Below are 65,121 nucleotides of genomic sequence, written 5' to 3' on the forward strand. Positions count from 1 at the left end.
GAAAATGTAGGGAGTTAAGAGGGGAGGGTGGCTTAAGGCATGCGTAAGTAAGAGCAAGGTGAGAAGGCAGTTACTTCAGAGTGTACCAAGCCCTGCACCAGGTTTCACCTACAAACTCTATATTCTGGTGGGAAGCTACGGGGCACAGATGACTGCACCTGGCCCAGGGCCCTAAGTCTGACACATTCTTCATTGGCTGAGAAGCCTTTAGAGAGAGAAATTTTCCTGATGACTCCACTCTGGTGTTACTCCCAAGACACACACTACATGGCAGCAGAGAATAAGATTTCTGGTGAACTCCACTCTGGTATTACACTGAAGATGCACACTAGATTGCAGAAGAGAAGAATGATTGCTAGTGACCAGCTCTCAGGTGTTATTCCAAAGTGCACACTAGATTGCAGCAGAGAATAGCTTGTCCTGGTAACCTGGACTCTGGTGTTATACTCAAGATGCACACTAGATAGCAGCAGAGAATAACTTTTCTTGCAGACTACCACTCTGGTGTTATTTCCAAGATGCATGTTAGATGACAGCTGAGAAGAGCATTTCCTGATGACCTGCACTCAGGTATTATTCCCAAATTGCACACAAGACCGAAGAAGAGAATAACATTTCCTGGTGATCTCCATTCTGTTATTACTCCAAAATGCACAAAAGATAGCAGGAGAATAGCTTTTCCTGGTGATTCCACTCTGGAGTTATTCCCAAGAAACACACTAGATGGCAACAGAGAGTAGGTTTTAATTGGTGACCACAACTCCAGTCCAATGTTATTCTGAAGACACACACTAGGTGGCAGCAAAGCAGTGTTTCCTAGTGTCCTGTGCTCAGGTGGTTATCCAAAGATGCACACTTTAGGAGAGCAAAGAATAATTTTTCTGCTGACCACCATTCTGGTGTTACACCCCATGTACACACTAGATGGCAGGACGAATTAGCTTTTCTAACTGAGTCCACCCTGGGATTGTTCCCAAGATGCACACGAGATGGCAGCAAAGAATAGCTTTTCCAGGTGGACCTGCACACAGGTATTAGTATCAACTGGAACACAAGATGGCAGGAGAAAGAGTGCTTCCTGGTAAACTTTTCTCAGCTGATATTCCTAAGAAACATACCAGATAACAGCAGAAAAAAGCTTTTCCAAGTAATCTCAACTCCAGTGTTATTCCCAAGATGCTCACTACATGGGAGGAGAGAAATCCATTTCCTGGTGGCTTCCCTCACATGTTATTCCCAAGATACAAACTATATGGCAAGAGAGATTGCTTTTCCTGGTAACGTGCACTCAGGTATTTTTCCTAAGATGCACACTAGATGACAGCAGAGTAAAAATCTTCTTTGTGACCTCCACTCCATTGTTGTTCCTAAAATGCACAAGATAGCAGCACAAAATAGCATTTCCTGCTGACCTCCACTGAGGTGTTATTCTCAAGACACACACTAGATGGCAGCAGAGAAGAGTGTTTACTCTGACCAGCACTCAGGTGTTGTTCCCAAGACGCGTATTAGATGGCAGCAAGGTGTGTTTCCTGGTGACCTCCACTCAGATGTTATTCCCAAGATACCCACTAGATGACAGAGAATAACCTTTCCTGGTGACCTCCACTCTAGTGTTATGCCAAAGAACACAAGATAGCAACAGAGAATACCTTTTCTTGGTGAACTCCTCTCTCCTGTTATTCCTGAGATGCGCACGACATGGCAACAAAAGAATGTTTCCTTGTGAGTTGCCCTCGGGGGTTATTCCAAAAAGGCACACTGAATGACAGCAGAGAATATTTTGCTGGTAACCTCCACTGTTTTCCCAAGACGCACACTAGATTGTAGCAGTGTTTCCTGGTGACATCCATTCTGATGTTATTCCTAAAATGCACAAGAGATGGCATCAGAGACTAGCTTTTCCTTCTGACCTCCACTCAGGTGTTATTCTCATTATGTATACTAGGTGTTAGCAGAAAAGAGTGTTTACTGGTGACCTGCCCTCGGGGATTATTCCCAAGATGCTCACTACATGGAGCATAAAGGTGCATTTCCTGGTGACCTCCCTCACGTGTTATGCTCAAGATATACCCTAGATGGTAGCAGAGATGCTTTTCTTGGTGACGTGCACTCAGATGATTTTCCCCCGATGCACACCAGATGACAGCAAAGAATAGCTTTGTTTTGAGACCTCCACTGTGGTGGCATTCCCAAGATGTACAAGGTAGTAGCAGAAACTAGATGATCCTGCTGACCTCCACTCAGGTGTTTTTCTCAAGATTCACATTCAATGGCAGTAAAGAAAAGTGTTTCCTGGTGCTCTCCACTCTGGTGTTATTTCCAAGACTCATACTAGATGACTGCAGAGAATACCTTTTTCTGGTGACCTCCACTCTGTTGTTATTATGATGGCCACTAGATACCATCAGAGAGTAACTTTTCCTGGTAACTTCCACCCTGGTGTAATTCCCAAAATGCACACTAGATGGCAGCAGCAAATGTTTTTTGGTGACTAAATCTGATGTTATCCCAAGATGCACACTAGACAGCAGCAGAGAATAGCTTTTCCTGGTTATCTCAATTCTGGTATTATTCCCAAGAAATACACTAGATTGCAGCAGAGAGGAAGTTTTCTTGACTTCCACTCAGGTGTTATTCTCAAGATGCTCACTAGATGGCAGCAGAGAAGAGGGTTTCCTGGAGACTTCCACTCAGGTGTTATTTCCATGATGCATACACTAGGTAACAGAGAAGAGTTTTCCCTGGTGAGCTGCACTCACGTGTTATAGTCAAGATTCACACTGGATGGCCAGCCCAGTGGCTCAGGCAGTTAGAGTTCCGTGCTCCTAACTCCAAAGGCTGCCAGTTTGATTCCCACATAGGCCAGTGGACTCTCAACCATCTCAACCACCAGATTGCCAGTTCAATTCCTCGACTCCCACAAGGGATAGTGGGCAGCGCCCCCTGCAACTAAGATTGAACACGGCACCTTGAGCTGAGCTGCCGCTGAGCTCCTGCATGGCTCAGTTGGTTGGAGCATGTCCTCAACCACAAGGTTGCCAGTTGCCGCAAGGGATGGTGGGCTGTGCCCCCTGCAATAACAACGGCAACTGGACCTGGAGCTGAGCTGCGCTCTCCACAACTAAGATTAAAAGGACAACTTGACTTGGAAAAAGTCCTGGAAAGTACACTGTTCCCCAATAAAGCCCTGTTCCCCTTCCCCAATAAAATCTTTAGAAAAAAAAAGATTCACACTGGATGACAGCAGAGAATAACCTTTCATGGTGACATCCATTCTGGTGTTATTTTCAAGTCGCTCACTAGATGGCAGTAGAGAAGAGTGTTTCTTAGGGACTTCACTCTGGTGTCATTTTCAAAATGCACACCAGATGACAGCAGATGAGATTCCTGATGACTTGTACTCAGGTGTTATTCCCAAGATGTACATCATATGGCAGCATGTGAGGTCTTTTTAGTGACTCACAGTCTGGTGTTATTACTAAGATGCCCACTTGATGACTGCAGAAAATATTAATAGCTCTTCCTGCTATCCACTCAAGTTTTGTTCCCAAGACACCCATTAGATGGCAGCAAAGAATAGCTTTTCTTGGTGACCTGCACAGAGGTGTTATTCTCAACACGCATACTATCATGTTTCCCCGGAAATAAGACCTAACTGGAAAATAAGCCCTGGCATGATTTTTCAGGATGACATCCCCTGAACATAAGCCCTAATGCATCTTTTGGAGCAAAAATTAATGTAAGACCCAGTCTTATTTTCAGGGAAACACAGTAAATGAGAGCAGAGATGAGCATTACCAAGTGACCTGCACTCAGAGATTCCCAAAATGCACACGAGACGGCAGCGAGTGTTTCCTTGTTCCGCATTAAAATGGCAATCCAGACTCTTGGTACTAAGCTCACTTTGAGGTAAATCCTGTTTTAGGCCTTTCACATGCCTCATCTCACCTACTACTCCCGTTTTCCAGATAAGACAGAGAAAATTATCTCCATTTCACCGGTATTTAAATGGAAGACTGATTCTAACACAGTTCTGAGTCCAGAACCGAGGCCAAGATGGGCCAAGATGGGCCAGTAGAGCTTGCACACACGGGATCCTGGACAACAGAGTGATCCAAATAGTCCTTGCAATACTGGCTTTGATCTTGGTCATTCTAGCTGAAGAAAATCTGCACATAGCCTAATGGTCCAGCTTGTCATTCACTCATGCAGACTGGTTTTGGGGTGGGACCAGGGCAGGCAGCTGGGGAGAGGGGACAGGTGGGGAGGGCGCAGGTGGCCTTGCCCTTCACAGGAGCACAACCAGCACCAGATCCCTTTGACGACACCCCCACTTTGATGCCCTTCCTGTCCTCTGGCATTTTAAAATCTGTTCTTCCTCAGCCGAGAGCACAGATCTGCTTCTGCCCATGTTCCCTTTCACTGAGGTCACAATGGACGAGAGCTTCCTGGCTGCTCAGAATGGAGTCTGGGGTGACACTTTCCTTATGGAGGGGTGACTGAGCCTCAGACAGACGCAGAGCTGGCTTCTGTCTCCTCCAAGTACTAGCTGTGTGACTTCAGAAAATGACATGGAAAGTCAGTCTCCTCACCTGTCAGGTGGGGATAACAGCTCCCTCTCAGGTGGCTGTGAGATCAGTGAGGTGAGGCAGGTGAGTTCCTGCCCCACACATGATGGGCACACATTTCCCCTCCCTCATCGCTTCTGAGTCCTTTCTCTACCTCTATGGGCTGGAAGGATCAAGAGTTTAGCAGTCTCCTTGTAGAGGAATGAGCTCTCCTGTTGGTGTCCACACAGCCACAGTCCCCTGAGTGCTGACTCCGGCATCTGTGCCAGCTTCATCCTCAGCCCGTCTCTGGTCTTCACAGCCCTGCTCCTCTCTAAACTCATGGTCCCCGCCTCAGCTCAGGCCAGCAGCGCCTCTCACGTGTTCTCACCGGTCTCCCTGCTTCCCGTCCCTCCCTCATCCAGTTCAACCTCCACAGTGACAAACTTGATCTTTCTAAATTAGGGATCTAATCCTGCCACTTCCTGTGCACAGAGCTATCAACAGCTCCCACACCCGCACCCCCAGGCTAAAGAATAAAGTCTCTATTATCAACAACGTTGAGAATCTTTATCAGCCAACTTCCCTCCTAGTCTTATTTCCTATCATACCACTCTGATTCAGTCACTGGGTACCCCAGCTGTCAGCATTAACCTCTCTGGTTGTATGGTTAGTGAGGGCTTAGCAGATAGAGGTGCTGCAATGAGACTAAGCCTGAATCTGGGAACCTGAATAAAATATAGACTTTAGTGAATAAAAATAATCCATCAATATTTGTTCATTAATTATAACAGTTCTGCAGAAAAAGAGGAGAAATTAAGAGTAAAATAAGAGAAACCTATTGCATCAAAATGGAAACCTAAAGGAAATGAGTGATCTAGTAAAATTAAACATTAAAAAAATGGACCCTAACGTAAGGAAAATACAAACAAACCAACTAGTCATCCAGGACTTCTTCCTCCTGCAGGTTCTCTCCTTGTTCTGGGGTTTCCTCTCCCAGAACAGGGAACAGGGACAGAACTGTTCAGCAGCTCCCCTAAGATCTGACCCCACTCAGCGTCCTCATGTCCCCCAGCTGCACCCCCACCCAGTGTACAGAGAAAGTCTCAGGGATTATTAACTCCTATGTGTCAGCTAGAATTCTCTTGATTGTAACGAACTGGACATACTGAAGTAAAATATGTAACTTTTAAATGATCTTTCTTCCTGGCAACTGTAAACTCTCATAAAAATTTTCTACAGGTTTAGATGTTTGTAATGTCCACAAACCCATGGAAAGACATGGATGAATCTTATGTGTATATTGGTATCTGGTATGAAAAGGCTGCATGCTGTATGACCCCATTTATATGACATTCTGGAAAAGGCAAAACTACAGAGACAGTAAATCACAGGGTGGGGGTTGGAATGTTCCACAGGATACTTCAGTGACAGATATCTGCCAGTATGCATTTATAAAAACTCAAGATTGTTATAGGCAAAAGAATCAATCATAATCTATTCAAATTAAGTTTTTAGGATGTGGGAATGTCATAGGATGGAATACAGAATGTCCCAAAGAATGAAACTGTATTAGAAATGTATGAAGAAAACTCACTGTAGTGATGGGGCAAAAGATGTTGACCTACATAACTTTGGAAATGAACAGGATCTATTGACCCAAGCAAAATACACTGTACGTACACAATGGACTCTGTTTTATGAAGTTTTTCCCCGTGGGTTTAGTAGCTCACAGTCCTGAAACCACTCTTTCTGGAATCTGGAATCCAGCAATGAATTAAGTGCATGGCAAGTAGTGGGAGCCAGGTTGCTCATGGTTGGAGTGAGAAGTTAGAGAGAAGCAAGGGGAAGTGATAGCATCCATGTGATAATGGCTCAGGCTGGAGACAAAGGTATAAATTTATCTTAAGCTTAATGTGGAAATAGGCAGTTCCACACCAAAATCTTAAGATTAGTGTGTACACACAGGTTGGAATACATGTGTATATTTCCTTGCATTGTTAGCTGGGCACATTTACCTCCCAGATGCAAGATTTTTAACACCATTCTGTACTTTGAAGAAATGGCTGATTAAAGGCTTGGCTCTTTCTTTCATTTGTCTTGCGGACTTCCCCAGCTGCTCAAATACCTAAGCTCAGCTGAGGGTCTCAACCTGACAAGGGAAGGTCTTGCCCCCGGACTCTGTGGCAGAACAGGCCTCAGAATGGCCACAAGGAAGAGGCTCTGATAACATTTGTCAAGCAAATGCCCTGTTTTACTAAAAATACATTACATTTTACAAAAACAGCATTTATCCAGATCTCTTGGTCCCTTCCCTAACGAACAAAAGGGGTAGGTACTGAGGGAGCTATGAGGACAATGCTCCCCTTCCAAACACTAGGGCTGTCCTGGGCACCCCCAGACTCCTGGTCCAGTACACAGGAGGTAGGGTTAGTGGACCCCCGCCCGTTGGGAACCAGCCCGGAGCACCAGGAACCTGCCCAGAGCCCTTGTCACCATTCCAGGTGAGAGCCCTGCCAGCATCATGGCTGTGCCGACCCACAGCCTGAGGGCCCAGACAGGCCCTTGCCTGGGAGGCTCCAGCCTCAGGAGTTGGACACTGGGTACCCATAGTGGTTGTGCTCAGCCTCGCCCAAGGTCAGTGTCAGAGACAGGCTGGGCTTCCGTTCCACCTCCTCCTCCTCCAGGCAACGCTGCGGGGGCCGGGTTTTAAAGAAGTCGGAGACATAACGAACCTGGGAGATGAGAGGAAGGCAAAAGTTGACTTGGCAGGAATGAGGGCAGAATCCGGGAGTGGGGAAGAATGGGGCCCTGGGAAGAGAGTGGGGGAGGGGTGAGAGGTGGTGGAACCCAAGAGGGGATAGGTAATGTGGGATGGGGTGGGGGTAGGGGACAATGAGAAAAGCAGAACCTGGGAAGGGAACAGTGGCCTCTTAGGGGGAAGATGGGGGTGGAGAGGACTAGGGACCTGGAAAAGGGAGAAAGGGGGCAAGAGGGCCCAGAAGCTCACAGTGAGAACAGCCACCAGCGCCCCCTGCAGGAGCCCCACAAGGACGTCACTCCAGTGGTGTTTGTAGTCAGACACGCGGGTGTAGCCCACGTAGAGGGCAAAGGCCACCAGGAAGAACTGCACCGTGGGCCGCAGCAGCCGTGCCCACTTCCAGCAGAGCCGTGCCTGCACATACAGCTGGGGGCCAGAGGACGGCCGTTAGCCCAGGAGCCTGTGGCGCTCACCCCACACCCACTGCACAGATGGCAGCCCTGAGACCAAGAGCCTCCACTGTGTGAACAAATGACCTAGCTCCACCCATCAGCAACTCCACCCACATTTTACAGATGCAAAAACTGAGGCCCAGGGAAGGGGGGTAAATTGGCCACAGTTCCATATCAAGCAAGTCATGGAAAAACCGACTCACCGCCAAGAATATCATGCAGTACATCCCAAAGGAGGAGTGTCCGGAGTAGAAAGATAATCTAAGAAAGGACGGGCAGTGTACATCAGGAGGGCGACCGGGCAGAGACCCAGCGGCTCACACAGCATGCCTTCACATACCTGGTCCTGCTTCCCCTCCACCCCCTCCACCCCCCCTCACCCCCGCAGCACTTCCCACAGTATGAGAGAGAATTTCATGTGGAAACACAGCTGGTGTCAGACATAATGGGAGTCCCAAAAGGAGAGGAGAGAGAGAGAGTAGGGGGCAGATAGAATATCTGAAAAAATAATGGCGGAAAAAACCCCAAATATGATGAAAAACATTAATCTACATGCCCAAGCTCAGTGAACTCCAAGTAGGATAAACTCAAAGACATCCACACAAAGACACATTATAATCAAACTACCAAAAGTCAGGGAGATTCTTGAGAGCATCAGAGAGAAGAGACACATTGTGTACAAAGGACACAATAAGATTAGCAGCTGACTTCTTATCAGAAACCATGCCAGCCAGAAAGCACTGGATTACATATTCAAAGAACTGAAACACAAAAACCTGTCAACCAAGAATTCTATGTCTGGCAAAATTATCCTCTAATACTGAAGGAGAATTAAGACATTGACAGATAAACAAAGACCCAGAGAGTTCAATGCTTATGGCCCTACAAGAAACAGTGAAGGGAGTCTTCTGAGGAGAAGTAAAGGATACTAGACAGTAACTCAAATCCACATAAAAAAGCCACTCAGTAACATAAAAAAATCCACTCAGTAACACATAAAAAAACACCAGTAAGGGTAATTACAAAATAAAATGTCAGTATTGATATATTTTTGGTTTATAATTCCTGTTTTTTCCTCTACGATTAAAAAACAAACAACTGCATACACGCTGACAATGTTAACTAGACTTATTTCACAATATATATCCATAAACTCTTTGCATAGTAAATACCTACTTAACAGAAAAGGCAGTAATAGAGGTAATGAAAAATAAAGCAGAAACAAATATATATGTATATATAAAATATATATTTATATATAAATATATATTGATATGTTATATATTTATATGTAAATATAAATAATATATTTATAATATAATATATTTATTTATATATGTATAATATATATAAAATGTAGAAAACAAATAACAAAGTTACAGAAGTCCTTCCTCATCAGTAATTACATTGCATGAAATGTATTAAACGCTCTAAAAGGCAGAGGCTAGAGAATGGATTTTTAAAAATTGACGTGCATTAGAGACTCAGTTTAAATTCAAAGACACTGTACTTTTAATAGGTTAAAAGTACAAGAATGGGAAAAATATTCCATACAAAGAGAAACTAAAAGACATCAGAGCAGCTATACTACTACCGTGTTTCCCCAAAAATAAGACCTAGCCGGACAATTAGCTCTAATGCGTCTTTTGGAGCAAAAATTAATGAGACCCGGTCTTATCTTACTATAATATAAGACCGGGTCTTATATGAGATCTGGTCTTATATAAATTTTTGCTCCAAAAGACGCATTACAGCTGATGGTATGGCTAGGTCTTATTTTCAGGAAAACACGGTATCAGGCAAAACAGACATGAAGACAATAAATGTTAGGAGGGAGAAAGGACATTAAATAGTGATAAAAGGGTCAATCCTTCAAGAACATATAACAACTACAAAGATATATACACCTAACAATGGAGGCCCAGAGTACATGAAGGAAAAAATTACAGAAACTACAATATGGGTGAACATTGAAATGCTGAAGAAGCCAGGCAAGCAAGACCACCCAGTGTGTGATTCCATGTATGTGAAACATCCAGAACAGGCACATCCACAGACAGGAAGTGGGTTCTTGGTTGGCAGGGGCTGGGGAGAGAAACAGCTGACAGACACGGAATCTGTTTCATGTGATGAAAATATGGTGGGTTAGGATGGTGGAGATAGCTACACAACACTGAATTTACTGAAAATCAATGAGTTGTACATATTAAATGGTTAAGTTAGCAAATTTTATTTCTATTTTGTAAAAAGGGAAATAAGGAAGTCAATTAAATGAAAAGTGTATCAGTAGAGGTGCTAAGAAGACAGACCAAAAGCATGAGGGTGGGGCCTGAAATTTAGGGGAGGTAGGTCACCGCTCCCCACACAGATTGTTCTGCTCAGCCCAACATGCCCCCCCCCCTGCCTCCCCATCAGTGAACTCAGGCCCACGGGCACCTGCTGGTCTGCCCCTGGACTGTCCTCAATCCTGGGAGGTGCCTCGACCCTGGCTCCATCTGGCAAGTAATCCTGCAACATCTAGCTGCTGAGGGCCCTTCCCCAGCCTGCACTGTCCCCTGGAAGTGGGAGTGTCTGTGGATTGGCCCCCAGCAGAGCCCAGAGTGAGGACTGCTGTCCAGGACCCACCTGGACTCGGTCACATTGGCAGGGCTCCCCCTGCACACCTCCTCCTGCACATAGACGGAGCAGTTGACACGGCTCCAGTCGGGGTCACAGACCGCCAGGAAGTTGGGTCGCAGACGGCCAATCATGTACTTGCCCAGGTCTGTCAGGGACTGGCTCACCGCGGCCCCAAACAGGAAGGTCCCCAGCACCTTGTAGATGGCTGCCACATAGTTGTTGAAGTCGGAGCCGGAATAGAGACGAGCCGTGTACACCAGATAGGCCTCCCCCACCGACACCTGCAAAGGGAGCCACTAAGGAGCCTCCGGCTGGGGCCCAACAGCAACTGTGTGGTCTCCACCAGGCAGGTGCTTGGGGGCTCAGTCCTCCCCACTGAAAGGTGTTTAGGGTTCCTGGCTTCCCTGAGGCTGCTGGGGAATGGGGAACTCCGAAGGGGGCCCTCTTCCCCACAAATACCACTGGAGGCAGACCTTGACCCCCGCCCTCCAAGCCCCTCCCGCCTTACAAGGATGACGGTGGTGGTGATGGTGACACCAGCCATGAGCCCATGGGTGATGGTGTCTGGACGGTAGGGGTACCGGATGGAGTCATCGCTACAGTAGAACCCTCGCTTGTACGGGGCATTGACGAGCATCAGGATGGCGAAAGGCAGAGAGGCTGGGGTTGGGGGAAAGAAGCTGATTAGCTGCGTGGTTCTCCAGCACCAGCCGGAGCCACACAGGCCAGCCTTTGTCTGGTGCTTGCCCACCCACCTCGGCCTCCCTTCTGGTTCCCTCACCTCCATGCCAACCACACAGCTAGGAGCTTTCCTCATGGCAAGTGGGACACTGCTGACACCATTAAAACCCGCTTGGGGTTCCCCATTATCCTCAGATGAACAACAAAGTTCTCCTCAGGCCCATGGTCCAATCCCACACCCCCACACCCCGCCCCTACCACTCACTCACTTCCCTCCCACCTCCTTTCTGCTCCTTGGACAAACCCAGAAAGCACCCACCCCATGCCCTACTCTCTACCCAAAACATCTTTGAATAACTTCCCTCCAGGCTTAGCTCCATCTACCCTCCTGAATGTCCCACCCGCTATCACTCTAGTACAAGGACATTTCCGTTTTACCTCCTGGTCCTTGGGTGTAATTATGCAATCAATCACTGACGAGTCCCCTGACTGAGTCCCCAACACTCATCTGTGAGCACCTAAGTGGGGGGTCAAGTTCCCTGGAGCCCAGGCAGATGTTCAATGAGCACCTGTTAAAAGAAGGGAGGGCTCCCTGCTCCTCGTTCCAGGGCTGGCCAGAGATCAGGAACACACCGGGGGCAGAGCTGAGATGCCTATATTTACGTTCGTCCCTGAGCCGGCCACACAGTGACCAAGACACACCCGGCCCAGAACTCTGGCCAAAGATACATTCAAGACCCACAGTCATGACCAAATCATGAAAAGCTAGGTCGCCTGGGCACTGGGGCCCTGCTGAGCCAAGGGCATTTGGGAAGAAAACTCCCTGCTCTATGGGAGGGTGCCCTTTGCCTGGGGCAGGGCACATGACAAGTGCAAAAGGGTGTGGTTCTTCTGGGGGCTGAATTCCAGAGGAGGGGAACGGCAGAGAAACTCCTCCCAAAAGGACAAATTCAAGGGTCCCAGAGATCCTTCAGTGACGGTATTGAGCACCTTAGATGCTGAGTCTGGAGAAAGGCTCAGTGAAGAAAACAGAACTCTCCTCACGGGGCTGCAAGGGGTTGGAAATACAGAATAAGTAAATGATGGCTGGAGTCTGGGAGGTGGCTGTAGCTTTCAATAGGGGCTGTCAATAGGCCACATAGAGAAGGTGGTTTGAAGGAGGTGAGAAGTTCCAGGGAGGTCTGGGGAAGAGAGCCAGGCAGAGGGAACAGCCAGTGCAAGGGTCTGGTGGTACTACTGTGCCTGGGGAGTGGGACACAGCAGCAACACACCACCTCATCTCAGCGCCACCTCCCATGTGACCTCTCGGCCAAAACTAGGGATTAGAACAGCAGGTCCCTCACAGGCTGTTTGGAGTGGTAAAAATGAACTGGGACTTTAAGGAAACTAAGCACCAGTTGCAAGGTTTTCTTGGGCTAGTCGGCTACTGTCAGAATTGGACCTCAAGTCTCTCTCTTATGGCAAAACCTCTGTATATCTTACTAAAGAATGATAGTCCTGACCCAATTTCATGGGAAGAACAGGATGACAGCATTTAAAGCCTTAAAGGAGAATTTAATAAACACCTTCTCTTGGGCATCCAACTATCAGATTCCCTTTGTCCTTTTTGTGAATGAAAAGGACATGCCCCTGGGGTGCTTATTCAAAAACAAGGGATCAACATGGACCCCAGCACACTAGAGTCAAAAACTGGACCCTGTGGCTCAGGGATACCCCTCCCCCCTTTGCCTTAGAACCATTGCGGCTACTGCCCTTTTGGTTAAAGCCACAGAGAAGGTGTCGTGGTTAGATCCCATCTAACCATGGTTGTGACTCATGATATTACAAGCTTTCCTGTTTTCTCATCACACCCAGCATCTTTCAGTCCCCTAATTTCCTATGAAATGCATCTGCTAACCACTTTTCATATAACCCTTTCATGTTGTAATAACCTTCACCCAGCTACTTTTCTCTGTTCTTAGACTGAGGAAGCCCCTCATGACTGTCTGACACTCACAGATCACGTCCTGACTCCTCGTGACGATTTGCAGGAGACTCCTCTAGGTAAAGCTGATCTTTCTTAGTTTACAGATGGTCCATACTTAACAAAATGGAAATGGTAAGTAATGAGCTGGTTATTCTGTCGTAACTCCTCATGGAGGCAGCACCTTTGCCTCTGGCCACTTCAGCACAGCAGGCTGAATGATACCCCCTCACTGTAGCTTGCATTTTAGCCAAGGGGAAAACTATCAGCATTTATACTGACAGGAGATACACCTTTGGAGTAGTTCATGACTTTGTATATGGAAACTTTTCATGTATGGAACACTGTGGTTTCCTTCCCTCCAATGGAGATCAAATTACTAATGTCCCCATGTTCAGGGATTATTGGACACTATGCTTTCTCTGATGCTTTAGTTGTTATTAAGATTTCAGGACATTCTAAACTTGACCCCTGGAAGCTAAAGATATCACCTTGCAGATATTTCTATGAAGGCTACCCTTTAAGGCATCAGCAGCAGACAAACCTCTGTCATAGTCCAAAGAGAAGCTTCTCGAATTGGTAACTTAGAAAAACTGGCCAGAGAAGCCCAACAACCAGCTTCTGAAGAAGACAAAAAAGACTGGAAATCCAACAATTGCTGGTTTGGTAAGGAGAATAAGCTCTGGTTCGGACAAAATAACAACCCCATCCTATCAGACACTCTAAAATTCTCACTCCTGACTACCGCATGTGCATTAAACCACTGGTCCCCTGACAAAATGGTAGCATTCATGGACCAATATGGTGGGGAGATATTAACAAGGATGCAAACAGTGCCCACCTTACATGTCCTACCTGTCAAAAGTATAACCCAGGGAAGCCTGTTCACACTGCCCCGGGACAATTTAAATTGCTGAATGGGCCTTTTGATGTCTGGCAAATAGATTTCATAAAGTTCCCCCATCTCCTGGTTACAAATACGTTTTTGTCGTGATGTGTATGTATTCTCACTGGACTGAAGCTTTCCCTCATAGGCAAGCTAATGCAGCTACAGTGGCTAAAGTCCTATTGAAGAAGATTGTCCCTACTTGTGGAACTCCTCTCGAACTCAAGGAACCCATTTCACTGGTCAGGTGCTAAAGCAAGTCTGTGCTATTTGGCCAATTCTACAACATTTTCACTGTGCTTTACCATCCTCAATTTTCAGCATTGGTTGAATTAAGACCCAAGTGGAAAAATCTGTAGAAACTTCAAATACCTTGGCCAAAAGCCTTGCCGTTAGTCCTTTTAGACCTCAGGTCTACCCCTTTTGGGACTCAAGCTTTCACCTTTTGAGGTAATTACAGGACGCCTCATGCGTGGTTCCTGCTCCTCTTGATTCATTCACAGTGGGTAAAAGGAGACATACTTCAATATTGTGGAGGCTTAACTGCTTCTGTTGACAATAATCATGCTTTGGTGGAACAACATTTTCACAGTGCACTCCAGGGAAATGAAAAACTCACAATCCACACTGCAACCTGGAGATTTTGTTTACTGGAAAAATACCTCAAAAAAGATTCCCTCCAGGCTCGCTGGAAGGGCCTTTACCAGGTACCCTTGACTAACCCCTGTGCTGCTAAACTGCAGGGAGTAACTCTTGGATATACTTGTCACCTAAAGAAGGTGACACCTGACTGGAACTGCACACTGTCTGATGATCTGAAACTACACCTGTCAAAAATTAAAGCAGGTGGCCTCTGAAGGAAATAAATTGCCACACCACTGAATCCCCCTGCACAGCTCTTCTTACTACTCATTCTTATTTCATCTTTCTCTTTTCCATGGAAGGAACTTGCCATTATACACATTTCTGAAGCTATTGTGGAAGGGGGGAACATTTCTGGTTGTTGAATCTGTCATCAAGAACTTTGAACTATCGAAGATAACAATGGTCATTGTTTATCCCAGGCTTGAACTCCTGGGATAAACCTGTCATATAGAGTAGGTTATATTGTTCTAATCCTGTTTTAAATTCTTATTGTTATTAAGCTCTGCACCTGTTGTCTGTTAACCCTGGACATGAGCTGTTCCCCATCCACGCACTTTCCTTCTGATGTGAGAGATGACACCCAGAAGTCCTTCCTGACATCAGCGATACTTCTGGAGGAAGATCTTGATCAAAAGGCAGGAATGACAAACATGAACTGGGACTTTAAGGAAACTAGTCAGGCTGGGAGGTGTGTGGACAGAGCTGGGCTCCTTGAACTCTAGGTCCCAACACACTTTTCATAAAACTCTATGGCTCTAACTTCTTGTCTCCCTGATACATATATATACATACACATATCCACCATCTTGACATAGGGCAGAATGAGCACGGGGCTCCTCAGGTCTGAGCGTACTCATGCTGCCGGAGTACTTTTTCCTTTTCCAGAATAAATCCTTTTGGTGACGGACTACCTAGCCGATGTTACTGTTCAGTCGACAGGAGAAAAAGGTTTAATTATTTGCATATCACTTAGTTGCTGGCACACAGTAAGTGCCTCACAAATATTAAATAAATAACATAGGTGCTCAGGATATGGTACCTAGAGGATTTCTTCCTGCTACCACCTGACCCACCCCAAAAGAGGTCTCACCTGGGACACAGAAAGAGCACCTGGTCTCTGCCGTCCATCAGGACTGACCCCCCCATCCCTCAGTCCCCGAAGTGCCCCTCCCCCACCCCACCACCCCACCCCGGCCGCCGCGGGAAGAATTCCGGGGCCATTGTCCTCACATCCCCAGTGCAAACACTCAGCCTTTGTTCCCAGAACCCAGGGGGAGGGACGGGGAGGGGATCTTGGGCTGCCCCCCCTCCCCCAACCTGGCCCGCAAAGCTGCCCAACAGGTTCGGTCGCGCCTCCCAGAGGCCCCGCTAACCCGCAGCCTGGGGCCCAGCTTTCTCTACGTGTCTCCCGGGACCGCGAGGGTTCGAATCCCACCGACGCGCAGTGCGTCCGGGGCCTGAGGAATGGAGGTTGTCCAGGGGGGGCCCCGTGGCCGCACCCCTACCCAGCCCGCCCGGCGGGGCCCGGCCCGCGTGATTCACTGCCCGGGCCCGCGCGGTGGGCGGGGGACGCGTGCGGCCCCAGCGGCGACTTCCTGCTACCACGGGCGGGGTTGCCAACCCCGGCGCCGTTCGCGACCCACTCTTGAACCCGTCGCAGGTGGGGGAAACTGAGGCTGGGAGGGCGCCGAGTGTCCTTCCCCGAGTTCCCCCATTTCGAGGAGACCCCCGACAGGTGGAGGAGCTGCAGGCCACCATCCCAGCGCCCTACAAACGGGGCCGGGGAGACCACGGCCTGGGAAGGAGTCCCCCCACACCCAAGTCCCCGCGGCTCTTACCAACCAACACGCACAGCACGTCGAGCAGCACGAAGACCCACCTCCGCTCCATGCCACCCCCGCCCCGGGCAGCTCTCCCACGATCCCCGACGCCCGTCCCAGCGCGTCTCGTCGCGTCCCTGCCTGGCCTCGGGGTCACAAGGCCGCGAAGCCTGGCCCTCCTGGGCAGGGAAGGGGAAGAGAAGGCAGGGCAGGGCGGGGCAGCGGAGGGCAGGCGGGGCGGCCAGGGGAGGGAGCGGACTCGGGGGCGGACTCAGCCCCCGCCCCGCCCGCTGCGCGCAGGAAAGAGCCGCGCAGAAAAGAGCCGGGTGAGGGGTGGGTGTGCTAGTCGGCAGGGCGCCCTGGGGTACAGAGGAGGAGGAGGGGGTCTCTGACCTGGTAGGGGTCGTCGGCGCCCAGTCCCCCCACACCACTCACCACCCCCACCAGGCGGGGAGGCTAAGGCTCAGAGACAGCGAGTCCAGCGTCACCCAAAGTGTCCAGGTCCCGGCGGACGCTCGGTTCACTCACGAACTGGGCCAGCTGGGTCTGGGGGCGGGGGCAGGGCGGGGGTGAGACGGGAGGGAGGGAGTGGTGAGTAGGTAGATCCGGCAGCACTGGTGGAGGCGGCTTGAGCTCCGGCCCCTCTCTGCGCCTCGGTCTCTTCACTGGGGAATGGCACTGATGCGGGGCACGTCATACCCTGAATCAGGAAGCGGCTAAAAATTGATGGGGGGACGTGGCTTAATTGCAGAGTTTTTTCTTTTCTCCTGATGCTTAAAATCCTAGCGGTTCAGAAGATCGGTTCAACACCCACCCACTGGATCCTAGAGGCCCTTTGTGCCAAGCACTGCCCCGCCCCCATTTGACAGAAGAGCAGAGGTGCCAGGAGGTAGGAACTCGCTCACATCCTGTGCCCTGCACCCCACCAGGTCCCAGGGAGCCCTGAGCTGGGAAGCACCTGGTGATCAAGAGCACCCACGCCAGGGAAACAGGCCCGAGGGGGCCGTCGCATCCACTCTGCGTCCACACAGCTACACTGGATCCTTTTGGCTGGAACCATCTGAGAGGACTTGAGTGTGACCATCTCCAGGAGAGTCCTACCTTCATCTGGCAGGACACAGGATACACAGGCAGGTTCTCAAGATCACAGTGGGAAGAAGGCTGGGATTGAAACCCAGGCGGCCTGGCCCTAGGGTCCAATGCCCTTGACCTCTAAACCACATTCACCACCCCACCAGCTCCAAAGGGCCTGTAGAGGACGATTTCAGCCCTCCTTAGTAATGAAGGGAGCCAGGTCCAAATAGGGGCGGCCCCTGGCCCAAAGTCAAGCGGCTGGGACTTGAATTCAGAGCCCCCTCAACCCTGCCTCCTTGGAAGATGAAAAGACCTCTGCTATTATACCGCCATCGTCTACACGGCGGGGTCCAGGGACGAGTGTCTCTGGGTCAAGTCCCCTGCGCCCCAGATCAACTTTCTTCAAGCAGGCTGGCAGACACCTCCGGCCTTCCCACACACTGAAAATAAATCAGGGGCTTGAAAACTTATGGACCTGGATTTTCCGTCTGCTGCGTGGGAGGCACATCACCGCCGCGCCCTTCGAACCGCACGCCCCGAGGAGCTGGACTGGGCACAACCTAAAACTTGCAGCTTCCTCCCTCACCCCCAGACTTCCTCCTAGGCGTCCGGAGGATCCGTTAATTTGACCGGAGGGATTTCTAGTGTCTTGGCAGGGGTGGAGCTTTCGCTAGGGCCAGCGCGTCCTCCGCTCCACCCAGCGCGACCTCGCCGTGGGCGGGCTCGGGCTCTGTTCATTGGCTTCCCCTGCTGCCACTCACCAGTCTAGGTGAGCCCCGGGGAAAGGCAGGTTTCAGATCCAGCTGCCGTGGTTCATGCGTGCATGCAACACGTACCGAATCAGGGTTGTTAGAGAATTATCTGACAACATACAGGAAAAGCCTGGCAAAAACGTTAAATGTTAGCTGGCGTCATTATCAGTACTGCATTTTTTTTCACTTTAACCTCGCTGCAATCGAGTGACTGCCACTCTAGGTACTGTCCTGACAGCCTAGTGACACTTTCAGTTCAGGTGGAGAAGGTGTAACATTGTATTGGCGTAAACGCAATGTGAGGTTCTTTACTGAGCACCTACTGTGTGAGGGGCTTGTTGGCAGCTCTGAGGCACCTGCCAAAAGGGCAACGTGGTGGTGCGGGCAGCCCAGATGGAAGCTGCCCTGGAGACCCAGAACGGCGGGCCCAGGGTCCTGCAGGCAGAGGCTGTGGGTGGGAAGGAGCCTGGCCTGTTCCCTGAGGAGCAGGAAGACTGGCTGGAAGGAGGGCATGGGGCTGGAGCTGGTGTGGCTTCAGCCTGTCCCACTGACCTCACCCTGTGCTTAAATGACTTGGGCAGGGTCAGGATTAAAACCTAGCAGGGCAGCAAGGATTAGGGCTAGGATTGGGGTCAGGGCTTCTACACCCGCCAGCTGGGGTCTCCCAGAGAAGCTTCCACACCTGGCCCTTTACTGGGAGAATCTGAGGCCAGGAAGACCTGCTAGGGGGAACAGAGTCTGGGCTGGGAGTCAGGCCTGGATGGCTTCTCCCTCACCTGCAGATGGCAAGGCTGGAAGGGGACTGAGGGTACCGGGGTCTCACCCCTGCCCAGCTCCTTCGTGCCTGGAGGTCAATCCCAAACAGTGAGTTCTCGTCACCTTGTTGTCTCAGCTCTACCTGATGGACTCCAGGTTTTTTCCAAAAGGAATGCTGTGAAGATGAAGGAAGAAGCCTGGGAGGTGGCAAAAAGGTGCCACCTGAGCGGCCACCACTCACACCTTCCTATTGGCTTTTGGCTCAGAGGCCACACTGGGAGTCCTCTGGGTGGCTGGGAGGCCCTGTCTTGTTAGGAAGCACCAGTGGGGGGTTGAATGGAACACGGTGGGGGTAGGTCCCTGGGCTCACCATCAGGCAGAAGCCAGCATCAGTCCACTCAGGCCTGCACACAGTACTAGGACTTCACAGTCCCCAAGTGCCCCACGACCCAAGCCAGGGACAGGACAACGTTCCCAGTCAGAGTCCTGGGAACTCTCCACCTCACGCAGACGACCCCTACTGCAGTGCAGTCCCCTGCCTTACCCCGAACCTGCCAGCTCTAAGCTCTAGCACCATCTGTTTGTGTGTCTGCTCATCAGCTTATCCTATGTCGTCCCGACCCCAGCCCCAGGAGGACAGGGACCACACACAGCAGGCACCCACCCAATCAGTGCTCACTGAATGAAAAGTGACCTAGTGAATAATGAATGAGTCCCGCAGCCTGAGGTCACCGGACAACAGCTGCTCCTGGACTGTGAGCTGCTTACTCCTACAGGCGCTGGCTTCATGGAGAGTGCGGCCCAATCCCCCCACATTCCCTGACCACTGCCGGTGGGGGTGGCATTTTGGGGTACTTCACTCCAGAGGCGGCTTGGCCAAGATCAGGAGAAACGGCTGGGCAGTGGGGCAGCAGTGGCCTCTGCTGGACAGCAAGGCAAAGCCACAGCCCAGCAGCGACCTGTGGACACCCGTGGGACACATGCGCACCCACCACATCCATGGGTCCTTACAGCAGCCTGGGAATGGCATCAGCACAGGGTGTGGTAAGGGCTGTGGACGAATGCAGAGGAAGGGTAGGCACGGGAACAGAAGAGGGACAGTGGAACACCTGAGGACAGCCCACATGGCATCTGCAACGTGGAACAGAGGACCAGTGACCTCAAGGACAGGTCAAAAGGAACCATCTGAAAGCACAGAAATCTGTGGAACAATACCCATGCTCCCCTGTGTCACTAGAGACCCAGAGGAGTGAGAAGTCATGGCCAAGATGGCCCAGCTCTGTGCAAGGCACCAGCCTCGGGCCCAAGAGCCTCCGGAGTGGAAGGCCAGTGGCATGTTACACTCAAAGGCTGGTATCCCAACAAGAGGAAATCAGCGAAAACAGACGGGTTACACTATGGAAAATACAAATAGGAATGGCCGATTTCTTGTTAGAATCCAGGAGTCAGTAAAACATCTTTAAAATGCTAATCCTGCCAAAAATGAAAAAACAAAGTGCTTCACAACGAAAGGGGGGGACGAGGAGTGTTGGCGAAGAAATGCGTGCCCAGCTCTCAAAGGCTACGGAAGATGAGGTGCCAGCACACACACAAGGGGACGGCCCCATGCACACACTGGGGACAGGGACAGTGAGCAGTGTGGGTGGCGACGGAGCCACAGCACTGGGGTTCTGACAAACCAGACATTCTCGCTGTCAGTCAGCCCCTGGTATTTGCCCCAAAGTCCACATGAAAACCCGCAGTGACAGGGGCTGCATCCAGAAATGCTGCCCATCAGCAGCAGAGCGGATGATGCCTCGCAGCCACCAGATGATGGGCATTACTCAGCACGAGCCCCAAAGGATCATAGAGCGGCCTTAGTGCTCATCACCATGCGGAAGAAGCCAGTCTGAAAGGCTACGCACCAAACTGTTCAAAACCAGGGAAAAGACAAAACCTTAAAAGGAGCCAGAGGGAAAACACAGAGGCCCACAGCAGCTTTCCTGTTGGGAGCAGAGCAAACCAGGGGACGGGAGGGACACGTCTCTGAAGCACATAAAGATGAAAACAGACTAGAAGAGTCCGATTAAAATCATCCTAAAGGCCTCACGCCCCAACCCCAGACGACCTGCTCCCAGTGCTGGCATGACCAGCTCTGCAAGGACTAAGCCCCAAATGCTGGGGATTATTGCCTCTCCCCCACCCCTGGACATCTCAATCCAGGCCAGTCCCACCCAGTCGTGTCCCCTGCCCCTACCCAGCCACCAAGGGAGCTTTGAAAACTGCACAGTTGGACCCGAGCCCCTGCTCACCACTCCAGGGGCTTCAGGACAAAACCTGCTGGTCGGCCCAGCAGCCTCTCTGGCACTCGGTCCCTGCCTGGGATGGGCCCCTGCCTGACTCACTGGGCCCACCAAAGCAGGCTGGTTCTCCTTTAGGCCTCGAACTACATGTCCCCTCCACTTCACTGACCACCTCCCTCGCATCTTCGTGACATGGACCACGGCCCCCTTGCCACGGTCCCCACTCAGCCCAGATCCTGGAACACTGCCTGGTAGCCCAACTGACTAAGTGACAAGGGTGACCTGCAGCTCCCCGGCATGTCCTCAGGCCCCACCCAGTCCACCACAAGGCACCCAAGGGGCTTCAAATCAAGTTTAATAAATAAAACAGCAAGGGGTTCAAGGCAGTTATCACTTCACAGTGTGGTCCTTGGTGGGGTGACAGGGGAGGTCGAGTCCCACTCTAGATGGGCTCAAGCCAAAACTCTCCTGGTGACACCCAGGAGCAGGGAGTGCTGCCCTGCCCCCCTGGAGGACCCCACTCCAATTTGTAAACAGAAACATAAATAAAACAAGGGAGGCTGGGGTGGAGAAGGACTAGGACCCCGACCCATCTTGCTGGGGGCTTCAACAGAAATGCACCCGCAGGGTCAGGAGAATGGGCTGGAACCCAGCCCCTGGGCACTGCAGGCAATGGGCCTTGTACCAAGGGAGTGTCAGTCACCTGTGTCCCAGAACACACGCCTGAGGCTGCTGAGGGGCCTCGGGCGGAGCTGGAGGGGCAGGAGGGCATAAAGTGCGGCTTTTCCTGAAGTGGACAGCGGGCGAGGCCAGGGGGGGCGGGGCCAACGCCGAGGTATATGGCTGTGTGCCCCATGGAGTTTGGCACCAGGAGCAGCTGCCCACCACCCTGGGCTGGGGCAGCCCGTGGTCCTGCCAGGTGCAGGAGACGGAGCCCAGCAGAGTGCTGAGGGCGCCCTGGGCAAGGCTGCTGGTGCAGGTGGCGTCCTGCCTCACCCCCTCTCCCCAATGGGCAGGGACACCTTTCCTCGCCTCTGCTGGCTGGGTGGGGCCAGGCTCTGCACCCAGCTGCCCAGGTCCCATGGTGCAGGTGGTGGTGCCAGTCTGTGTGGGGAGGGGCAGGGCCAACAGCCCGGCCACCGCTCACCCCAGTCCTTGGAGTATTCTGAAGCAGACGGCATGGCCCGAGGCCCACGAGAAGAAGGGTCGGGAAGACTGACGGGCAGGCCCCACAGTGGCCCCAAGTCCAGTCTGGGCCACTCGTGCCCAAATGTGGCCAGGGATCAACAGGTCATCACATTACAGCTGCAGTGGGAGAACCGAGAGAGACCGAGAGAGTGTGAGCCAGTCCCACAGGCCACACAGCTCCCGACCTCGCCGCCCCCAGCAGACCGTGTCGTCACGTGTGCCTAGGGAGCATGGAGGCAGGGTGGGAGGGGACTGCCACTGGCCCCGTTTGTACCTTTTGGATTTTGAACCATATGAATGTATTACCTAGTCAAAAAAATAAATAAGCCAAATTAAAAATAGAGAATGAAACTAAAGAAACAGACAGCCTGCTCCACTGGCCACACCACCCTCGGGCACGGGGCAGACCCTCCCGCTGTCCGCAGTGGCCTGAGGCTGGGGCCCAGGCTGGGGGCCACACTCACTGTGACAGGGGCTCCGCGTGCAGCCCAGGAGCCGGGCACGCTGGGCGGGCAGCCAGGAAAGGATTCACGTCCCCAATCCCGATGAGTCCAAACTCAGTGACCGACAGGGACACCTGTGCGGGGGCCATGGCCTCCTTGGGCTCCCCGTCCAAATCCTCCTGGCTGGGGACGAGGGGCAGCTCAGCGGGCAGGGCCAGGTCCACAGCAAGTCTTGGGCCGGTGCCGGGCTCCGGGGCAGCTGCAGCTGAGGGGCAGGAGGCTGGCTCGGCCAGCGATGGGGGCCACCGGGGCTGGGGCACAGCCAGGTGCGTGTCCGGCCGCTGGAACAGATGGGGTCCTAGCTCTGAGGACGGGAGGCCACTGGAGCCCTCCTGGGGCTCTGCACGACTGCCGGCCGTGCCGTCCACTCCTGGTGGCTCTGTGGGAGAGAGTACCAGTGAGGCCAGGTCCCACTAAGGTGCACCGGCTCAAGGTCACACTGCCTTCAGGAGAGGCCCAGCAAAGCTGATGGGCCCTCTTCACTGACACACACAATACATATGAACACAGAATAAGCCACTTCCAGGAATCTGTGTGCCAGGGCTAAGGCCCAGCCTTGGGAGACTGTGACTCCCGCTTTTCAAACAGAATGGAACACAAGACATTCAAAAGAACAAACAAACGCTACAAAGTCAGGCTGAAAGCAGGGTTTGTGGAGTTCAGCGCACAGTGCATGACAGGCAACTCCAGATGGGCAGATGTGGACGCACTTCCAGGCAAACCAAGAAACCAACCAGGTTCTGGAATCAGGGGACAATCAATCTAAACCCGAGTCCAACAGACCCAGAAGGCAAAGGTCCTTGTCCTTCTATCTGTGGTCACTTCAGAAATTGAAGTCACAAGCCAGGCCTTGTCTTGCTTCCTTGTGGCACTGGGCCCAGGACGCTGGAGAGGGCTCCAACACCCCCGGATTTCCCACGTGGCTGCTGGGGCTAAGGAGCCCCCACATTCTCACCTATGTGCATCTGTGTCAGGGGGTCCTGCTCCAGGCCCAGGACATCAGTGGCAGGGGGCAGGGGCTGCAAGGAGCGGGGATGGCTGGGGCCATCGGGGTCACTGCCGTCCAGGTCCTGGTCCACATCCCTGTAGAAAGAGGGCGCCATGGGGGGTTGCAGAGGGATAGCTGCTTGAGGTGGGAGGCACTCCCCAGAACTCCCAGTCCCCCCGACCCCTGGTACTGCTGGGAGCTCGCAGCTCATACGTGGGTCCTGATGGGCCGTACTTCCTGCGGCCCAGCCGGGTCTGCTGGGAGAAGTAGTCGTAGCGCTCGGACTTCTTCCACAGGTAGTAATACTCCACACACTCACTCACGGACCTTGTGCGCACCTGATGGAGAACACGTGTCAGTCGCCTGGGCCCAGCCCTCTGCATTCACCTCCACCCCCATCTGAGGCTCATAGGCCACCCCAGACTGGGGCTCCTCCCTTCGTCCTGAGTACGATGGCACCCCCATCTCAGAGTCCCGCCGCCTGCTGGCCTGGGACCCCATTCTCCTTCACTTTTGGTCCACAAGCTCCCATAGATGGCAGCATCTACCTCATCCCCTGCTTGTCACAGGCCCAGCAAGGGGAAACAACGAGCCCTCATGCAGATACCAGGGACAGAGCCCCCACCCAGAGAGGACGGCGGGGGACCTGGCTCCGCCCACTTCTCCCATGGAGCATCACCAATACCCGAGGGAGAGCTGTCTGTGAGCACACGAGACACCATTAAAGGACTCACTGGGGCTTCGTGATCACGTACTCAGATCACGTACTCAGATCACGTATGCAAGTACCCAGAAAGACAGGGCAACACCCTAGAGACTGACATCTGCATGGACTTGGATGCCACCTGGCGAAACCTCTTGTGATTTGGGGCATCTTCCCACATTGGAGGGGCCGCCACCAAGCTGCGGCTGTGCTGCAGCTACAAGGTGAGAACCCAGGCTAGCCCCAGGGTGGGGACAGACACCAGAGCCTGGGAGGCCTGGGACCCAGGGACCAGGCACACACACATCGTCCCCTTAGACTGGGAGAGAGAATCGCAGCTTCCCGGGGCCAGCGTGGTGCACACTTACAGTGCATGGCAACCGGGGCGGGCGTGTGGAAATAATGTATGGGAGATTTTGAAGACAGCAGCAGCCTGGGCTGCCACGTCAGGCCAGCCGATGCTGACCCAACGAGAGTATCCAGCACTGCCTGGGGCGACACTGGGTACAATCAGCTGAGCAAGTCCTGTCCCTACACCGGCCCACAGACGCCTCACTGACCACCTCCCAGGAAGGGACACTGAGCCCTGAACATGGGCAAAGTTCCAGCAGGCCCTGCTTCTCCATAAGCCTTGTCGCCACTGCAACAGGAAGGGGCCAGGGCTGTTTGCAGGACACCACTGGAGAAAGGGTGAGAAGGGGGCACCGCGGGGTGACAGACAGGGAAATTCAGGCTGAAGACACATGCAGCCAGAGGCGCAGGGAGAGGGCCCAAGAGCTAGGACGACAGGGGACTCAAGGCTAGGGGAGGGCAGGGGGACTCAGGGTAGGAGAGGATGGGGGGACTCAGGGCCATGGGACGACGGGGGGACTCAGGGTAGGAGAGGACAGGGGGACTCAGGGCTAGGGGAGGGCGGGACCTGGCACTTGGCAGCCCCTCTGGTCATGGGTGTTTGCCACATGTGTCAGGAAGGACCTGTTTCTTTGGTTTGATCGAACAAGGAGACCCTTGGTCCACACAGCTGGGGCTGAGGGTGGGTCCAGGCTAGGAATCAGTGCTTCAGCATCGACACTGGGCACTGAGCCTACAGATTCTGCTCCAGGGAGACGGCAAGGCGGTGCCAATGACCGCAGCAGTGGGTGAGGGACAAACACAAGTATTAAAATTCACCTCTAGGCACATTCTCTCCTATAATTGGAGCTTGCTTTTGGGGACAGAACGTGGTTTGGCAGAGACCAGAATAAGATGACACCAGGCATGCAGCAAGGTGGGAACCAGGGCTTCAGCCCTTGGCTTGCGAGAGTCTGCAGGAGGCCGGTAAGGGGAGTCCCGACCTCATGCTATGGGGTGGAGGGTGCTATGTGCCCAGGCTCCCGAGCCCCTCCTAGTCCCAACGAGCCCCTGGTGCAGCCCGGTGGGAGCCAGGCTGGCAGTGTCCTCACCTTGTTTGCCTGGATCAGGTGGAAGTTCTTCCCGTGAACTCGGAAGCCATGCTCAAAGTTCCTGCACTCCTCCTCACTCCAAGCACAGAGCCCATCTGCCACCAGGAGGGGGCAGTGGTATCAGCAGTGTTCAGACCAGGGCAGCAGGCAAAGGGTAGGGCAGGTGTGGCGCATGCTCACCTCGGATCACCTTCACGTTGAACCGCAACCTCCGTAGGGCCTCCTCCACATTGAAACTGCATTTTACCAGCTCATACAGCGCCTAGGGGAGCGAGAACCTCTTCCCACCTGCTCACCACTGAGCAACAGTGGGGGCATTCACCCCACCATTGGGGTGGGAATATCGGGGTCTTCACACTATCGGACCAGAAATATCTGAGGCATTCACATCATCGGGGGCAGACGTTGCGGAGTTCACACCACCAGGGCAGGGATATTGGGGCATTCACGGGGGCGGGGGGGGGGGTTCACACCATCAGGGTGGGGACATTGGGGCATTTACACCATCAGGGCAGGGGGGTAATTGGGGGGCATTCACACCATTGGGGAGGGGACACTGGGGGTGTTTGCACCATCGGGGTGGGACATTGGGGGTGTTTATACCATTGCAGTAGGGATATCGGGAGCATTCACACCACCATCGGGCGGGGACCCCGAGGACATTCACCCCTCCCCCAACTCCCCCAGTGCACTGCCTACCTGCTCACTGTCTTTCACCATTTCTCCCTCCGGGAGCTGAGACCCAGCCATCTCGTGCCATCTCCGCTTGACTGCCCGGTACAGGAACTCCTCCACCTCTCTCTCAGGGAGGATGGTGGGGTCCCAGAGCAGCTGGTCTTCATTCTCATAGACTGTGTGCAAAAGGAGGGCCAGGGTCAGTTGCAGGCATATGGTTCACACCTCAAGAAGCACACACTGACCCACCACACACACACACCAGGCCCGCCATCACAGAACCTCCAGAAGACAGGTGCTGGTTTGTGTGTCTAGTTCTTATGGGCTGGGCCCACCCCCTCCGCACCCCTCTAGGCCCAGAGGTCACCAGGCCTAGGGTGGTCAGAATAATGAGGAAGGACGGGAAGCTGTGGAAAGCCAGCCAGGCACTTCCCAGCCAGGGAATCTGAGGCAGAGGAGGATTTCTGAGCATGGCCTTTGGAAAGGAGGCTGCACAGTTTTTGCAAGCCTTGAAAAAAAGAGTCCCAAGGGAGCAGTGTGAAGAGCCCGGACTTGACGGCAGCAGTGAGGCCTGGGTCCCAGGTGGCCCCATTTAGGCCACAACTACTAAGCGCAGCACCACACAAGCCACATACAAGTGTGCTTTGCTCAGAGGAGAGGAGCCCTGCCCCATGGCAGCGGTGGAGGGCAGATGCATTAAGGAAGGATAAGAAGTGGACTTTGGCTGAAATCAGCCAAAGAGGAAGAAAAAATAGAATAAAACTATTTGATTAATCAAAAAGAAGAAAAAAACTAAAGGACCAAAGAGCAGATGGAACAAGTAGAAAACACATGGAAGATGGTGACCTAATCCCAACCATTTTCACAATTACATGAAAAATAGTCCAAAACTTAACTGGATTAAACACTCTCTATTAAAAGGCAAAAGACTATCAGGCTGGGTAAAAAATTAGATCCCAAAATATGCCATTTACAGAAAATGCACTTCCAAATAGGAAAAGACAGAAAGGAGCATTCACCAAAATAGACTAAATACTGGCCATAAAACAAGGCTCAACTCATTTCAAAGGCCTGAGATCACGGAGCATGCTCTCAGGAATTCAACTGGAAATCGGTGACTGCAGGATAACCAGGAAATCCCCAACGTTTGGAGATCAAACAGAATGCTTCTAAGCAACCCCTGGGTCAGAGAAGTTATCACAATGTGAACTACAGAATGACAAACTAAAATGAAGTAAACTAGGCAGAAAATAATATAGATAAAAGTAAAAATCAATCAAATAGCAATCAGACAACAGAGAGAAATCAATAAGCAGAAAGTTAGCTCCTTGTAAAGTAACAAACCCCTAACAAGGCTGATCAATAGGGAATAAAAAGGACAAAAATGCAAAATAGCAACATCGGAACTTAAAAAGGAGACATCACTATAGATTAAATAGACATTAAGAGATAAGAGAATATCATGATCTTTTTTACAATAAAATTAATTTATTAATGTGATAAACCCCTCAAGAATGTATCAAAAAAGAAATGGAAGCTCCAGACTGAACTATATTAAATATGTTGAATTCATAATTAAAAATCTTCCACAAAAATAAAACTAAAATAAACCCACAAAAAAGAAACTAAAAGAAAGCTTTACTGAGGCACACTTCCAAACATCTGAAGAAGAAACAGTAACAACCTCACACAAATTTTCTGATTTTGTTAGAGAAAGGCACTTCCCAGAACCCTTGGTGAGCATGGCATCACCCTGACCTGAAGCCTGGCAAGGACAGACACAAAGTACAACAGCAGACAGTGTCACAGGGGCTGAACATGCGCCTCGGCATAGGCACGACACAGGTCAGACCAGAGAGAACAGTGGAGCCCAGGCCCAGAAACGGCGCTCACACCACCGACACTTGTTGTCTGACAGGCACCCCTGCGACTCGGAGGGGCAACAATGCCCTCCAGTGTGTGGTGCCGAGCAGCAGAGACCTAGACGCTCACCTCCAACTGTAAGTTAAGATCACAGCCCACACACACAGTGGGTTCAAGTACAGATCGAAGAGCTAGACTTAGGGAGGAAACGTGCAATGCACAGCGCCCACACAGGACTTGTATAAGGAACACAGGAGGGCCCCACAAATCAGAACGTGGGGACAGGCCTCGAGAAGGCACCTCATAGGAGATACCCAAGTGGACCACAGACATATTATTCATCAGAGAAATGCAAATGAAAACCACCAGGCAACAGACAAAACTCACACCCACTGAAACGGCTAAAATCAACAGGAAGGACATTGTCAAGTGCTGCAGAGAGGAGAGCTACTGGACTTCCTGCGTGCTGCTGGTGGGACCCCTAACGGAGGCCACCAGGCGCCTCCGAGCCACCTCTCCAGGAGCAAGTGTGTCCACTGAGACATGACTGAGGACAGTCATGCCACAACACAAGGGACCACACGCGTGGACTTAATGTCACGGTGTTAACATCTCCACAGGACAAAGCACGGCTGCCTGCAGGGGGACTGACTGCACGCGGGCACTGGCCCAAAGGTTAGCTGAGCGGTGTGCACTGCGGTCTCAGGAGAGGTGCCCCTGTGTGGTTGGCTTCAGTCACCTTCCTGTCCCGTGTCCTTACCCAAGCAGCCTACCTCACCCCACCTGTGCGCAGCCTCTGGCCCCAGGAGGCCTTGCTCTCCTTGCTGAGCATCCCTGTCTCCCTTCTGTTCCCCCTTTGCCCCCGAATCCTGGCTGCTGAACCATCTGGGTAGTCTCCTGAGTCAAGGGTGCCAGCCCAAGGCCAGCAGAGCTTTGGGGCAAGATACACAGGACAAGTCAATAGGTAGGTGACCCCCATCCTGTTCTCTTCACCTACAAATGAGGAGACAATTCCTGTCTCAGAACAACAGAGGCCACTATACTCTGGAGTGTGATCGACAGACAGATCAAGTCCAGGATGGGGTACCGGGAGGGCTCTGGGACAAGACAGGGACAAGGTAAGGCAGAGACCTGAGGGCTGAGTGGGGAACAGCATGTGCCTAGAGGACAAGTGCGAGGCCCTGGCCAGGGGGCCGAATCTCCGGCTTCCTCCGGCCCAGCCTTGGCCGTCCTACAGGTGGTGGTGCAGGGCGAGCACGTGACCGGACTGGTCCCCTCAGGTTCCCTCTGAGGTCTGGGCACTCGCTCAGGCCGGACGTGAAGCAACTTCCTTCCTGGCTGGAGCAGCGTTTTCATCTTTCCTCGCCCACCACCCGGGCCCCACTTACTCTTCTCACCATGGCGGCTCAAGTGCAGGTTGCTGAGGTCGGCTTGGAACTGGGGCCCAACCATGATCTCCTACAAAGGCAGAGGCCCAGGGGAGTCAGGGTAGGTGGAGTGTGGTTCTGAGCCCAGAGCCCAGGGCTGAGTCAACCTGCAATCTGCCCGCAGATGCCAAATCCTGTGGTCTGAGAGCAGAAGGCAGAGGCTGGGTGTGCGGGCGACCCTGCATCCCCTTCTATTTGTCCGTCTGTCCAGTGCAGCTAGTCATGTGGCAGGGTAGGAGGTGGGGCCTGAGGACCCAGGTGTGCAGGAAGGACCTTGGGGCCACACTGCTGGGCCAACAGACGTCACAGAGCACAGGCTCAAGTCCCAGCCCAGCCCTCAGAAGCCATGTGCCCACCCCTGCCCCAGAACAGGCAGAGGCCCACGACGAGGGCGCCACAGGGCGAGAGCCACGCACCTTCTTACATTTGTTGGAAGGTAGAGGGTCCTCCTCGGTGTCGGATGAGGTGGAAGAGCCCAGCTCTTTGTCTGTGCCAGTCAGGAAGTGGTCTTTGGGAATAGGGGAGCAGGTGGGCCACATCGTGGCACTAGGTGGCCCCCCAGGCTAGTGGCCCCTCGCGGTGGTCTCCACTGCTATAGCCTCCACCCACTCTCCATCCACCTGACCCCCATGCCATGCTTCTCCAGGTAAGAGGAGCATCCCAGGCCCGGCCAGATGACAGAAGCACAGCGCATGCGCACAGGAGCGGGACTTGCTAAATCTCACACTGCCAGGCCTCCTGGGGAGGACGACCTTCTGAGGGCACTGCCCCTGAATCGGACATGCTTTTGGCTGCAGGAACCAACACAGTCCCTCCTCATGGAAACCAAAGCCACTCAGTCTCAGCTCACAAGCCAGGGAGATGGGAACCCCAGAGGAGCTCAGGCCGAGAACTGGGCACCCCAGTGGCACTACCCATCTGTGCCTGAGCTCCCTGCCCCCAGCAGCGCAGGGCCCCTCTGTGTGCACCATCAGAGCCTTGCTCAGCCCAGGGGGAACAGCAGGCAGACACCTACGTCCACTCTGCTTAGGGAAGAGGTCAGAGGCTTCATGTGAGGTCACGGATGGGGTGAGGTCATCGGCTGAGGACTGTGTGTCTTCCTCTTCTTCCCCTGAAAGCAAATCCTTCGCTATTTGTTCCTTTTAACAAGAAAGTAGAGAACATTTTGCAGTTTGCCTTCACAGTCTTAAGATAACACTAACAACAATAGCAGCCACGGCACTGATTTCTAGAGGATTTTCCCTCTGGGAGCACTGCAGGCTCACATGGGTCTGTGCTCCCACTTTGCAGACGGGACCAGGCACAAGGGCAGGGCACCAGCTCTGAGGTCGTTCCCAAGCCCACAGCCCTACGGCCTGGAAAGGGACATAGCCGATGCATGGCTGGGGATAGTCAGAGCCCCTCACTGCTTTTTCTCCACTTGCACTTTTGGTTTCACTTCAGTACTAAGGCCTGCCCTCCTGACACTGCCCCGACCTGGTCAGGACCAGAGGGTTGGGGCCTCACTGGCTTGCCTCCCTCCCAGCTGCGCTTCTCCAGGCCAGTCTCTACTCTGCTCCCCCTTGGCCGGTTGTCAGGGTCTGTCCATCCCAGCCTGGGCAGGTGACTACAGCCGGCTGCACCAAGAGTCAGGAACGGGAAGACAGGGCCCTCTAAGCCGTCCAGGCCTCAGGTCCTGACAGCACTTTTGCTTCTCCAGGCCTTTGTCTGCCCTCCCTGAGCCCTCCCACCAGTTCCAGGGGGACCCTCACCTTGTCCAGAGTCATGTCTGGGAGGCGGGCCGTGGCATCACTGCCCTCACTCTCACGCTCTGAGATGGGGTCTGACGCCTCATAGCCGTAGAGGGCAAGCAGCTCATCAAGGGGCATGTCACTGCTCTGAGGGGGACAGCACTTTGTCAGGAGGGCCTGCTCTGGGCGTCAGTTCCCCCTCCTCGTGTCCGAGTCCCATCAGCCACCAGAACCAGAACCAGTTTGTCACATTCACAGCCACTTACCCCAGCCAGACCCCAGGCCCAGTCTGTCACCCAAGGACTCCCATACAACACCCAGGAGAAGTGCAGATGAGACGCCAGAGCCCAGAGAGATCAGCTGTGTGCCCAAGGTCACCAGCCTTGAAGGGCCACACTGTGCTGCCCAGAAAAGCATCCCTGCTCAGGACACCAATAAACCAGGGGTGAAGCCATGATCATCTGATTAAATGCAGAAAAGGCATCTGGTGACATCCAGTGTCCACCTCCAATTTTACAAAGCCCTCACAGTACGAAGCACAGAGATGGATGCCCCGTCAGTGTAACAGACGCTGTCAGCCCTTGCTGGTCAGCAGTGCACGGCCAGAGCAAGCCCACCAAACTCGGAACAGGAAGGCAAGCTCAAGAGCACCATAGCTACTTACACTATTTTGACACTTCGAGCCAATGCAACACAACAAGAAACCGAAATAAAACATTCCGTTACTGGAAAGAAGAGACTAGAAGTATCATCACCTTCCTCCCAGTACTGTTTTCAAATCTGTTTCTCACCACTCCTGACTGCCACCCAAAGACGCCAGCTTCACTGAACATCCTGTGTAAGAGCACTGATTTTACCAAACCTCACCCTGACCAGACGTCATTTTAATTTTCTGTGTGAGGAAATGGGAAGCACGTAGGAAGTGCCTGCCACACCCCAACGTGAGGCACTGGTGAGGGAAGCGAGCTGCCCTCATCGCTCAGCCCCATCTTTACTTGAGAGAATGCCCCTCCACCCCACCCCACACCCGTCCTCCATCCTCCAGTCAATAGTTCGACAGGACCCCAGCAGGCTGCTACTTCAGAGGAAACAACTGCCTGGCTGCTGTTAAGAGGGAAACTTGAGCTTTTAAGCAAAAAATTCTAATTTTGGAAAACGTGAATCTGACAACATGAACTTGACAGATTGCCACAGCCTCTGGTAAGGTGACACGAAATGGCAAGTGTTCCTGCTTTGACTTTAGATAGTGTATTCTTTCTTTTTCTTAATCAGCTTTTAATTATATCTGAAGAAAATCTAGATCTAGGTATTTAGTTAATAAACATCTGCTTTGGGTTTAGGGCAGTTTTGAAAAGTTTTAAATTCATGTTGAACTTCTTTAATTTTAGTTTTTTTCTTTAAGGAGAGCGCAGCTCACAGTGGCCCACGTGGGGATCGAACCAGCAACCTTGGTGTTATCAGCACCACGCTCTAACCAACTGAGCCAACCGGTCATCCGTTTTTTGTGTTTTGGTGTTTTTTTTTAAGAGAGGACATCTGATTTGGTTAGAAGACAAAATTGATAGCAAGTGATACATGGCACCAAGCTAAATAAATGCCCTGTGATTAGTCCTTAAAAAAAAATTCTCAATACTTACAAGGCATCTGATAAGATCAGTGTTGATACTATTATGAACTAAATGTTTGTGTCCCCCCAAAATTCATGTATTGAATCCCTAGTCCCCAACATGATTGTATTTGGAGATGGGCCTTTATGGAAAAACTTAAAGGAGGTCATAAGGATGGGGTCCTGCTCCAATGGGGGGCTCTCTCTCCTCTATTTGACGACCCAGGGAGAAATGAGTGTCTGCACGCTGGGAGGAAGCCACCCCACAAACAGCCCTGCAGACCTTGGTCTGAGACTTCTAGCCCCAGAACTGTGAGAAAATGCATGTCTGGAGTTTAAGCCCCGCAGTGGTGCATAGTTGAAACAAATGTGTATGTTTAAATCTTAGATTGTGAACTCTGTCGACATGTGGAGCTACACGTCAGGGAACCATGGTTTTGCAAACATGTCATCAGTGCACAGGTGACAAGATCACACCCAGGTGAAGGTCCATGCCAAGTTCAAGAAGAGTGGAGGGTGACCTAACCAAGTGCAGGAGGCTCGCTGGACACATGTGATCACCCTTTTCAAAACAACCAGTTGCTGAACTTTGGTCCCTCATCAAACAACCATGATTATGTGACAAGGCCGTTGGATACCCTGCGTTTTCCAGGAACAGAGCTGTATTAAAGCCACATGCAGTTCAACCAGAAGAGCGTGTCACAGGCCCATGGCCGCTCACTGCAGATACACTCTCCTAGCTGCTTCTGCATTCGGGGCTACATAAATGTAACACGATTCCATTCCTCCCTAACTGTTTTTGTGTTGGAAAAGTTATTTTTTCATTTTCACAAAAATACATTATCTCTACTAACAATGGGGTTTACTACATCAACAAAGCTGCTCAAGGGCCTCAATAACTATTACGAGCATAGGGGGATCTGAAGCCAGTCTGAGAATGGCAGGCTCAGTGTCCAGCCACCCCACTGGTCCACCTCCCTAGAGCCTCTGGAAGGCAGGGCCAGGTCTGTCCTGTCCCTTGTGACCTCAGCTCCCAGCACACAGATATGCAAGCAGGACTTATCACTGCAGAGTCTGCAGCATGTGGACCAGTTTAGCCAAATGGGGAAACCATGACGCTCGCCCAGCAGCGCTCCAGGCCCACATACCTGGGAGACCACGTCCTTGTGCAGCTGCTCAGGGGGCCTCAGAGCCTCCTCACACTCCCCCTGGAGGCCGTAGTTCTGCGACAGGATGTCTGCGAGGCTGAACTGCTGCTCTGCGGAGCCCACGGACACCCCTGTGGAAGGACACCAGCTGCGTGAGCGCCTCACCCTGCCTGTCCTCGTCACTGCACTGAGACTGCAGACAGCTGGGGTAGAGGAAGCGACAGTGGCCCAGCTGCCACCAGTGTGTGGCCATGTGTGTAGTGCACACGTGTGTGCACGCAGCTGTGTGGAAGGTTATAACGTGGACACACGTGTGCACACGGGGCTGTGTGTGCACTGGTGCTCAGCGTTGTCAGTCTCCCAACAGAAGGACGCCTGGCAGGAGCACCCCTGCTAACTGCACAGTATTCTGAGGCTTCAGGGACATGCTTTCCTGGGTGACACGCACGAGAAAAACGCCGGCTGAGTCAGTGTGGGAAGAGCACAAAAGGACCACACCTGGTCCCACAGTCCCCACAGGACTGGAGCAAGGCCCTCGGCTCTGGAAAATGTAGGGCTGACGCTGAACACCCCTCTCCGTGAGTCACAGTGGGGCACAGTGCAGGGAGAGCCAATGGGTGGCACACAGTAGGCCCAACAAATGCCCATCCCTTCGTCTCCCTCAGCAGGGCCATAGCAGCGTCATGGGCACCACCGAACGGGTGGTGGATGTGACCAGATTTGGGTTTTTCCCCACAGAGCCAGGCAGGATGTGTTGTCTCCATGAACGGGACTAACAAATAGCCAGGTCTCACCCCAAGCCAGGGCCACGAAGGCCAAGGCTGGCACTCCACATAGGTCCAAAGCACACAGCAGGGACTGGGTGGGAAGGGCAAGTGGCCAGCTTGGGGCAGGAGCTCACCCAGGACCTGTTTTTCTGTCAGCCAGGCAGGACACCCAGGACGGAGGGGCTTTGGCCCTTCCTGGTCTGCCCTGCATGGCTACAGAACGGGCAGTCGTCCTGGCGACTGTGTGACTGTGTCCACCCCATCCCTGGACCTTAGGGTCAGCGCGCGGTCTGTCTCTCACAGCTGCAATGGCCCTGGCGACCTGGGCAGGACGAAGGTGGGGACAAAGGAGCACCTGCTGTCGTTGGCGATCCAGGCTCCCCAGGGCACAGGCTGTGAGTGAGGCAGGTGGCCACGCGGGGGCTCTGCCTCTCCAGCGAGGAGGCCTGCAAAGGAAGAAGGCAGGGTCAGCTCAGCCAGCCACAGCCCTCCGACAGCTCCCAGGGGCCCAGGGGTCTGGCTTCCATGGGCTTGGGGGTGGGGTTAACGTGAGCTGCCCCTGAGGGCTAAGAAGGGAGCACCAAGAGCGGGCGCAGGCATGCAGCTGCTAGAAGCAACGCCCCTGCCCCTGAATCAAGCACAGGGGGGTGCAGACACGCGGGGCTGACACAGTAGCTCTGGAACCTGTGTCCCCATCTCCAAGTGGGAACAGCACTCACCAGGACAGCAATGGGCCTGGCCCCACCTGTAGCCAGAAACACTTATCACACACCCAGGACACAGGGACCAGGTGACCCAGGCCCACACACAGCCCTTCTGCACATACACAGCCGGCAGTCACTGACCACGCCCATTTCACAAGGGTCGCAGCCTCCAGGAATTTAGTCTTCAAAAGGCAAATAGCCACTTTGGGGCAACCTGGCAATTCTTCCAAAAGTACAGAGTTACCAAATGACCCAGCACTTAATTCTACTCCTAGGTTCATATCCAGCAGAACTGAAAACACACAACCCACATCCACACCAAACACACATGTTCATGGCATGATTCACAACGGCCCAAGGGTGGAAACAGCCCACGTGTCCATCCACGGAGGAACGGAGACACACAGCATGGCCCACCCCCACACATGGGGTGTCACTCGGCCGTGAAAAGGAGGGAGGCGCTGACACTCGCCACAGCGTGGATGGACCTTGAACACATGGGGCTCATGAGAAGCCGGACACACAGTGTGTGATTCTATGTATGTGAAATGTCCAAACAGGCACATCCACAGACAGGACGTGGGTTCGTGGTTGTCGGGGGCTGGGGAGGGGGCTGGAAAGGAGGGGTAGGGGTGCCTGCTAATGAGGACAGGATTTGTTTTTGGGGTGATGTAAAAGTTCTAGATCTAAAATGAGGTGACGGTTTCGAAACTTTGTGAACATACTATAAAGTGAGTTAAATACTTTAAATGGGTATATTTTGTGGTATATAAACAAAACTTCCAATTTTTTAAAAAGGCCAACAGACTAGGAATAGACTGGAACTCACTCATAAAGGCATCTACCAACACCCCTTAATGGTGACACGGCAGGATACCCACTCTCGCCACAGCTGCTCAGTGGAGCACTGGAGGTTCTAGTCAGGGCAAGAAAATGGAATAAAGGGATCCAAACTGGAAAGGAGGAAGTGAAGCGTTTTCTTTTTGCAGATGACATAATCTTGGACACAGAAGATGCCAAAGAATCCACTAAACAATGGAACTAATAAGTGAACTCAGCAAAGTAGCACATAACAAAAGCAACATACACAAATCACTTTTATTCCTACACACTAGTAATTAACAAGCCAAAAAGGAAATTAAGAAAACAACTCCATTTACAATAGCATCAAAAGAATGAAATACTTAGGAATAAATTTAGCAAAAGAAGTTCAAAACGTACACTCTACAAAGTGCAAAACACGGTGAAAGAAATTAAAGATCTGAAACGCAGAACGACGTCCTCTATCTGTGGCTCTGAAGCGTGATTGTTAAGGCGTCAGTACTCCCAAGCTTGTCTACAGACTGGATGCAGTGCCCAGGAGAAAGTTCTGTGCAGACACTGACATTTCACAAGTCACAGGAAAACTCAAGGCACCCAGAATAGCCAAAGCAATCTTGAAAGAGAAGAACACGTCCTGATTTCAAAATTACTACAAAGATACAGTAAGCAAAACAGTGTGGTGCTGACATGAGTCTGGTCATTTAAATTAAAGGAACAGAACTGAAAATCCAGAAACAAACCCACACACTTACAACCAACTGAATTTTGACAAAGGTTGACGAAACAACTCAGTGGGAAAAGAATAGTCTTTTCAGCAATGGTGCTGGGACAACTGAATCTCCACATGCAGAAGAATAAAGTTGAACGCCTACCTCACACCCTATACAAAAATGAACTCAAAATAGATCAGAGACCTTAAATATAAGAGCTAAAACTATAAAAATCTTAGGAGAAAACACCGGGATAAATCTCTGTAACCTTGGACTGGGCAGTGGTCTCTGAGATAAGACACCAAAAGCACAAGCAACAAGAGAAAACAGATAAACTGGACGTAGCCAAAACAGAAAACCTTCTGTGCTTCAAAGGGCATTATCAAAACAGTGAAAAGATAACTCCAAAAATGAGAAAACACATTTGCAAATCATCTAGCTGAAAAAGAACTTGCATCTAGAAAACACAAAGAATTCTTACAACACATTAGCAAGATAACCCAGTGGAAATATGGCAAAGGGCCTGAGTAGACATTTCTCCAGAGACGCACAAGTGGCCAATAAGCAAGTGACAAAATGCTCAACTTCAAGGGAAAGAAAATCAAAGCCACAGTGAGCTCCCACTCCACAGCCACTGGCCGGTTCCAACCAAAGACGGAAGTGTCAGGAAAAATGCAGTGGCTCCAGGCAGGAACATCAAACCTAGCAGCAACTTTGAAAAGGTCAGCAGACCCTCCCAAAGTTAGCAGTGTAACCTAGCACAATCACTGCTAGGTATATACCGCAGGGGGTCAGAGTGTGCTACCCCATAATATGCTGCGCTGGCATAAGGAGTATTTTGAGCTGAAGGCAACAGAGAAAAGCAGACACAGGATGAGCTCTCCGCTCCCCCATGTGCCTGCCAGCAGAGCAGACTCCCATGAGGTTGCCCCCAAAACCAGGAAGGGAGCCCCCTTACGTATCGCTGGTGACACACTGGCACTAGGAGTCTGCACACAGACCTCACTGACGCCTGGTCTCCCACCGGTTCCCCCATGTATTTACCTTCCCACAAGTTGCAGCCCTTAGAACACAGTCCTTTTCCTCTGTTGTCACTCTCTAAGATTTACTGTTCTCTTGTTCAGATGCCACCGGAGCCCACACCCTCATCCAAGGCTCACGTCACCGAGTCCTCCCGTAACGTGTGCTGCACGTCGCATGTGCTCACAGACTACCTTTCATCTAGATCACTGGGCCCCGCGCACGTGAGAACCTAGGAGGGCTGAGGGCACAAGGCAGGCCTCTCCTCCTCGCAATACCCAGAGAAAAGAAAACGAAGGTCTATACTGAAAACTCGCGCACACACATGTTCACCGCACAATTATTCACAACAACCAAAGGTGTAAAGAACCCTAATGTCCAGAACTGGTGAACAGACAAGCCACACAAAACACTGGAGTGTCACTCCGCTGTGAAAAGGAGGGAGGCGCTGACACTCACCACAACATGGACGGACCTTGAACACACAGTGCTCATGAGACAAGCCAGACAGTGTGTGATTCCACTTATGGGAAATGTCCAGAACAGGCACATCCACAGACAGGACATAGGTTAGTGATGGTCAGGAGCTGGGAATGGATGAAGGTGACAACCAAGAGAGCAGAGTTTCTTTTGGGGTGATGAAAATATAAAATCAACCGGTGATGGCTGCACAACTCTGAATATGAGGTCTGACAATTACGTCCAAGAACTTGCCACCTTGCGCTTACATTGGCAGCACTGCACAAACAGCTCGGGAAGGTCTCATAACCTTGGTATATCAGTGTCTCACAGCTGTGTTCGTGTTGACATGTGGCGGTGTCTTGCTAAGTGGCGTTCGTTACTGTTGTTGCATGTTTTTGTGTGCTGTCGCAAGTGTCTGAGCTTGAATTAAAGCAACAAACAAACATTAAATTTCTTGTTAAAAAACAAATGAGAAACAGAAACTCATAGACACAGACAATGGTTTGGTGGTTGCCAGAGGGTAAGGGGGAGTGGGGGGTGGGGGGTGGGAGATGAGGGTAAGGGGGATTGAATATATGGTGATGGAAGGAGAACTGACTCTGGGTGATGAACACACAATGGGATTTATAGATGATGTAATACAGAATTGTACACCTGAAATCTATGTAATTTTACTAACAATTGTCACACCAATAAATTTAATTTAAAAAAAAATTTCTTGTTAAACTTGGCAAGAGTGGAAGTGAAATCAGGGACATGTTACTCCAAGTTTAGGGGATAATGCCATGAAGAAAACGGCAGTGTACAAATGGATTAAATGTTTTTCTGAGGAGAGAGAACGCATCACTGATGAAGAGAGGCCAGGGTGGCCAGTAACAAGCAGAACAGATGAAAACATTGCAAAAATTCGTCGAGCTATGCATCAAAATCGTTGGCTGACTGTGAGAAGCACAGCAGACTAAGTAAACATCAATAGAGAAACAGGAAAATCTTAACTGAAAATCTAGGCATTAGAAAGCTGTGTGCAAAAATGGTCCCAAAGGATCTCACTTAGCCAGTAAACAAATCACTGTATTAGAACACCCTCCCTACTCACTTGATCTGGCCCCCAATGACTTCTTTCTTTACCCGAAAATAAAGGAAATACTGAAAGGAAGACATTTTGATGACATTCAGGACATCAAGGGTAATATGACGACAGCTCTGAAGGCCATTCCAGGAAGAGTTCCAAAATTGCTTTGAAGGGTGGACTAGGCGCTGGCATCAGTGCATAGCTTCCCAAGGGGAGTACTTCGAAGGTGACTGTAGTGATATTCAGCAATGAGGTATGTAGCACTTTTTCTAGGATGAGTTCACGAACTTAATTGTCAGACCCCGTATACTAAAACCACTGGACTGTGCACATTAAAACAAGTAAATCATAGGGTATGTGAATTATACATTAGTAAACATGTTTGCCAAAAAAAAAAAAAAGAAAGAAAGAGACTAGAGTATCTAGTAAAATAAAATTTAAAAATGTAGAGAAAAAGTTTAGTAAGAATTTGCAAGCTGATTTCCTTACTGGGTCCTCAAGAAAACCAAGAGGCTGTATAATCAATCTCTTCGTAAGAGGACAGAATGGAAGCTCAGAGAGGTCAAGTCACTTACCTAAGCTCACACAGCGAGCGAGTGGTACCACTAGAAATGCACACTCAGGCCGTGACTCAGAAGCCCTTCACAGACCCGCAGGTGTGGGGCGTCTCACCCAGTGCTCGGGTGGAGCCTGTGGCCTCACCTCCCAGAAAACAGCAGGTTGCCATCCGCCCACAGGCCACCCTGCAGGGCCACACACAGGGCACGGCTGTGGTATTAGCACATTAAAAGTCCTCTGAAACCACCATGACCCTCCTGACTGTTGGTACGCCAGCCTCTCTGGACTCCCTTTGTCCTCGGCCAGGGCCGACTTCCTTTGTCCTGCCACCAAGAGCCCTCACTGAGGGGGAACCAGAAGAGGCAGTGAGAACAAGGGAGGGTCACTCTGCCCCAGGAAGGTCTGAGCACTTGGGCCATGTGACCTGCCATCTGACACAGGAGCAGAGAGACACAGCGGGGAGGAACCCTCTCCCAGGGGCCTCAGATCCCCAAGTCCGTTTCCAGGGGACGCCAAGCCCCTTAGAATTTACTGAGGAACAGACTTTATAGACTTCCAGGTGTGGCCCACCCTCGACACTGGAACCCGGTGAGCCGCATGTGCCCCAGTTCAGAAAACTGATGTTTCCAGCAGCCGCAGCTCCATGTGCCGGCATGGAAGACCAAAAAAGGGGAGTAAAAACAGGGAGCAGGAGGAAGAGGAGGCAAAGGAGGAGAGGGGCGGAGAGAACCAGCTTTCCAGGGACTGGGTCCCAAATAAGAGGAGCCACAGAGCCAGAGCCTATTGTCCACAGATCCTGCTGGAGGAGGTACGAACACATCAGCAGAAAGACTGCCTGTCCTGTCTCGGGGCCTAGATGCCTCAGGCACAGAACCTCCTCCCAGGGCGGCATCCATCTGCCACTCATCACCTACCAGGTTTCAGCCCCAAGGACACTGCTACAGACTCCATTTTCCAAAGCGGTGCGGCCATGTGTCCCACCCCACAGCTCTTCTCCGTGTGATGCTGCCATGTCTCCCTTCAACGCTGGGGCTCTGCGCCCCTTCCCTGCATATCTGGCTGGCCTATGTCGGTGGTGGGAGGGATTCTATGTGACTTCCCAGACCAGGTTCCGTCTGGTGTCTTTAGGGACAGTCACTGCTAGAACCTGGCTACCATGCTGTGAGGAAGCCCAAGCTACACAGAGGCCGTGTGGAGGTGTCCCAGCCAGCAGGCAGCACCAGCAGCCACACGTAAGCGAGGAAGCTTTCCTCCAGCCCCAACCACCAACCAACTGCAACTGTATGACTGACCCCAGGTACAAACGGCCTGGCCAAGCTCAATGCACCCTCAGAACCACGAAGATGACAATGAAAGGACTGTGGGTTTGAAACCCCCTCCCACACCAGCAGAGGCACTCAGGTCTTGGCCGCCCCAGCTTCCGAGTGCCACCTGACCAGCACCCACTGAGCTTCCTCTGGGCCAGGCCAGACAGTCAATCCAGAAACCAGTCTCCACCCACAAGTTACCAGTGTAGTTGGGGACACAGAGAACAAACAAGTGGATGCATACAGTAACTGGGAGAGAAAACGGGGTGGGGGGACCTGCATAACTGGGGTCACCAAGGCCTCCGGGCATCTCCAGATGGGGCCTGTGGGCACTGGGGCAGCATGGTGCTAGCCGAGTCCCTCCAATGAAGGAGCCCAGGGGACTGGCGTGGGTGACATGGACCACACCACTGGGTGGGGTCACAGAGAGGAGATGCACTGCATCCGAAGGATAAGGAGAGCTTCAGGATTTTCAGCACAAACAATTGGGCACTTAGGCTTCTGTGAGGAAAACAACGCAAAATGCCAGTCTCCTCTCAAGCTGCTCTTAGCCATTTTGGCAACAATAATAGAAGGCAGCTGACCCTGATCAAAGGCTCACTGCTAGGTAACAAATCGCCATTTTCATCGGTCCAACAGCTGAGTATCTGACTTTATAAGGTTCAGCTTCTCTGTTCAGCAAGCCCCCCAATCCCAGATCCTGTGCAACCTCTTGGCTCGTCCCTGTTCAGAGATGAAACCACAACTATGAGAGGCTCAGCAACCTGCCCAAGGTCACACAGAATAAGAGGCACGATAGCCACAAGGGGTCTCCTGGGCAGAGGCCAGCCGTGGCTCAACACGTCTGACATTTGAACACTTGTTGGTCCTTTCCCCACCAGCCTTGAAGGCCCTTTAAGACAGGCACTGTTGGGTTTCTGCTCATGGCCAGATCCTCAAGACCTCCCACAGAGCCAGGCAGGTAGGGGACCTCACACATAGGCTTTCTCCAAGGACACCACTCAAATTCACTCAAGAGGGCACCACCCTATATTGTCAACAGGTAACAGAGCACCCTGGGAACCTGGCTGCGGGAAGGTTCCAGGGGCTCAGCCTTGGGCAAGGCAGAGTCAATAGCCAATCCCAACAGCTCTCAGTGGAGGCTGGCTGGGGAGTCTGACCTTTCTATCTGTGACACACAGCTACCTGCCAGGCCAGGACACCTGGTGCCCAGAAAGAATGACACCCATGCCCCGGAGCCAAGAGTGCACATACACACTCCACCACCATGCCCCTGGCTGGGCCATTGGGAGACCTTGCTTTTGCCTCCCACCTGCAAGGCCAGCCACTGCCCCCCATGAGGCCTCAGTTTCCCTAAATGCCCCTCAGAAAGGACCCTTTGGATCCAGGCACCCAGCACAAGACAGGAGCTCGCTGGTGAGGTCTGGCCTTGCACCCAGATGCCCACACCTTCTCTGGCATAAGGGCCTGCTGCCGCCCCTGAGAACATCACTAGTGGGAGAGAAAAACCACTCCTGCTCTCCACACCTACCCCTGTTCTGCGAAGACATAAACACTCAACATTGCACCATGACATGCACCATATCCTGAAAACTGGCTGTGCCTCACTGGGTGGCCTTGGTAGCCCCACCCATGTGATGAGGATTACCGGCGGGGTCTGTGGAGCTGATTGGCAGCGGCCTTAACTTGTGCGTCCCCAGACTAAACTATCATGCACTAAGAGTCACATTGACTGGGCCCCTAGCAGATGCATTATTGCATCCCATCCTCACTAAAGCCCTAGAAGGTGAGAGCAGGTCCGCACTGCTCTACCCAACATTCCAAAGTCAAGAAAACTCCCAAACTTAAAGTTTTTCATCCCGGGTTTGACCCGACAAGAAATTATGAGGTGTCGTTCTTTATCCCAGGTCCCAAGTGAGTTTGATCAAGCATCACAGATCCAAACCCCACAGCTGCTCAAATCAGAAAAATTCTGAATTCCAAAATGTATCCGGCCCCAAGGATTTCGGGAGAGCGGTCCCGGGCGTGCTTCAGGACAGAGAGGCAGCTCCGAGAAGTGACTCTGAGCCGCCGGGACAGGATGGTCTGACTCCGCCTGCCCTGAGGAAGCCGCAACGCAGCGCCGTGCCGGGGTCCAACATCGCCCGCGATCTGCAGCGATGGCAATTCCGCGGAGCCCGGCATTGTGCGGGCTCGAGAGCGGGCTGCGGCGCTGGGTCCCACGCGGGGTCCCGGTAGGGCGAGCGCGGCGCTGTGACCGCGCGTTCAGAAGCGCACCCCGCAAAGTTGGCCAAGGCCGGAGCCGGGCAGGGGGGCGGGCGGGAGACCGACGGGGCCCGGCGGGGACTGACGGGGAACCGCAGGCGTGCCCCCATCCCGGACCGGCCCCTCCCTTGACCACTCCGCGCCCCCCGCCGGCGCCGCCGCGCCCGCACATGCGCACTGCAGCCCGCGATGTGGCAGCCCGGGGGTGGGGGGGCCGGGGGCGGCTGCCGACGGAGCCCCGCGCTCCTCGGGCCCCAACGGGCGAAGCGTTCCGGGCCGGGCCTCGGAGCCCCGGAGCGGGAGGTCTCCGCGCCCAGGGCCACCACGCAGCCGAGTCGCCGCGGCGTGGGAGCGGGCGCGCGGGGGCGGGGGGCCGGCTCCCCCGGCCCGCTCACTCACCTCCGCCATGGCCGTGTGCACGCGGGAGGCGGCGGCCGCGCCGGGATCCCCGGATGCGGGGTCGTGCGCTCATTGGCTACGGCCCCCCGGGAAGGCGGAGCGCCGGAGCGGGGCCTGGGGCGGGCGGGGCCTGGAGCGGGCGGGGCGCGGGCGGCGCACAGTAGGTGCGCGAATGGGGCTGCGCCGAGTGAGTGTGCAGGCGGGCGGCTGCGGGTTTCGCCGGGTTCCGGGTCTCCGCCGGGCCTTGGCCTTGTCCTGGGAGGTGGGGGATGCCGTTAACAAAAATACTGATTGCTGATAACCGCACCTGCGCAGGGAGCTCAGGTCCCATTTCATCCTTCCAGTGCTACGGCTAAACCCCGCGTTACAGGTGAGGAAACTGAGGCCCGGAGTGACGGCCCACCCAATGCATTAAGTGATAGACACAGGATTGCGACGGAAGTCTGAGCAGCGTGGTTCTGGAACTTTCAGCACTTCTGCAGCAGTAATGACCCAGCTAGTGTGCCAGAGAGCCGAGTGGGGAGCATGCGAAACGCACCTTAGGAAGAGCTTTGAGCAGCGCGTCGACCCTAGATCAGGGAACCGAAGTGCTGACCTGGCGGGCAGGAGTGACAGATTCGAACCTAGGACCGTTTGGCCCTGAAGTCTGTCGTCGTTGTTTTTGATTGATTAAATATTTGGGGACCGTTTGCACGTTCTGAACCTGTGCTAGGCTCTGGGGGAGAGTTTGAACGGGACACTCCTAACAGGGGTTCGCTACATTTTAAATGTCAGACTGACATGTGCTGTAAGCATCAGAGAAGATGTATGGACAACAAGAGAGGAAGCAGGGAGGCCAGGGAGGAAGCACTGGCCAGGCAGAGACCTCATGCGGGACTGCAGTGGGCGGGGAGGGGACAGATGAGGGGAGGTACCCCCCACAGGATACTCTGAAAGCGTTCTCCCAGATTCCTGACTTGCACAAATGAGTGAATAGTGGTTCCTAATGGAAGAATGGAATGGGCAGGGGGACTCCGAAGCCCCATCCCCTTCCCAGCTATCCACCAGCAGAACGCTGAGAGTCAGGTGCTTGGGTCTGATGGGGGCATGAGAACAAGGCACTTTTCTTAGGCCAGCGGTGGGAGAGCGGAGCAACAGTGGGGGGTAAGAGGGGTAGGTTTTATTGTGGGGGTCACACCAAGCCTGAAGTGCTTGTGGACACTCGGGATGCAGTCGGAGAAGCTAGTCAGGACATAAGAGATTCAGAGGGAAGATCTTGGTGTTAAGAGAGGCTGACTGGGCCGGCCCGGTGGCTCAGGCAGTTAGAGCTCCATACTCCTAACTCCGAAGGCTGCCGGTTTGATTCCCACGTGGGCCAGTGGGCTCTCAACCACAAGGTTGCCAGTTCGATTCCTCGACTCCCGCAAGGGATGGTGGGCTGTGCCCCCTGCAATTAAAGATTGAACATGGCACCTTGAGCTGAGCTGCCACTGAGCTCCCAGATGACTCGGTTGGAGCGCGTCCTCTCAACGACAAGGTTGCCGGTTTGACTCCCGTAAGGGATGGTGGGCTGCGCCCCCTGCAACTAACAATGGCCACTGGACCTGGAGCTGAGCTGCGCCCTCCACAACTAAGACTGAAAGGACAACAACTTGACTTGGAAAAAAGGCCTGGAAGTACACACTGTTCCCCAATAAAGTCCTGTTCCCCTTCCCCAATTAAATAAATAAATAAATGTTTAAAAAAAACAAACAAAAAACCACACACTTTGATGGTTTAAAAAAAAGAGAGAGAGAGAGAGAAAGAGGCTGCTGCCTGACATCGCAGAAGCCCGAGATAGCACATGAAAGTGACTTCGAAAATAAAAGGGCTGCACAAATCGCAGCGTGGCTGCAAACATAAGTATTATTATTTCCCTCCACCTATCTATTAGGCCTTCCAGCCCGCCCTCCCTCCTCCAGGCGAAAACGCTCAGAGCCAGCCACACGTGCAAGGTGAGGGTGCATTTGGGTGTTTACTGGGATGGGACCTCAGGGGCCAGGCCTGGGTCACTCATACTTTTTTGGTGATGCTCTTGGGGGTGGCGAGCTCATACAGGCGAGGGGACACCCGAGCCACCAAGGAGGCCGGGGAGATGTAGTAGGGGTCGTAGCCTTCGTTGAGATCCTTGCGAAATCTGGGCTTGGCCAGGGAGATGACCCGGGGACTGGCCACCGCCTTCTTGGTGACGTCCAGCACCCTCCAGTGTGGATCTCGGTCAGGAACACACTTCTCTGACTGGGTCTTCGGCACTGAGGGCAGGAGAGAGGGGCAGCGTTCAGCGCAGAGCCGGATGTGCAGCCACTCTCCCTGAGGAGCTCAGCGCCCAGTGAGCGCTTTCAAGTTCGATGGCCGACCCAGCCATGGAGGAACGGGCAAACTCAAGTGGCCCCCCTAGGGAGGAATGGATAAATAAAGTGGTCTAGCCACAGACTGAAGTGCGACTCAGCCATGTGAAGGAGGGAGGCGCTGACACTAGCCACAACGTGGATGGACCCTGAACACACGGTGCTCATGAGAGAAGCCGGACACAGGCCACACAGTGTGTGATTCCACTTACGGGAAATGTCCAGAAGAGGCGCGTCCACAGACAGGACGTGGTTAGTGGTTGTCAGGGGCTGGGGAGTGACCACTAATTGAGGATTTCTCTTTGGAGTGATGAAACGTTCTAAAATTTATTGTAGTCATGGGCACACAACTCTGAATGTACTAAAAACTATTGAGTTGTACATTTTAATTTTTATGGAAGTATAATGAATTGTACACTTTAAAAAGGGTAACTTGTAAAGAAAAAAATATTTCAAATGGCCATAGGTCCCCCCCCATAGGGGGACTCAGAGGGACTGGCCAAAAATGCTTTGGAGGCCAACGTGAGGAGGGGGCTCTGTGGGCCCTTTCACACCCTCTCCTTCCTCAGATGTCATGGTGGGAGGGGCAGCGAGCAATGGCTGCAGGAGGCATTGCCACCTGGCTGGTCCTGCAGGCACCTCTGGTGGAGCAAGGGGCAGCTCCCTGGACGTGCAGGAGTTTCAGGACTCAGCCTCCCACCGCGATCCCCTGGGCTCCTGTCATCACTGCCCAGCTGCCTGCAGCCTCAGCGAGGCCCTCTGGAGCACCTGCGACATGGCACCCACCAGCCAACTATGACTAGGGAGCACCTAATATGGGCTGGAGTTTTATTCTAGTTAATTTTAATGAAATCAATTAACTTATTTAGACCAACCAATTGATTGATTAGTACATCACTGAGAGCCACACGTGGCCAGTGGCTATTTTCATGGACAGAGCTCTCAGAAGCAGACCCCTGTGTCTCAGCCAGGCTCCCTTCTCACCACCTCTCTGTCACCCCCTCCTTTACGGGCCTGCTTGGGGGACTAGAAGGGAGGTGGTTACCGGTGTCACTGCCTTAGCCTTCAGTGTCTGGGGGCTCCGGGACCCTTGACTTTGAGGGGTGCTACATACAGCCTCTGTTCGAAACCCCTCTTTGCTCAGAGCCTTTGTGCAAATGGCAAGACAGGTGCCGTCTCGCTGGAGGGGCCCTTGCTGTAGAGAAAGTGAGGTTTCTTTCACCCGGCAAGCACAAGCCCACACAGGGCCCACTGTTGGGCAAGGCCATTGAAGCTGGACCACAGTTTTGCCAGGCAGATGACCGTCCCTTCCAAAGGGAAGGGGGCCAAACATTCGGGCCTTGGTAGCCCCTTGGGGTGCTGAGAAGGCCATGCCCAGAATCTAACCTTCTTTGAACTCCTCTGCGAGAATTCTGGAGCACTTCCACCATTGTGAGATCTGGGCTTCTAAGCTCTGTTGACCACAACAGTGGTGACTGAGTCCACTGCTACACAGCACACATGTGGACACACAGAGAAATAAAACAGCCACAGACTTGCGCCCACCCACACAATTCATGCAATTCGTTTGTCATTTCACTTTTTAATGCTTTAATGCTGGTCACACCCATTAATGCATGCAAGTTTCTTGTTTGAAAAGCACAACCTTACACTGTTCTTACACACTCGCGCATGGATGTATACTTTCAGGTCCATCTGAAACATGGGTGAGTATGTCCACGAGTGTGTGTGTGTACAAATGTGTATGTATTCATAGTCCAGATGTATGTGTGAGAGAGACAGATGCTCTGATGCACGAGTGTATGTGTGTGTCTATTTGTTACACTAATCATTTAACACATATTAAGGGAATGGGTAAATGAGTGAATTAAACAAACAGAAGACCGTCTGAGCAAAGTTAAAAGAACAGACTGACCAGGGAGAAGTTATTGTACAACATGCTCAGCAAAGGATTCGTGACCATCTGATATAAAGAGCTGCTCTCAACCAATAACCAGAGACACAGGAAACAGGAACCTGGAGAAATGAGAGCAGAGTGAACCCAAATAGCCAACCACACACTCTGGCAATTTTGTGCCAGGAGAAGGGGACACACAGTCTCTCTAAAGCTTCTGACATTGTGGGCCTGGCACTTAACAGACCATGAAGGATAAACAGATGCATAAATGTGAAGTATGTCAGAACATGACGGGACCACAGAAAACGCAAGGAGAGCAGTGCAGAGGGCACACAGATGCCCAGTGGTGGGCCCAGGCTCGGGTTACACAGAGTGCTCGGAGAGGCCTCACCCAGACGGCAGATGGGAGCCCCGCCCCACAGAAGGTACAGGGGTGAGCCATGCCTGTCCAGTACGGGGACAGTGTTTCAGGCAGCAGGAGTGGAGCCCAGGGGGGTGCCAGGGGACAGGTCACAAAGGCCTATTGGCGTGCGGAGTGAGGCAGGAGCCCTGGGAGGGTTGTAAGCAGGAAAGGGCAGCATGCAACTTAAATGCAGCAAGATCCCTGTGGCTGCACATGGCAAATAGGTGAAGGTGGCCCCGGGGACTGGGCCAGAGGTGACAGAAGGGCGTTGTGGGGGGCAGGGGGGCAGTGGGTTCTCATATGCACAGAACGCAGAGCCCGCAGGAGTATTGGCCATAGGGTGTGAACGGAGGGGTCGGGCAAAGAGAGCGCTGGGAGAAGTATGCTCATAGGCACACGTGGCTGTGTATGCTTGTGGGTCTGTGTGTACCTCCGCGTGACACCCAGAAGGCAACGTCCCAAACTACATTATCATCGGGTGATGGGATTCCTTTCTTCTTTAAGCTCTTCTACATTTTCCAAATTCTCTACAACTAGCACACGTTACTATTGTCACGGGAGGACAGGGTATTTCATTTGTTTTAAAGGATGGAACAGAATCAGGCCACTATTTCAAAGCTGCCCTTGCACCTCTGCTTGGCTCCCTCATCCCTCGCCCTGTGGCCCCCGACTTTCTTATCTGCACCCACTTGTTCTGCTAGGAGACCCATTCACACAGCTCTTAGCCTCAGGACCATGACCCTGGGAACCTGTGTAGTCCAGCTCGTCCGTAGGGGTTTGACAGCTGGTCTACAGTCCAGGAGAGAGACACAGGGAGAGGCAAGCACAAATCTGGCAGAAGCAGGCCTAACGTCCAGGTCTTCTGACCATTCCCCACCCCATCCAGTGGGGAAGGACACAAGGACCTACTTACTGGCCAAGCGAAGAAGCCGGTTGTAGTCTGACATATGTGGCTTGGGTTTTGGCACAGGGTCCCACTTTTCCAACAGGGTGGCTGGCGTCCTGGGCTTTGCCAGCTGGAGAGTCCTTGCACTGGGGATGGCCATCTGGGCTGCCCTGGACACTTGGGACACCTGGAAACAGAATAAGAGGGGAAGGGTAAAATGGCCCTCTGGACTGAAACAACCCCAGAAGCAACACCAAAAGACGGAAGACTGGGAGGAAGTTGGTTTGCAGCGTATTCAGCAAAGGCTCAGTGGCTGTCATAGGTAAAGAGCTCTAAATCCAGGAGCCCAAGAACCCACAGGGGACTGGGCCACCCTTCTAGAAGAGTAAGCCTAAATCGTCCGTCATCCTCTCTGTCAGCCAGGGAAATGTAAATTAGAACAACAAAATATCAGTCCAAACCAACAAGTGTGGCAAAAACAGAAAAGTCTGACACTGGTGAGCCCTGGCAAGAATGTGGGGGGAGACATGTCGTCATGCATGGTTGGCGGGGCAGAACCGTAGCACAAGTACTTCAGAGCGTGCTTCACCCGTCTCAGAAGAAGCTGAGCACATGCTGACGTGAGCACTGCTGTGTAGCTGCCTCGGCGGGGCACAGGGCTTGAGTGCAGTGCTGCTCCCTGTGGCTGCAAACACCCTCATCACCCATCAACAGGGGCCAAGTAAACTAACTGGCATGTTCAAAGGGCAGAGAGTGAGCTGGCAGTCACGTAAAATGTTGCTTCATATAAGCATGTAGTGCTCTAGAAATAGTGAGGAGATGAGCAAGAAATAAGATGCTACATATGTATATTAAAAACACGATGATTGTGGTTTATGGGTCTCTGTGTGCACTAAAGTATAAACGGAAATAAGGCAGAGCTGGCCAGAGTCGCACGTCTATTGCTCTGGAGTCTGTTCCCATTTGTCCATCTAGACCCCTGATCCCAGCCCACTGAGAGTGGGCAGAGCCCCAATGGCTGAGGGGAACCCCAGGGAGAGCGAGGCACCTACCTGAGACATGTTTGCGCTCCAAATGTTATTCCGGACTTTTGGTGTGGCCAGTTCCCTCAGGCGACTAGACGCTTGATGTTCCAAGGTGGGCCGAGGGATGGGCCAGATGGGCGTAGTCCTAAGAGACAGCACATTTGAGGCACTAGCTTAGCCGTGGAAGAGACGTGTCTGTGCTTGTGTGTGTGTGTGTGTGTGTGTGTGTGTGTGTGTGTGTGTGTATGGTGTGATCTCTTTCTCAGCTCCTCTCTGATGCTGGGGATATAGGAGAACCTGGGGGAGTGGAGAGTTTGGAAAACACCTCCAAGACGAGACTCATAAGAGAAACCCTAATGGGAGCCCCTAAGTGTTCTCAAGGCTGGAGCTACCCTGTCCTGAAGCCGTCCTCACATCCGGTCACTGGGCCTGGGGTCAGTGACAAGAATGCAAGGAACAATAGTGTGTATCTGCAGAAAACTGGGAAAGTGAACTTCCGCTGAGTCTCCTGAGGTCGGGCCTCAGCTGTGCCTCTGCTCCAGAAATTAAGCTATGTTTCATTCATCTAAGGCAGATTTTTCTTCTTTTCACATCGGCTTATATAATAAATGCCACCAGCCAAGACGTCACGGACTCCCCAGTTGTCTCTGCCTGTGTGCAGACATAGCTGTTCTCATAGAAATAACCTCAGTCAAGTTATGTGTATTCTTGGTTCACAGATGTTATGTTTAACTGCAGTTTAAATTATCTTCAGATTACACCATGATTCGGCATTCAAATGAAAAGTTGTTTTCACAAAAACAGCCTTAAAAACAGTGTGTGGAACATGTCAACATCTCTGAGTCAAAAAAAATGACTTGAAACCTTCAGACACGCTCCAACTAACTTACTTCAGTTACATTTTCCTTTTTATATACGCAATAGAATGAGTAATCAAAATGAACTCTAAAGATCACTTTCGACAAGCATGAAAGTTTAGGTGATAAGAAGGAATTGTGTCATAAGTTGTACATGATGGGAGTAAGTAACATGACGAAGCACTCATTCTGGCAGGTGCCATGCTAAGTGCCTTTTGTGTAGGGTCCCCGCTACCACCTGTTGTGCAGGTGGACAGCTGAGGTTGCTAGGGTCTTGGGCTATCGCGTCCTGGCACCTGAACCCTCCCCATCTGCACTCTGTCAAGGGAGGGGGAAGGTTTCTGCCCAGCCTCCAAGAGCCCACCCGGCCCCCTCCCTCACCTGCTGCTGTTGTAAAACTCCGAGTAGAACCTTTTAGGCCGGGCCAGTTCCTCCACTCGGCGGGACACCACTGCACAAATGGGAAACAGCCCCAACTTGAGACTTGCCTGCCCCCTGGGCTTTCCTTCCCACGGAGCAACTTCCCATGGGCTAGAGCAAGATCGCGTCCAGACAGCTCAGTGCCAGACACCTTGTGCTGGGATAACTTTTGCCGTCAGCATTCTGGGGACAACAGGGTCAGAGGCCTGAAGTCCCTTACTCACAGCGCCCAGGATGGAGCTGGCAGGGTTGGAATGGGAGCTCAGGCCCTGAGTCCCTCCATGGGGCTCCTGCAGTACCAACAACCCACTGGTGGTGAAAGTGGATCTGGGCCTGAAGTTTGTACAGGCCTAGGGTTTCCAAGTTAGTGTCCACTGTGGGGGAGATGCTAAACCCAAGTGAGAACCTGCTCTGTTACTTCTCCCCAATAATTAGTTTTATTTGAAGGGATCCATTGCTCTCAAGAAGGGTGGAAACCCTTGTGGGAGGGAAGCAAACGGTCTTTTTGTACAGTGAATAATAACCCCATCTTGGCTGTGGTGCAAACTGGGGTTTCCCCTGCAGGGTTTGCCCCATACCCTTTACCCCCAGGACCAGCCTTCAGCTAGCTCTGGCTCCCCAGGGGACAGAGTCAAGAGATGAGCCCCATGGAAGGGGGGGCAGAGACAGATACACTGAGAGATGGAGAATGGGGGAGAAATGGCAGGGACCCCAGAAGAGTTAGGGCTAGGGGAGGCCCTGACGTAGCGGCCGCTGAAGCCAGGCAAAGGTCTGGGTGAGATGGAGGTGGCCCAGCCCCAGAAGACCAGGAGCAGCCTGTCAGATAGGGTGGCCAGGTACCAGCGCTGGGATAAGGGCCACCTCTGAATGCCTGACCCAGGAGGCCTCTAACAGAGAAGTGGAGGTGCTGGGCCGCCCAACCTACCGGGCATCGTGACAGTGAGCGTGGTATCTTCAAGAAACCTCTCCATCCAGTACACAGATGGCCTGGAATGCACCCGGGCATGGCTCAGGGCAAAGGGAGCAGGATACAGGCTTCCTGCGCCCTGCTCTGAAACAGAACTCAGGGCACCCCATAAACAGGTGCACAGACAGGGTAGCTGAGGTATGATGGGGTGGAGAGACCAGTGGGAAGGGAGGGGACAATGGAGACACAGGAGAAGGGCAGACTCAGAAAAGTCTTACAGTCACGGGGAAATGTAGATTATTTTGTTCAGAGAAGGGGGCAAAACCAGCCTTTTTTTAAAAAAGAAGGCAAAAGTAAGAAAATGAAGGCAAAAGTAAGAAAACGGCCCCAGGGCCTGGCTGTTTCCCCCCAACTTGGGCAGGACACAGAGAGAGGAGACGCCCCTGGGACTCACCAGTAGACACAGAACTGCAAGGTCCTCATGCATGGGGAGATCCAGGCATAGCCCTTACAGCAGCACCCCATCCTGCGAGGACACAGGCCCATCCCCCACCTTGCTCTGCGGCTCCCACTTGCTCAAACGCCTCGCTGTCCGTGGCCAGCCTCTAGAGGCCACCATGGACCACTGTGCCCCCCAAGTTCTCTCCGTTCGCACCCTGACTTCTCACCCCAAGTTTATTATATGGGTGACAAATGGGACCCCCTGGCGCTGCTCTCCACCTCATGGACCCCCACCCCTGCCTCCAGTGAGGCCACCAGCCCGCCACCTCACCTGTCTTTCAAGACGTGCCAGTTGGTCTTGGGTTTTGCCAGTTCGAAGAGCCGCCTGCCCTTCTTCCTCCTTCTGGCCATGGAGGTGCTGGGGACCCTCTGGGTGATGGACAGCCGGCTGTGGGGAGTTGGGTGGTGAGGCTGGAACTGCTGGCTTTCCAGCCCCCGAATCTCCTCTGGCGGGGGGGGGGGGGGGTCGCAAATTCTGGTGGCAGAAGCCATGGACTGCAGTCCTAGCTCCAGTGGCACCAGACTTGTGACCCTGGCCAGGTGGCCCACTCCCTCCAAGAGAGATTTGCCCACCCCTCCCAGGATGGCCGATTTCTCAGCTCGTGCATGTCTCGGCCATGAGGAGGAGTGGGCAACAGAGAGGCCTCAGGGAGCGCTCAGATAATGGGCTAGAAGGTCCTCCCCGGCCCTTGTTACTGCACCCATGACATCAGAGGTCACTTCGGCAGACATCCATCTGCGGTATGGGAGGTGACACCAAAGAGGGCACCGGCTGACCCACTAAGTCACAGCAGAGACGGCACTTGGCTCTTTTCAGGACAGCACCCCTGGCCAAAAATCACTCCCCACAAATGCTCAATTCACCAGTTCCCGGTTTGCCCAAGATGTGTCCCCTAGGCATCCTAACCATCCTAACCAGCTGTGGCAATGTGTGGGCTTGGACTGGTTGTGGCTTCCGAGCTGGGGGATGTCCCCTTTTCTTTTTCTCTCTGTCAGACTGGGGGCCGCCTCTCCTGACCTCTCAGCTCTGCCATCTGAATGCTGTCTGACTCCAAAATGGGCACTGTTGTAGGGTTTTCCACCGTTACCCACCTGCTGCCTTGATGGGTTGTGTTTGCCGACTTTGCCTCAGAGGCAAGTGAGGGGGCTGCCCTCTTGGCCCCGGGGGGACCCAGCCTGCGGCACTGCGCCAGGGCCATGGGCTGGGTGTGGGCACGCTGCTCCCTCCCCCCCACCTGAGCCCACCCCCATGCCACCTCATCTCGGGCACAGCATCCTCTTCATCTTTGTCCAGAACACTCTCCAACTGCAGGATGGCCTCTCCTGGGTCCCGGTCATCTAGGAATTCTTCCCCGGCCAACTCCTCGGGGGGAATTTCCTCTTCTTGGTCTTTGAAGCCCAGCCCCCCACCATCTAGGTCCTGGTATTCGGGGTCCTTGGACCCTGGACTCTCACGCACAGCACTCTGGAGGGCTGGGCCATCATCATCCGGCCCCCTTTCTAACTGGCCCTCAGCCTCCATGTGGTGCTTGTGAGTCAAACTCTGCCAGTGGTCCCCCATGGACAGGGCCCTCCCCAGCCCAGCAGTCTTGCTCCCAAAACACCCAATGTGTCACCGGGCAACAGGACAATGGCCTGGCCACATTCTCAGTGTCCGCATTCCACCCTGCAGGTGCCCATTGCCAGGCACTGCTCACGCTCTGCCAGCTTTGACCCCTCACTCGCCCTCCCCTGTCACTGCCTTCCTGTTCCAGAAGCAAGCCGGGCATGTCCCCTGCTCAGTGCTTTTGCACTTGCTGGTCCCTCTGCCCACACACGTCCCAGGCAGGCTCCTCCTCAGAAAGGCAGCCCTATTTCCGAGTCTCTCTGCGTCCCAGCATCTGGTTTGATTTCTCCACGGCGTTTGGCCTCATCTACCACAATATTGACTTGTTTTCTTCTCGGCCTTGTAGAAAGTCACCTCCCCAGACCAGGGGCTGAGTGTCCCATTCTGCATGTCCTAGTGCCTAGAAGATGCCCGGCCCACAGAAGGCTCTGGGGAAGAGCAGTTGAGTGAGTGGTTAAATTGGGGGCAAGCTCTGCTCTGGAGCAGACATGACTGCATCCCACATGTCTTCCTGGTAAGAGACCCTTTGTCTCAGATCAGAGGAAGTGCTGGCAGTTATAGCTCACCAGTGGTTCCACCCCTCCCAGGGCTGCTCTGGGAATGAGCCTGAGGAGCGTCTGCAGGGGTCTCCTAGGAATGGCTTCTCTCACTTGACAGGAGACATGAGGAAAAGACCCGGCTCCACTTCTTGGTTATTGATGGGGCTGTCTGTGATGTCTGGAGCTAAGGCAGCCATTCTGTGACCATGAGACCTGTTTGTCGGAGGATGGTGAGCTGAAGGGCAGGTCTTTGGTGGCATCACTGAGCCTATGAACTTGGCAGCCCTGGAGACTTCTCTGTGTGTGAGCTTTCTAGACAGGGAAGAGGACATCCTCCAAGTTCCAGCCCCAACAGACTACGTGCAGCGAGAGCTGACACACTGAGCCTACCCCAGTGTGCAGTCACACCTTCATGATTTTAAGCCACCAATTTGGGGCTGTCCGTTATGCAGCAATCCTGCCCTACACAAGTTTATCAAAGCAGCCAGTAGCCCTGAGGTGTCCCTGACAAGTTTCTGCCTCAGGAGGGAGACCCCCTGCCATCTGCTGCTGGCCTAATGAAGCCCCATGCCCCTATCAGCCTTGTGTCCCCCCCATCACCCTGCAGCGAGTATGCCCCTCAATTTTCAAGTGGCTGAGTCTTGCCAGTTTGACTTTGAATATCACCTCCTCCTAATACTCTTCCCTACCTAAAGCAGGGCTTTCCTCCCTGAGTCGATGAGACTTTAAGGTGGTTGTTCCACAGCATTTACCACGATCTTATTCCACATTGCTTTTTAACTGACTTTTTGCCCCATTGGAATACAGGGCTTCCGTGGCGCGGGGACCGTCCTAGTCTTGCTCCTGCCAGGATTCCTAGCACCTAGAGCAGGCCCCGCCCGCTGCGGGTTTTCAGTGATCACAGCGCCGGAGATGAGCAGCAGCAGTACCGCAGCGCGGCCGCAAGAGGGCGCCCCTCTCAAGGGCATGTGGGTCACTCCGCTGGGCTTCGCGACACCGCCTCTTGGAAGCCTCCCCACAGTCCGTCCTGCGAGATAGGCTTCAGTATTGTCACCACCATTTCGAACAGAGAGGCCAAGTCATTGCCCAAGATTGCATTCAGCGCTAGGCTGCCTCCGGGAGGGCTCAGCATTTGCGACTCCTAAGTATTTGTAAAATTCAGCAATGATGGAAAAGGCCCTTGACTGAAGGGCATTTTCTGTGGCAAAAGCTGAGGGACCCGGTGCCCTTCCTGCCTCTGGGAAGGGGTGCCCCAGCGGAGGCAGGAACAAGGACTCAGTACCAACACCCTCCACGGCTGCCTTTCCAGCACAATCCGGTTCCCATGGAGACACAAGGAGTAAGAGACAGTGATGTGCAAAGCTCCTCTGCCCCGCGCTCGGCCTAACACTAGTTTTCCCAAAACGCGGGGGATACGTGAGCTGGACGGGAGTCGGCATGGCAGTCCTGGGAAAGGCACCCGTGGGCGCCGTCACTTCCCCTACTCGGATGGTGAAGATGCCAAGAGCCCAGTGAGGCCTGCGGATGGTGCCTCGCTCTCAGAAGAGCCCTGGAGGCGGCGCGGGGCCTCCATCTGCTACATGTCCCTTAATGTACAGCGGGTGACTCTGGCTCAGTGCTGTGGATGCTTGGGTCATCTCTGTGGGCTGTCCTGGGCTGTCTTGCGGGGTCCAGCAGCATCCCTTGCCCCACCCACTCGATGTCAGGAGCACCCCAGTCGTGACAACCATAGGTGTCCCCATTGCTGAGTGTCCCCGAGTGAGAATTATTCATACCTAGGTGAGGCCTGGTGTGGTATGTCCCATCACTAACAGTGGGATGAAACGTACACCATCTGCTCTTGCTAAAGCAGCAAAGCATCGCTCAGTCACGTTTAAGAAACTTCCACCCTGCAAGGGCATTGCTTGGGCTTGATTTCTCGGACCCAACGAGGACAGTCCATCTTTCTCCAGAGGCAAGTGGTTTCACAGTGGCAGCAAAGACCCAGGGGGTTGTGGCTTCTTAAAACAGAAGCTCCTTTCTTCCTTGCAGAAGTCTGGGTACCTGCAGCCCATGCCCAGTGCCACACAGAAGGGGGAGGACGACTAGGCCCCGTCCTCTTGGGATTTTCTTTTTCCTTTTCAGTGTCAGATACCATGTACCCTAAGTGCAGGGCTTTCCACAACAGACCAGAGCCATGTAACAGCCCCCAAACCCCCAGACCCCTCCATCTCCCCTGCCCCAGGATAATCACCGTCCTGACTTCTAACAACATTGATAGGTTTTGGCTGGTTTTCACTTTATAAAATAGAATTTTGGGGGCATTTATGTTATTTTCTGTCTGGCTTCTTAAGCTCAAAACTGTGTCAGTGTAGTTTGTCCATGTTCCTTCTCATGGCTGGGAAGCCAGCCACTGAGTGGACGCATCACGATTTTTCTGTCCATTCCACTGCTGACAGGAACTTGGATAGTTTCCAAGTTTAGTACTCCTTACTTTTTTTTTTTTTAGGGGAACAGGACTTTATTGGGGAACAGTGTGTACTTCCAGGATTTTTTCCAAGTCAAGTTGTTGTCATTTCAATCTTGAAAGTTGTGGAGGGTGCCGTTCAGCTTCAAGTTGTTCTTTCAGTCTTAGTTGTGGAGGGCGCAGCTCAGCTCCAGGTCCAGTTGCCATTGCTAGTTGCAGGGGGCGCAGCCCACCATCCCTTGCGGGAGTCGAACCAGCAACCTTGTGGTTGAGAGCCCGCGCTCCAACCAACTGAGCCATCCAGGAGGCAGCTCAGCTCAAGGTGCCGTGTTCAATCTTAGTTGCAGGGGGCAGAGCCCATCATCACTTGCGGGACTCGAGGAATTGCACTGGCAACCTTGTGGTTGAGAGCCCACTGGCCCATGTGGGAATCGAACCGGCAGCCTTCAGAGTTAGGAGCATGGAGCTCTAACCGCCTGAGCCACCAGGCCGGCCCCAGTACTCCTTACTTTTGAAGTCTCAACCACTCTCGCTCACATCCCATTGGCTGACACATGGTCACAGGGCCATGCTTGGTCACAAAGAAGGCTGGAGAGACGCACACCCAGATTCCCAAGGCCTCTAAGGGGAAGCTAGAAGTCTTCTCTGTAGATGTCTTTGTCAGTAAAGCAACTAAAAATCCTGCCTCAGATGGGCGTAAGCAATGAGGCAAAATGTTATCTCCTCCAAAGAGGCTCCTGGGCTCCTCTCCACTGTGCTGCTCCGTGGTTCTCTTGGCTATGCCTCCTTTTCTATGATATTCATCCTCGGATGGGCACCAAAATGGCTGCAGCTGCTCCAGACATCTCATCATGAAGCTGCAATGGCCTCAGGCAGAAAGGGACCATTTTCCTGGGCCTCCCTTTTAGGAGTAAAGAAACCTGTGATAAGCAGAATAACAACCCCCAAAAATGTCCACGTCCAGACCCCCAGAACCTACACGTGTCCTTTTGTATGTCAAGGGGAAACCGAGGTTCCAGGAAGAACTAAAGTTGCTAATTGGCTGACCATGAGAGATGGGAGATGATCCTAGATTATCTGATGACTCAGTATAACACAAGGGCCCTTATAAGAGGAAGCAGGAAGCAGAAGAGAGAGAACCAGAGATGGCAGCGTCACAAGTGAGTCTACAAGTTGAAGACATCATGAGCCACAGAATGGAATGCAGTAGCTTCTAGAAGCCTCCCCACCTCCCTCACATTATATTGGCCAGAAGGGCGTCACATGTCCACACATCAGCCTACCCCAGCAAAGGGGTGGGGCACCAGTGAGGGTTTTAAGCAGCACCTCGGTAGGATGGGTTTCCCAGAGTCACATGAGGTGGGGACTGGATGCCAGGCTCTATCCTCAAGGAAGGAGGTTGGTGGGCGGACTCCGAAGCATGAAGGATGGAGCAAGTGGGGTTGTCACCATATGTATGGGGCAGCCACAGAAGGCCTGCAGGGTGAGGGGCAGCTTGGAGATGCCCAACATGGACTGGCCGTCCACCACCGGATGCCACTGCCTTGCCCAACAGTAACTCAGCTAATGTCTAAACCTCGCGCCCCCAGGAATTTACACTGTACTTGGACTGGGTTGAATTGCGTCTCCCCAAAAAGACACGTTCAAGTCCCGACCCCACAACCCCGACTGATCTAAGAGGACCAAGGGGAATTTCACTGTCAGTGGTCCCCAAGGCTCTATTAACCCTGAGCATCCCTAAGCTTGGTGGGGGCCCCCTCCCCCAGGCTAGCTCCTCTGAGCTGTTGTCTGCTGACCTTGCTGCCAGCATCTGTTGTCATGGCAACCTGCTCAGTTACAGAGGCCCCCTAGTGAGACATCATTGGGTCAGATATGAGATGGTTTCAATGTGAAATTTCTCAACCTTGATAACTATACTGGGTTATAAAAGAAAATTTGTTTTTTAGAAAATATATGGTGATGTTTGTGAGTTAAGGGTCATCGCACCTCCAATGTCATCTTAAATGGTTCAGGAAATGCATACCAGTATACATATATGCACACAGGTAACAGGTAGATGCAGACCATACAGCAAATAGGGCAAAATGCATCCCACTGGGGAATCTGGGCAGAGTCTACAAGAGTTTCTGGTACATATCTTTAAATTTTCTGTACGTTTGAAATTACATCAAAATGTAAACTTGTGAAGTGCATGACTTGACTCTCCAGCTGTAAACAGGCCCAGAATCTAATTTAAGAGCTGAGGACGAGCAGGGTGTTGTAGGTTGAATTGTGCCCTCTGGATATACTCAAGTCCCAAGTCCCTACACCTGTGGATATGACCTTATGTGAAAACAGGGAGTTTAGAAATGTAACCCAGTTAAGACGAGGCTGTACTGGAGTAAGGTGGCCCCTAAATCCAGTGACTGGTGTCCCCATGAGAAGAGAGAAATGTGGACACAGACACACGGAGAAGGTCAAAGGCCAGAAGGTCAGAAGGTCAGAAGGTCAGAAGAAGGACAGAAGCCATGGATTGGCGCTAAGGGCCATCAAGGACGGCAGGCACCACCAGAAGCTGGGAGCGGGGCCTGGAACAGAGTGTCCCCCAGATGGCCCAGAAGGAACAGCCCTGCCGACATCTTGATTTTGGACTTCTGGCCCCAGAGCTGTGAGAGGTAAGTCTCTGTTGTCTAAGCTGCCCAGTGTGCAGACATTTGGTGCAGCCGCCCATGGGACGAGTACAGAGGGAATCTTGGGCGACAGTCAGAGGGAGACAATGATAGGGACCCCTTCCTCCTGGGGTACCACTCAACCCACCAGGAAGCACTGGCCAGATGCAGACACTTCCAGGAAGAGCTGGCCATGTTCCCAGTCAGTCAGTCATTCACACACACTTTAAGCATACACTGGGTGCCTACTCTGTGCATGCTGGCAAAGGGGGGGAGCCAGCTGTGAACAAAACTGACTAATTCCTCTACCCTGGAGCTGACATCTTAGCAAGGAGACAAACACACACACACACACACACACACACACACACACACACACACACACACACGGGAAGTGTCAAGAGGGGAGAAAGCCAGCATGGGCTCGAGGTGGTGTGGGGGGCAGGTTAAATAAGGCGGTCATGGGGTGGGCGGTCTTACCATGAAGGGGACTTTGTACAAAGATGGGAGGGAGGGAGTTATGGGAAATGGGGGACAGTGCACTGGCAGGGAGCACACACAGAGTAAAGGCCCAGAGGTGAGGTATGTTGGAATGTGGAGAGACCTTGTGAGGACAGCAAGATCAGAACGCAGCGAGGGGCCAGGCACACCCCATTACATGGGGCCGTGACTTCATAAGACCTACCTGCCACCCTGTGTGTGGGTAGATGCCGGTGCCAGGCATGAACATGCAAGGGAGGGCTGCCCTGGCCTGCAGAGGGGCCACATGAGGGCGGACACGTGCAGGACATGGCCCAGATGGGCACCCACATATGTGCTGCATGTGCTGGTGTAATTTTTGGTCTGCTCACCCATTGACCCACCCTAATCATTGTACAGTTAAAACACTCATTAGTATGACCATAAAACAGAGCTCTTCCCATGAGCTGGGGTGGGGCCGTCTGCAACTGCCTCTGGAGGTGGCAGGACGCCTGGCCTCTGCTACTCACATTGCCCACTTCTTAGGAAAATGCAGTTTCTTAGCTGGTTGATTGTCATTCACTGGATCATTCACTCAGCAAATATTTGTCAAGCACCTACTATGTGCCAGGCACTGTTCTAGACCTAGAAAGACAGGAGGGAGGCGGTCCTGGCCCTTCTAGAGTGCTAGAAAGAAAATAAAGAAGGGTAAGAGGAAGGCCTTTCTGCAGTGAAGATCCTATGGAGGTCTGGGGAAACATCAGGAGGAAAGGGAACATCAGGAAGCAGGCACAATATGTGCAAAGGCCCTGGGGCAGGTCTGTGTCTGGCGTGTTGGGGGAACAGCAGGGAGACCCATGTGGCTGAAGCAGAGTGAGTGAGGGGAGAGAGAGGAGGAGAGGGCAGGGAGGTGACGAGGCAGGTCACACAGGGTTCCCTGTGCGCAGGAGGACTTGGGCTTTTACCCCAAGGGGTGTGACAGCCATGGAGGGCAGTAAGTAGAGCAGGGACACGTGAACTTGGTTTTCCTTGATGTCCTCTGGTGACTGTGGGAAAGAACATAATGTGGTCAGCATGGGGAGAGGAGGGCGATGCCAGAAGGGATAGTGGCTGAGGGATGACGTGTACAGAGTGGATAGTGAGGTCCAATCTCAGTAGGGACTGACAAGGACAGAGAAGTGGGCAGGTTCTGGGAACTTTTTTAATATCCTTTTTATTGAAATATAGCTTGTATACAAATCATAAATGTATCAAGCTCAGCAAACTTTTTAAAAAATTGAAGAAGTCACAAAAAATAAAACTAAACATTTTAAAATGAATGATTCAGTATCATTTACGACATTCACAATGTGCAGCCAGCACCTCTTATCTAATTCCAGGACATTCCATCACCCCAAAAAGAAGCCCTGTCCCCATGAGCAGTCACCCCCACCCCCTCCCCAGCCTCTGGTCTGTGGACGCGCCTGTTCTGGACATTTCCCATAAGTGGAATCACACACTGTGTGGCCTTGTGTGTCTGGCTTCTCTCATGAGCACCGTGGTTCAAGGTCCATCGATGCTGCGGTGAGTGTCAGCGCGTCCCTCGTTTTCACCGCCGAGTGACACCCCAGTGTGTGGATGGACCATTTATCCATCCATCCATTGATGGACACTTGGGCTGTTTCCACCTTTTGGCTGTTGTGAATAATGTTGTCATGAACATTAATGTACAAGCTTTTGTTTGAGGACTGTACCTGTGGGGTACACCTAGGAGGGAAATTGCTGGGGCACACAGTAATTCCATGTGGAACTTTTTGAAGAAGTGCCCGTCTGTTGTCCACAGCAGCTGCACTGTTTTGCATTCCCACCAACAATGAGTAAGCTTCCAGTTTTTCCACATCCTCACCAACACTTGTTATTGTTCATTTTCTTGATCACAGCCACATCCTAAGGATGTGAAGTAGTATCTTATGGTTTTGATCCGCATTCCTTGATGACTAATGACATTGAGCATCTTTTCATGGGCTTGTGGGTCATTTCTCTTTTGGGAAGTGTCTATTCAGGTCCTTTGCCTACTTTTTACTTGGATTGTTTTTCTTTTTGTTACTGAGTTGTAAGAACTTTTAAAAATATATTATGAGCCCTTATGAGCTCAGTGAACATTTATAAACACCACAGCAACCACCACTTAGATGAAAATGTCGATGGTGAGAGCTCCCCAGAGGCCGTCCTCAGCCCCGTCATCATACTCACTGCACCGCAGGTGGCAGCCGTCCGACTCCCGTCAGTGTAGTCACATTGCCTGTTCTTGAACTTCTAGTGATGGAATTGCACAGCGTGTTTTCCTGTGCCCAGCTCTCTCACTCAACATCAGTGCTGAGGTCCATCCAAGCTGCTGTGTGCAGCTTATTCTTTACAGGGACGGCTCTGCGTGGGTTTGGAAGGCACAGCCTTCTGGGTTTGCTGGGGGGTGGGAGTGAGTGGGACTGAGAGAGGAGTCCAGCAGGATCCCCACCCCCACATCCAACCCCAGCATATCCCAGAGACTTGACATCCTGTCTTTGGGCAAGTGAGGGAGTGTAAGGCAGAGATTTACCCCAAAGTCCTCCACCCTTGCCTGTATGCACAGAGTAGGATATAGGGTACTGAAGAGGAAACTGAGTCACAGCAGAGAGAGTGGCTTGTCAGAATTCAAACCCAGGCAGGGCTTGGAGGGCAGGGAGCCTCTCAAAAGGATGAGCCTGCAGGATGTGAGAAGGCAGTGTGGGTGAGCTTAAGGGCTTGGTCTGCACACAGCCCTGGTTCAAATTGCCATCCTGCCACCTGCGAGCTGAATGGCTTTGGGCAGGTCATTTTTGCCTCCCTATTCCTGTTTCCCCACGTGAAAATGGGGCCTGCAGAGTCCTGGTGAAGACTCAATGCATCATCCTCTCACCATATGGGCCCTGCACTGTGTATACATATTTTATGTAATCCTAGAGGGTAGTGCCTGTAACATCTCCATTGTCCAGAGGGGGTAAACTGAGGCCCAAGAGAGCAAGGAAGCCAGCTGTGAGCACTGGAGGCACTTTTGCAGCTGGTTTCAGCCCATGGTCATTTGTACCAATTCAACACCAACAGGAACCCCCAATTTGGGGTGCAGTGAAGGAAATTTCATTCAGTGAAAACAGCTCACTAGTGGAATGGCACCTGGGTGAAGTAGCCCCTGGGCAAGGCCCCTCTCCAGAGAGACAGTTCTGCACCAACAACATGACCAAGAAACACAGACCTCAACCTTAGGTGGAAGGGGAAAGTATGCTCCCAAAAACCAGAGCTGCCTTTATATAGACAGAAGTCCCACCCCTGGTCCCTGATTGGTCCATCCTGGTGCAAATGAAGACTCCAAATCATCAGTTTGATTGATCCAAAAGGTGCTGTCCTGATTGGTCAGAATGGAGCCATTCTGATTGGTTGGTGAAGATGCTAATGAGAATATAGCTGTAGGCTCTGCTGCAGATGGGGAAAGCCTCAGTCCTATTGGTTGAAACAGAATTCCAGGAAACCCCTTTATAAGGGCTGGATGGCAGGAACACAGTGCAGGCA

The 65,121-nt window shown here is 52.6% G+C and overlaps 3 protein-coding genes across 15 annotated transcripts; all 3 read right to left on the reverse strand.

Moving 5' to 3' along the window:
• Window positions 1–6,782: 6,782 nt before the first annotated feature.
• On the reverse strand, window positions 6,783–21,115 carry PLPP2 (phospholipid phosphatase 2). Of its 10 annotated transcripts, none has more exons than XM_088792168.1 (7): window positions 17,336–21,115; window positions 16,813–17,093; window positions 10,891–11,042; window positions 10,389–10,663; window positions 7,967–8,024; window positions 7,561–7,737; window positions 6,783–7,285 (listed from the first exon to the last, which is right to left on the reverse strand). In XM_088792168.1, exons 3-7 carry the CDS (start codon window positions 11,017–11,019, stop codon window positions 7,136–7,138), a joined length of 789 nt encoding a protein of 262 aa, XP_088648294.1. In that variant the 5' UTR covers window positions 11,020–11,042; window positions 16,813–17,093; window positions 17,336–21,115; the 3' UTR covers window positions 6,783–7,135. The 10 variants fall into 10 exon arrangements, with proteins under 10 accessions (XP_088648294.1, XP_074193449.1, XP_074193445.1 ...); XM_074337348.2 differs by lacking the exons at window positions 16,813–17,093; window positions 17,336–21,115 and adding exons at window positions 11,502–11,632; window positions 16,437–16,789; XM_074337344.2 differs by lacking the exons at window positions 16,813–17,093; window positions 17,336–21,115 and adding exons at window positions 15,350–15,481; window positions 16,437–16,789.
• Window positions 21,116–21,579: 464 nt separating this feature from the next.
• Window positions 21,580–44,689, reverse strand: MIER2 (MIER family member 2). 4 transcript variants are annotated; one of them, XM_074337340.2, is made up of 15 exons: window positions 44,601–44,686; window positions 35,637–35,727; window positions 34,515–34,645; window positions 31,782–31,907; window positions 31,046–31,169; window positions 30,447–30,538; window positions 29,992–30,061; window positions 26,765–26,916; window positions 26,246–26,327; window positions 26,066–26,160; window positions 24,134–24,258; window positions 23,888–24,015; window positions 22,894–23,311; window positions 22,704–22,735; window positions 21,580–22,546 (listed from the first exon to the last, which is right to left on the reverse strand). In XM_074337340.2, exons 1-14 carry the CDS (start codon window positions 44,607–44,609, stop codon window positions 22,732–22,734), a joined length of 1,647 nt encoding a protein of 548 aa, XP_074193441.1. In that variant the 5' UTR covers window positions 44,610–44,686; the 3' UTR covers window positions 21,580–22,546; window positions 22,704–22,731. The 4 variants fall into 4 exon arrangements, with proteins under 4 accessions (XP_074193441.1, XP_074193443.1, XP_074193442.1 ...); XM_074337342.2 differs by lacking the exon at window positions 22,704–22,735 and having other exon boundaries at window positions 24,155–24,258; window positions 44,601–44,689; XM_074337341.2 differs by lacking the exon at window positions 22,704–22,735 and having other exon boundaries at window positions 30,447–30,517; window positions 44,601–44,687.
• Window positions 44,690–46,574: 1,885 nt separating this feature from the next.
• Window positions 46,575–55,423, reverse strand: SPMAP2 (sperm microtubule associated protein 2). The gene is made up of 8 exons (XM_088792167.1): window positions 55,116–55,423; window positions 54,134–54,250; window positions 53,816–53,887; window positions 53,380–53,441; window positions 52,416–52,485; window positions 51,205–51,322; window positions 50,180–50,339; window positions 46,575–46,870 (listed from the first exon to the last, which is right to left on the reverse strand). Exons 1-8 carry the CDS (start codon window positions 55,421–55,423, stop codon window positions 46,632–46,634), a joined length of 1,146 nt encoding a protein of 381 aa, XP_088648293.1. The 3' UTR covers window positions 46,575–46,631.
• Window positions 55,424–65,121: the final 9,698 nt, after the last annotated feature.

The sequence above is a fragment of the Rhinolophus sinicus genome, chromosome 15 (genome assembly GCF_057876585.1).
Source record: "Rhinolophus sinicus isolate RSI-liver-muscle chromosome 15, RSI-T2T, whole genome shotgun sequence".
Classification (NCBI taxonomy): domain Eukaryota; kingdom Metazoa; phylum Chordata; class Mammalia; order Chiroptera; family Rhinolophidae; genus Rhinolophus; species Rhinolophus sinicus.

Excerpts from the sequence above, each read along its gene's own strand:
- PLPP2 (XM_019716007.3), bottom strand. The coding sequence starts at position 11,199 with ATGAGGAAAGCTCCTAGCTGTGTGGTTGGCATGGAGGTGAGGGAACCA. Across the intron at positions 8,025-10,388 it reads GCCAATGTGACCGAGTCCAG|ATTATCTTTCTACTCCGGAC; the intron begins GTGGGTCCTGGA and ends GTCCTTTCTTAG. Across the intron at positions 7,286-7,560 it reads CGCTGGTGGCTGTTCTCACT|GTTCGTTATGTCTCCGACTT; the intron begins GTGAGCTTCTGG and ends CTCATCTCCCAG.
- MIER2 (XM_074337339.2), bottom strand. Across the intron at positions 31,170-31,781 it reads CAGACATGACTCTGGACAAG|GAACAAATAGCGAAGGATTT; the intron begins GTGAGGGTCCCC and ends TCTTGTTAAAAG. Across the intron at positions 26,328-26,764 it reads TGGTGAAAGACAGTGAGCAG|GCGCTGTATGAGCTGGTAAA; the intron begins GTAGGCAGTGCA and ends TCGCTCCCCTAG.
- SPMAP2 (XM_088792167.1), bottom strand. The coding sequence starts at position 55,423 with ATGGGGGACCACTGGCAGAGTTTGACTCACAAGCACCACATGGAGGCT. Across the intron at positions 53,442-53,815 it reads TTGCAGTTCTGTGTCTACTG|GCCATCTGTGTACTGGATGG; the intron begins GTGAGTCCCAGG and ends GGTGCATTCCAG. Across the intron at positions 46,871-50,179 it reads CCGGCTTCTTCGCTTGGCCA|TGCCGAAGACCCAGTCAGAG; the intron begins GTAAGTAGGTCC and ends TCCTGCCCTCAG.